This window comes from Manis pentadactyla, chromosome 5 (genome assembly GCF_030020395.1).
Source record: "Manis pentadactyla isolate mManPen7 chromosome 5, mManPen7.hap1, whole genome shotgun sequence".
NCBI lineage: Eukaryota > Metazoa > Chordata > Mammalia > Pholidota > Manidae > Manis > Manis pentadactyla.
Genome location: NC_080023.1, coordinates 57,339,518 through 57,411,606, shown reverse-complemented (window position 1 = coordinate 57,411,606; position 72,089 = coordinate 57,339,518). Strand labels below are relative to the sequence as shown.

General features: G+C 35.4%; 2 protein-coding genes and 1 long non-coding RNA gene across 3 annotated transcripts; 1 reads left to right on the top strand and 2 right to left on the bottom strand.

Annotated features, from left to right (window-relative positions):
• The first annotated feature begins 40,295 nt into the window (after positions 1 to 40,295).
• CSN2 (casein beta) lies at positions 40,296 to 45,566 on the top strand. Its single transcript, XM_057502294.1, has 5 exons — positions 40,296 to 40,573; positions 41,495 to 41,521; positions 43,340 to 43,870; positions 44,432 to 44,473; positions 45,216 to 45,566. Exons 1-4 carry the CDS (start codon positions 40,469 to 40,471, stop codon positions 44,435 to 44,437), a joined length of 669 nt encoding a protein of 222 aa, XP_057358277.1. The 5' UTR covers positions 40,296 to 40,468; the 3' UTR covers positions 44,438 to 44,473; positions 45,216 to 45,566.
• An 8,087-nt stretch (positions 45,567 to 53,653) lies between these two features.
• Positions 53,654 to 61,867, bottom strand: CSN1S1 (casein alpha s1). Its single transcript, XM_036924910.2, has 11 exons — positions 61,861 to 61,867; positions 60,792 to 60,824; positions 59,662 to 59,685; positions 59,496 to 59,540; positions 58,598 to 58,639; positions 57,209 to 57,226; positions 57,081 to 57,122; positions 56,703 to 56,744; positions 55,536 to 55,693; positions 54,844 to 54,887; positions 53,654 to 54,024 (listed from the first exon to the last, which is right to left on the bottom strand). Coding segments are annotated over exons 4-10 (336 nt in total). The 5' UTR covers positions 59,529 to 59,540; positions 59,662 to 59,685; positions 60,792 to 60,824; positions 61,861 to 61,867; the 3' UTR covers positions 53,654 to 54,024; positions 54,844 to 54,886.
• A 940-nt stretch (positions 61,868 to 62,807) lies between these two features.
• On the bottom strand, positions 62,808 to 68,340 carry LOC118931942 (uncharacterized). Its single transcript, XR_008997750.1, has 5 exons — positions 68,213 to 68,340; positions 66,726 to 66,788; positions 65,089 to 65,124; positions 64,596 to 64,616; positions 62,808 to 64,198 (listed from the first exon to the last, which is right to left on the bottom strand). It is a non-coding gene; the product is annotated as an uncharacterized LOC118931942 (long non-coding RNA).
• Between the last annotated feature and the right edge of the window lie 3,749 nt (positions 68,341 to 72,089).

The window sequence follows — 72,089 nt, the reverse complement described above, 5'->3', positions numbered from 1 at the left end:
GAAAGCAAAGAGGCTCACGAACACACGGAGGCTTAACAACATGCTCCTAAATAATCAATGGGTCAATGACCAAATCAAAATGGAGATCCAGCAATATATGGAAACAAATGACAACAACAACACTAAGCCCCAACTTCTGTGGGACACAGCTAAAGCAGTCTTAAGAGGAAAGTATATAGCAATCCAAGCATATTTAAAAAAGGTAGAGCAATCCCAAATGAATGGTCTAATGTCACAATTATCGAAATTGGAAAAAGAAGAACAGATGAGGCCTAAGGTCAGCAGAAGGAGGGACATAATAAAGATCAGAGAAGAAATAAATAAAATTGAGAAGAATAAAACAATAGCAAAAATCAATGAAACCAAGAGCTGGTTCTTCGAGAAAATAAACAAAATAGATAAGCCTCTAGCCAGACTTATTAAGAAGAAAAGAGAGTCAACACAAATCAACAGTATCAGAAACGAGAAAGGAAAAATCACGACGGACCCCACGGAAATGCAAAGAATTATTGGAGAATACTATGAAAACCTATATGCTAACAAGCTGGGAAACCTAGGAGAAATGGACAACTTCCTAGAAAAATACAACCTTCCAAGATTGACCCAGAAAGAAACAGAAAATCTAAACAGACCAATTACCAGCAAAGAAATTGAAGCGGTAATCAAAAAACTACCAAAGAACAAAACCCCCGGGCCAGATGGATTTGCCTCGGAATTTTATCAGACATAGAGGGAAGACATAATACCCATTCTCCTTAAAGTTTTCCAAAAAATAGAGGAGGAGGGGATACTCCCAAACTCATTCTATGAAGCTAACATCACCCTAATACCAAAACCAGGCAAAGACCCCACCAAAAAAGAAAACTACAGACCAATATCCCTGATGAACATAGATGCAAAAATACTCAACAAAATATTAGCAAACCGAATTCAAAAATACATCAAAAGGATCAAACACCATGACCAAGTGGGATTCATCCCAGGGATGCAAGGATGTTACAACATTCGAAAGTCCATCAACATCATCCACCACATCAACAAAAAGAAAGACAGAAACCACATGATCATCTCCATAAATGCTGAAAAAGCATTTGACAAAGTTCAACATCCATTCATGATAAAAACTCTCAGCAAAATGGGAATAGAGGGCAAGTACCTCAACATAATAAAGGCCATCTGTGATAAACCCACAGCCAACATTATATTGAACAGCGAGAAGCTGAAAGCATTTCCTCTGAGATCGGGAACTAGACAGGGATGCCCACTCTCTCCACTGTTTTTCAACATAGTACTGGAGGTCCTAGCCACGGCAATCAGACAAAACAAAGAAATACAAGGAATCCAGATTGGTAAAGAAGAAGTTAAACTGTCACTGTTTGCAGATGACATGATACTGTACATAAAAAACCCTAAAGACTCCACCGCAAAACTACTAGAACTGATATCGGAATACAGCAAAGTTGCAGGAATCAAAATCAACACACAGAAATCTGTGGCTTTCCTATATACTAACAGTGAACCAACAGAAAGAGAACTCAGGAAAACAACTCCATTCACAATTGCACAATCAAAAAAAAATAAAATACCTAGGAATAAACTTAACCAAGGAAGTGAAAGACTTATACTCTGAAAACTATAAGTCACTCTTAAGAGAAATTAAAGGGGACACTAACAGATGGAAACTCATCCCATGCTCGTGGCTAGGAAGAATTAATATCGTCAAAATGGCCATCCTGCCCAAAGCAATATACAGATTTGATGCAATCCCTATGAAACTACCAACAACATTCTTCAATGGACTGGAACAAATAATTCAAAAATTCATATGGAAACACCAAAGACCCCGAATAGCCAAAGCAATCCTGAGAAAGAAGAATAAACTAGGGGGGATCTCACTCCCCAACTTCAAGCTCTACTATAAAGCCATAGTAATCAAGACAATTTGGTACAGGCACAAGAGCAGAGCCACAGACCAATGGAACAGACTAGAGAATCCAGACATTAACCCAGACACATATGTAGTCAATTAATATTTGATAAAGGAGCCATGGACATACAATGACGAAATGACAGTCTCTTCAACAGGTGGTGCTGGCAAAACTGGACAGCTACATGTAGGAGAATGAAACTGGACCATTGTCTAACCCCATATACAAAAGTAAACACAAAATGGATCAAAGACCTGAATGTAAGTGATGAAACCATTAAACTCTTGGAAGAAAGCATAGGCAAAAACCTCTTAGACATAAACATGAGTGACCTCTTCTTGAACATATCTCCCCGGGCAAGGAAAACAACAGCAAAAATGAGTAAGTGGGACTATATTAAGCTGAAAAGCTTCTGTACAGCAAAAGACACCATCAATAGAACAAAAAGGATCCCTACAGTATGGGAGAATATATTTGAAAATGACACATCCGATAAAGGCTTGACGTCCAGAATATATAAAGAGCTCACACGCCTCAACAAACAAAAAACAAATAACCCAATTAAAAAATGGGCAGAGGAACTGAACAGACAGTTCTCCAAAAAAGAAATACAGATGGCCAACAGACACATGAAAAGATGCTCCACATCGCTAATTATCAGAGAAATGCAAATTAAAACTACAATGAGGCATCACCTCACACCAGTAAGGATGGCTGCCATCCAAAAGACAAATAACAACAAATGTTTGCGAGGCTGTGGAGAAAGGGGAACCCTCCTACACTGCTGGTGGGAATGTAAGTTAGTTCAACCATTGTGGAAAGCAGTATGGAGGTACATCAAAATGCTCAAAACAGACTTACCATTTGACCTAGGAATTGCACTCCTAGGAATTTAGCCTAAGAATGCAGCAATCAAGTATGAGAAAGATCAGTGCACCCCTATGTTTATCGCAGCACTATTTATGATAGCCAAGAATTGGAAGCAACCTAAATGTCCATCAATAGATGAATGGATAAAGAAGATGTGGTACATATACACAATGGAATACTTCTCAGCCATAAGAAAAGGGCAAATCCAATCATTTGCAGCAACATGGATGGAGCTGGAGGGTATTATGCTCAGTGAAACAAGCCAAGCGGAGAAAGAGAAATACCAAATGATTTCACTTATCTGTGGAATATAAGAACAAAGGAAAAACTGAAGGAACAAAACAGCAGCAGAATCACAGAACTCAAGAATGGACTAACGCTACCAAAGGGAAAGGGACTGGGGAGGATGGGTGGGTAGGGAGGGATAAGGGGGGGAGAAGTAGGGGGGTATTAAGATTAACATGCATGGGGGGGTAGGAGAAAAGGGAGGGCTGTACAAGACAGAGAAGGCAAGTAGTGATTCTACAACATTTTGCTATGCTGATGGACAGTGACTGTAAAGGGGTTTATACGGGAGACCTGGTATAGGGTAGAGCCTAGTAAGCATAATATTCGTCATGTAAGTGTAGATTAGTGATACCAAAAACAAAGAAAAAAAAAAAAGGGCAGTTCCTGTGTGGTAACCTCCAATGAGTTCTACACAAGATTATAAAGGGCATATAAAAGTGTAGGCAAAGGGTCTGTTTGCGTTTATACAGAAGATCAAAGCCTAATTGGGCTACCCCGAAAATGAACTAAGATACGATATGAAAGAGAACTTCCAACATCAGCACTCTCTGGAAGACTCATGCCAGAAGTTGATCATCAAAAAACCCCAACAAAGATCCATGCACTGCTACAGCTGTAGATGCACTCATCCCACCAGCTCCTGGACTTGCCATGGGAATAAAGGAGATATCTAAGCTGGCCTGTGCATACAGTGAAACAACAAATTTGACTGGATCTATACTGTTGGAACTCAACCAAGAATTAGGAGAAGTGCAAATTGTAGCGCTCCAAAATCTTACAACTACAGACTATCTACTGTTAAAAGAACATAAGGGATGTGAACATTCCCCAGGAATGGGTTGTTTTAATTTGTCTGATTTCTCTCAGACTGTTCAAGTTCAGTTGGACAATATCCACCATATCATAGATAAGTTTTCACAAATGCCTAAGGTGCCTAACTGGTTTTCTTGGTTTCACTGGAGATGGCTGGTAATTACAGATATGCTTTGGTTATGTAACTATACTCCTATTATGTTAATGTGTGTGTGCAATTTAAGTAGTAGCTTAAAACCTATACATGCTGAAGTTACTGTACAAGAAGATATGTCAAAGAAATAATCAATCTTCCCATGTTTTCTTCTGCCTGCTACTTCTATAGCTTTTCTTCTTCCTTCCTAATTACAACCCTTAAATAGAATTCGTGCCTCATATCAAATTTACCGAGCATCATAATTCTTCCAAGTGGTAAAGATACCTCAAGACAAATGCTGGGCATAGAAGCTACAGGGCATAAATATGCAAAGAAATAAAAAGCTAACCATTTCAAACAATAAGGCTTCTCTCTCACTTACCAACTTTACATTTCCCTGTATGGCCCCGGAAGATGACTGGTTAGCCAGAGATGGGTAAGATTCCTCAAGGGAGGAACAACCTAAGACAGGCACAGTCGCAGGGGTGTCATCAGGTGAGAAATTGGGGATCAACAGAGGTGAGGCTTAGAACCTCACCCCCCCGTTCTGAGAGAAATCTTCTGCATACGTGGATGTTTTGTTGCCCTTGTCTAGCTTGGATTAACACATAGTCTACAGGCACACAGCTGATCATCTACATTTGCTCTCTTACAACACTAAACTATGTTTTCTACCTTTATCTTGTATCTACCTACCACTTCAGCATTTTATTAAGAATAATAATAATAATAAAGAGAGAAATGTGGTATCCACATATAAATCAAGTATAAAAACCAAATGAGTGTTCATATTTGAACTGACTGTTTATAGTTCATAATGCATGAGCAAAACCGAAAGTTTCTGTGATGACTGCCCTTGTACTGTTCACTATGTAACTTTTTCATTATGTAAGAATTTGTTCTCCATAAGTTGTTTGTTATGCCTCAGAAGATTGGAGACTGACGAAAATTAGGCTTGGTGTGGATTAATGATTGTGCATTGAGCATTGACTACCCTATACTGAATTTTATTGTTGTTAACAACCATTTGATCAATAAATATGAGAGATGCCCTCACAAAAAAAAAAAAAAAAGGACAGACTTACAATGGTAAAATAAATAAGTAACCAGGATGTAATGTATAGCTTAAGGAATATAGTCAAGATACTGTAACAGCTTGGTAGGGTGATATTTGGAACCTAGAATTATGTACATAAATGTTTTATCACTGTGTTGTACACATGAAACTAATGTAATGTAATACTGTGCGTCAACCACCTTCAATAAAAAATAATTATCTAAAAAAAAAAAAAAAAAAAGAATGTAGGGAAAGGCCCGACCTTCCCCGCTCTCCCTACTGTTCTTTGAAGACAGCTGTTCACTGCTTCACCCCAGATGTGTCTGGCCTTGTCTGTAAATCGTGAAAACACAGCTATTGTACCCATGAGTGTAAGGCTGGATACACTAGAGGGAGGCGTGAGCACGTCGGACATGGAGGACGTGCCAAAGTTCCAGGCTACTGCCCTCTCCCGACCTGAAAAAGGTAACTTAGGCTAGCCAATCCTCACGCTGCTGTAAATCTATGCTCTGCCTCTGCCAACTGTCTTTAAAAACTCGCTGCCTACCCTGCTGGGTGTGACTTCTCCAGCCTATGACTAATCAGGCCAGTGAACATCGCCCAGGATTGCGCCCTATTAAACTTTTGTCTCCTTTGTAGCCTCCTTGCCTGGTCATTTCGGCTCAATTTTACCTTACAGCTGGTGCCAAAACCCAGGGGGAGGGAAGGTGCAGAGCTCTGGCTGGCCACCGGCAGCTCCCACCCCTCCTTCCCTGACCCAGGACTTCTGCCAGCTTGGATGGCAATTTGGTGAGTCCCTCCTTTCCCCCGGTCTGTTTTCCCAGTCCTGTCTCCACCTGGTTCGAAATCGTAGCTACATCCAGTTTCTCTAGGCATTAAGCCTATCCTGGTCCCAAGATAGAGGAGACGTCCTCATTCAGGCTCCCTGATCTCTGGGGAAGAGCCCAGCACTTCCCCGTCTCCTCCTAACCTGAAAGAGTTTGGGACACTGGGTCACCAGTTTAGGAGCTCCGAGAAACAGGTAACAGACATGGGGAACCAGTCCTCTAAATTGGAGGCTTAGACCCCTCTGCAGTGTCTCATATCCAATCTGGTGACCCTAGATATAGTAGAGGAGATCCGTACACAGAAACAGGTCCAACTCTGTTCTCAAACTTGGACCCAGTATCCTCTAGACAATCAATCTCACTTGCCCTCTGAGGGAACATTTGGTTTTAGCCTCCTCACTGACCTAACTAATTTCTATCGCTGAACTGGGAAGGAGTCTGAAGTCTCTTATGTCTAGGCCTTTTGGACATTGTGCTCCAGCCCAGACCTTTACGTTAGGTGTTCAATGACCCAGATTCTCCTGGCCCGATCTCCAGTTAAAGATTGTCAGCCTCTTACTCTGTCCAGTCTTTCTTTCTTTTCAGATCCACCGGGAGACCTTAGTCTCCCACCTCTCTTAGCTCACCACCACCCTCTGCCACCATCTTTAAGTTCTTTGTCTTCCCCCTCATCGCTGCCATCTTCAGGTCCTTCATTCCCAGCCACGCCGCCTTCTTGCTCCTCTCCTCTTCCGGTGTCTGCGCCTCCCCCTCCCCCTCTCCTTCACCTTCACCACCCTCTTCCCCCACTGGAACAGGCTCCTCCCACCCTCCAGTTCTGGAAGCCACGGATAAAACTCCTCCCAGCACAGTCCTGCCTCCTTTTTCTCCTGACCCTACACCCCTCCCCACACCCGCTGTTTTGTAAGTGGTTTGGCATGGTTGTTGGGAGTGAGTGAGCTAGGCGTAGCAAGTGAACATCTTAGTGATTGTGTATTGCAGTGTGTGTGCCTGTCTGCAGGCTGAAAATTTTTGTGGTAACCTAGAATCTTGAAGTTTTGCTAAGTTAAGTAGACATATTTTGTGCTTAGAGATTATGCTGTAAAGCACATGGTATCAGGAATTATAAAGTGTGTTCATGAATTTGTTAATCTAAAGAATGCTAGTGCAATAGTTTACAAGAGCCCACTTCTCAGTGTTCACTGAAAATTAAAGTTTCTAATGGTTTTTAGGTCTAATTAAAGCTACTTAAAGAAGAAAACATCTCTACTTGCTAAAAAGATGTGTGTTTTAATAAGAGAAAGTAAAAAGAATGGAAATTCATTTTGTAGAGGGTAAAAGAAGGTAATTGTTCTAAAGTACAGCCATTTATTTAAGAGGGAGAACACTGAATGTAAAAAGAAAGTTGTAGAAAGGTTGTGGAAGAATTTAATATGATCATGCTATATAAAATTAAAGCAAATAAGTCTCAGTATCAAGTACACAGCAAAATTAGAATTTTGTTTTCAGTTAAAAAGACAAAGTTTTCTTAACTGTTAGTCTGCTCTTAATGTTGAAAGATTGCAAAGAGTTCTCTAATTGTTTTATCAAAACAGTTTCTCATGCTTAAAGTCTCAATGAGTTGTCTGAATATTTAAGATAATGAGATCTTAATATGAAAAAACTAAAAGTTAAGCTTTGCTAATAACTGTGTAACCTTCTGTATTTGCCTTTAAAATCTTTGTCATTCTAGTTAAATAGATAAGTATTATTTCATAGTGACTTATGATCCTATTTAGACAAATGCCTTAAAAAAACTTCAACAACTTCCCAAAATCAAATTCAAAAAGGTGCTTTTACCTCTAGTTAACTCTGATATTTTCCAGAGAGCCCCTGGAACATGTCAGAGAAATTTTTTCTCATTAGAGAAAGTATTTGGCCAATTTGGCTTATTTATCTGATATAAAATTACCTGCTTAATTACCTAAAAAGCACTGTCAAAGGGAATAATGCTAAACTTTGTTACTGAATTTTTTGTGTTACAGAAACATCCAAATTTCCTCATGTCAACCGTCTTACAGTAAGCTCTCATCAGATCTTTAACCGTTGTCATTTGTAAGTCTTTTGTCATTTAGAGTCACTGTTTACTATTCCTAAACTAGTAAAGAACTAGATTTCACCAGGACATGTATTAGTTACATAAGACATAAGTTAAAAAGGCAAAAGAGGGACCCCAAACTCCACTCCATGACCTGGTAACTATGGCCTTTAAAGTCTTTAATACCAGTGATGAGGAACATGAGAGAAGGACAGTGTCCCAAACCCGAGCTTTTGTGGCGGCCCTGTGGTCGGCAGGACAGAGGTCTCATCACACCAAAGACCGGTCCGGAGCTCATAAGCCTCTGGAACCCTGCTTCCAGTGTGGCCAAGAAGGCCACTGGGCAAAGAGATGCCCCAACCCAACCAACAAGCCGACTAAACCCTGCCCAGTTTGTGGTAAGAGAGGTCATTAGAAAGTAGAGTGGCCAGTTGGGGAAGGTCATCCCCCCGTGACAGAGTCTTGTGGGAGGCAGGCCCCCCTGTGGGACTCCCCTCTGGACCTGCTGGGCCTACTCAAAGACTGAAGATGCCTAGACTCAAACACTCCTATCACCCTTGCTGAGCCCAGGGCCACACTGTGAGTAGCGGGTAAGTCCATCTCCTTTTTGGTAGACACAGAGGCTGCATACTCTGTTTTACCTTCCTTTCATGGGAGTTTATATCCTTCCCAGGTCTTGGTCATGGGTGTCACAGGAACCCCCTCTAAGCCTCTAGAGACAGGTCTGGTAGCCTACACTTTTGAGAGCCATCCCCTTACCCACTCATTTTTGTCATCCCGTCCTGTCCCATCCCTTTGTTAGGGAGAGATCTCCTCTCCAAGCTTGATGCTTCTATCTCCCTGCCTCTTAGTCATTCCCAACTGAGCTCACTCATCATCTTAGCCAATATAAGTTGTAGCCCTGAGGCCTCCACAGACCCTCCTGTACCATCGACTGGCATTAACCCAACAGTCTGAGACACCTCTACTCCTGTAGTATCAAGCCATCATGCTCCAGTCCTCATCCGCTTCAAGGACCCATCCTCCTCTCCTTCTAGACCCCAATTTCCTATTTCCCATGCCCATTGCAAAAGCATCCAACCTATCATTAACCATCTTCTTTCCCAAAGGCTTCTAGTACAAACTAATTCTCCCTGTAACACTCCAATCCTTCCAGTAAAGAAGCCATCGGGGGCCTACCAGCTTGTTCAAGACCTGCGGATAATCAATGAAGTTGTAGTCCCTCTTCACCTGGTCATCCCTAACCCTTATACTCTCTTATCTCAAGTTCCCCCAGACACCTCTCCTACCTACCTACCTTCTCACTCCTAAGAAAGATATCCCCTTGTCCTGTCCAATGCTCATCTTTCCATTCTTTCATCCAGGCTGCCTGCTACAAACAAGCCTCAGTCTGTCTCTCATTGTCCGGACAGCAGTACTAGACAGGGCAAAGCCTAAGTGATCATGCTAGACATATCTGTCCTGAGAGACAAAGACAACATATCTACTAGAACCTTCGGCCACCAATAGAGAGGTCGGACAAGTGCACAAGACCATGTGGGTACATTAGTACTCACCCCTCCCTCCAAGCCTTCTCTGGCCTCCCACCAGCCTCAACCCTACCCGCACCACCCCTCATCAGCTGGAAGTAGCCAGATCGAGTTGGTGCCCATTATAACCAAAAGGCTGGAATGTAAGGCTGGAGGCACCAGAGGGAGGGGTGAGCACATCAGACACTGATGATGTGCCAAAGTCCCCGGCTGCTGCCCCCTCCCAACCTGTGCCTTAGGCTAGCCAATCCTCATGCCACTGTAAATCTGTGCTCTGCCTCCCCCTACCGTCTTTAAAAACTTGCTGCCTGCCCTGCTGGGCATGACTTCTCTGGCCTGTGACTAATCAGACTGGCAAACATCACCCGGGATTGCACCCTATTAAACTTTTGGCTCCTTTGTAGCCTCCTCGCCTGGTCATTTCGGCTCAATTTTACCTTACAATGAGTAAGGAGTTTGATAAGGGCCTTGAAGGCTGGACACCTGACCATGAAGGCCACATATATGTGCTTTTTTACTACTTATGTAACTATGAATAAGCACTATCACAGTATGAAAAGTACAGCTTTGTGCAGAATAAACTGACTTCTTTTAAATAGCCCCCATAATGACTCTCACTTCCTTCTTCACTCTCCGCAGTGTCCCAAGACCTCAATTGCAGCCCCCAGACCTGGACAAAGAAGTAGCTGAGCAGAGAGGACACTTTCTGTGTCAGACCCTCCTGGTCATTTCACCCTTCTTGCTCAGCTTCCACTTAATGTTTCTGCCGATCTTTGCTGAATTCTCTTTACCTTATAAAAAAGTCTTTTTCTGTTTGATGTTGAGATGCTTGCAGGTTTCTGATATTTGAGAGATCTCCCTTTGCAATGGTCTGTGTTCTGAAAAATGTGTCTCCTCTTCTAAATTTAAATATTTAAAAAATTTTACATTTGAAAAGATCCCTGACCAAAAGCTGTGCTTTGGTTAAAATCATTCATAGAAAAAAGCTTTATTAAAATGGTAATAATTGCACTACTGGGTGAGGATTTAATAATGTGGGTAACTGTTGAACCACTGTGTTGTATACTTGAAACCAATATGATTGTTTATCAACTATACTTCAATAAAAAATAAACAAATAAATAAAATGATTCTAAAGTAGTCAGGCAATAAGACTCCACTTGGGGCTTTCTATACCACTTTCACAGTTTCAGCTCTTCTCATCCTAAATTATTTTGACATTTTCTTGATTTTATACCCATCTTTAAGACTAGCTAAGACTGTGGTTTAGTGGCATTTGTATCTGCAGTAGCTATGTCTCTGCATGATCATGATGTGGCCAATAGATATTCAATGACTGAATGATTACAAGGTTCACATGGGGCCTTATTTCTTATAATAATAACAGAAGGAACATTATTTATTTCCAATTATTTCTTCTCAATTTCTTAAAGGATTCCTTTGTTTCCAGGCCTAATATCTCATAGTCTAATTACATACCAAGCGACCAGGATACAAACACAGGTGTTCTTGTCTCTAAAGCCCATTCTTCTTTTGGAACCCTTACATAAATAAACATATTTTAGGAGAGCTGTACCAGGCTGCATTTTCTAAACCAGATCTACGTTTCTCTTGATATACTTTTGGTTTGTCGTGTTTTAATTGTCACCATTGATACTTCTGAAGGATATAAAATGTCACTAATCATGGCTTACCTCTGTAATCATATCTTGTGGTTAAGGAGCAGTGTTCTAAGGATATGGAAAAGGATATGGATAAATTCATGAAAATGGTGGATATTGTGGCAATGGTGGATTTGGAAAACACCTTCCCTGTATACAACAAAAGGAAAGAAAATATTGCAAAAAATTAGACAATGACACTGCAAATATTTCACAGGAATTTCCACTTAAAAATTAGGATATTAAATTTAGTAAGACTTAATAGGTCATCAACATGATTGTTTTTCCAAACTTTTAGTTAGGTTTCACTTTATAAGACTCTAAAAGGTGGTAAAAATGATAAGGCATTTACCTTTCAACAATTTCTTGACAATTATGCTGTTTTACAATACATGTGGGGCCATTGATTAGAGCCATCCACCCCAAAAGGCTTACATATTCTTTATAATATTACCTTCAAGCTATTTCTTTGCCCAATCTTGAATATTCCAGGGAGGAGGAATTAACCAATTACAGCTTAGGTGGAATTGCACTTCTCACCTCAACTTATGAACTTATTGTCTCTTAAAACTCCTATATTTTTAAATATTTGCTTTTGTTAATCCAAGAATCCTATCCCTCTTTCTATATCTTATTTGATGCCCATTTTAAATTCATCTGATTATTATATTAGAATTTTAGAGACCTTATCACATTGATATGATATGTCAAAATAAGATATCAATAACTCTTTAATTGAAAAAAATGTTAAATAATGAAATTTTCTATCTAATTTAACAGCCAAATTAAATTAACCTTGTGATTTTCTCACCTTCCAAAAGAATCAGAAGATGGGAACTTATCATATCACAGGTGTTTTTAGCATCCGCTATGCATGATTAGATCTATATTTTACTTAACAGAAATAGGATTTCAATTATTCTTAGATCAAGGAAATTATTTGCAAGACAAACATACTTAAATGCTGAATGAATAATTGGCTTCTTCAGCATGGCATTAGGACTTTCTATCTAAATTTTACTAGTTCACAAGACTTGGGGTCTGTTACCAATATATCATAAATAAATAAAATAAATGTGTAATTTAGCCATATGTTATATAGATATCTTCCAGAGATAAGTATTGATGCTATTTACAGAATAAATATTCAAAGAAGAAAATATGTTTTTACCATACCACATCATCAGGGGAATACTTACATGTTTATATTCTCTATACCAATGACCATTCTGTACAAATAAAGAACAGATTAACATTGTAATTAATATTTAATTATCAAGTTTTCAAGTGAAAGAAAGTATCTGACATCTTCAGATGAATCAGCTCTCTTGGAAAAAAAGAAAAGTAAATGGTAGAGACCTTAATTTTGTAAGTCCAGACTGAACATAAAAATGTACATATCTTAAACAATTATCACAAAAGTAAAAAGAAGCAAAGTCTTAGGTAACTAATATACTAAACTAGTTTTATCTTTTAATTACATTTTAAATATGAGTAAACGGTATTTTTGTTCAAACTAATTTGCTACATTGAAACATGATCCAAATTTCTTTTCTGTATTAAAGAGAAGAAAATCTATCATGATAAATAGAAGAATGAAATTGAAGAGCTAGACTTTGGTTTTGTTGAAGAAAATGATTTTATTTGGATATGTTTTATGTAGTTTAAAAGCTACATACTTTCAAATATTTATTGTGTTGATAGAGTGGTATGGTTTCTCTATCCTTAGATTTTTATTTTCCTACTTAAAAAAAAATGGTGTGATAAACTGTAATGCCATAACCAATTTGTTTTTAAAATGCTCAATAAAACTTGTTGTAGTTGATGATTATTTTTATTTCTTGACTAATTTCCCAGTATCTAGACACAAAGAATGCCACAGTGAAAGGAACCATATAGCTAACAGAAGAAGAAACAAAATTAGAGGCAAGAGGAGGAGGCAGAAAGAGTTTCAGAGAGATCAAGTTTTACCTGGGATGCACAGTAGTAAATAATATGCAGTCGAAGCTCCTGACATTTGGTAGGTAGAAGCTTTTAATATTTCAGTGTCTTTTATCAGTCTCTCAGCCCCACATCCTTATGGAGCTCATTTCAGAACTGTTCACATTAAGCTAATTAGACTTGAGTGTCTGTGTGTGAATGTGGTGTGCACTCAGGTTTACTCTAAGTCCTTAATGTACTTATGTGAGTTCAAGGAAAATGCCTGTCTAAAAACATTAAAAATTATAAAGCCATATAAGTCAATGCATATATAAACCACAGTATAAGCCACAAGGAAATCTTTGGGCAATTACTGAGAACATATTCTTCAGTATTTCCTATTATGCTTACAGCCATGATAACCATGAGAACTGTGATGAGGGCAAAGATAAAGATCTTCATATCGGTCAGCGTCCTGTGAAAGCAAGTGTGAAAAATCAGTAGTACACTCACTCCTGCATTTACAAACCAAACAGCTACTGATCAAACAGCTCCAAAACTTTATGAAACATACTAGAAGTATGAAGACCATCAAAACACATTGCCTGACATCATGGAACTGAGAGACTAGTAGGGGACATTGATAAGTAAAGAAAAGTGACGTGATAAGGAAATGGTAAAGTGCTGTAAAAATGCACCCCATTTGGCCATTGTAGGCATCTGTGCCACGCCACCCCCTGGCCTTTGGGTCCAGTCTTGCATCCACCCTGCAACAAGATAGGTGGTTATTACCTTGGTTGTAGCTGTTCTGGTGATGGGTTTGTAGCTAGTAAGGTGTGGTACACAGGAGCCAGTTGCTTCTCTGTCAAGATGTACCAGACCTCTGCTCCTTTCGATAGTTGTGACCAGAATCCAATAGGCTGCCACCTCTGGTCAAGCATTTGCCGAAGACCCCACAAATAACCATCTTTGGTTACATGAAAATATTACATGGTAACACACAGCAACAGGACTAAATAATATTTCTCTATTAATTAGTTTGTTGACTTAGAAGGAATTCTTACCTCAGTAGACAAGCTGCTAGAAAATTCCTTAAATAATTATTTTCTGAAAGATCAGAATCTGATACCAGGGAATATTGAAATCTCACCATTATTTGTTGAATGTCATGAGGACTTGAAATCTTTCTCATATTATGAACATAATCATTAGTGTATCAAGTAAAAGGAAGAATTGAATTAACAGTTTTAGCTTATAAAATCAATGAAATCTGTTTATTTAGCCTTGATTACAAAGAGGTTCAGAACAGGCCTCTCCAAAATGTGCCACTTTGTCCATGGATAATTTTGAGCTGAAGGCAATCCAGACCTTGCAGCCTTCAGAGACACTTTTGCACCTCCCTTAATTACCTAGAAGAATCTAAACTGGGGGTCTTGTATCAGAGATAGATTTTATCTGAGTGACCTATCTGTACAGTGGGGCAAACATCTGATTGCTGAACATATGCTCTGCTTATTGTCCTATAAACTTCCCTCTTCCCTTCTGAAGCCCCTATCTCCTTCCTTAGCATATATATCTTCCTTGGCATATATATCTCATTTTACCTTCTGTCTGTGAACTGCTCATGTATGTGGGGTTCTTGTATGTATGAAATTAAATTTGATTCTCTCCTGTTAATCTCTCACATTAATTTGATTCTTCAATCAGCAAGAAGAACCTTGAAGGGTAGAGGAAAATTTTTACTCTCCAACAATTGTTAATTGCTCTTGGGAAAAAAAGGTAGAAGAGATAATAAATACCTTATTTTTCAGTGGAAGAATCTTAACTGAAGAATTCAGGACAATTGAGAAGGCAATTTAATAATCTTTCTCTAACTCATTAACAATACTATAAATACACAAATAGATTTTGAGAATATAAATTATACAGACTTCTAATATATTTTTGTAAATAGAAATATCTTACCACATCATCAATCTTCTTTGGGGTTTTCTTAAGAAAAAAAATAGACTTATTATTCCTATAATATTCATTATAGAGCCTATATTTTTATTATAAAGAGAAAAATTAATTATTTTTGGCACTTTATTACTGCTTGTAATGACAGAAATTTTGTGAGTTTATGGACTGCTCTATCTTCAGAGCCTTAGAATAATGTCTGGCATGAAGTATGTGCTCTATAAATATTTGTTACATTAACAAGATAAATGTACAAGATGATTTTAGGCAATACATGAAGGGAAGGGCTTTTAAGATTTTATGACTAATGTGTATTAGAAAACTATACATATAACTACACAGTAAACCTGTGACTTGGGTTAAGATTACATAAAGCTTCTATTTAAAATGAACTGTTTAAAGAGTATAAGTTTAAAATATTAAGTATAGCCTAGATAGGAAATGAATATAGCAAACATTTGGAATGCCAAGTATGGGAAATACTTGCTTGTAACAATGAAACTCACTCAATGACAAACTCTCCATTACTTTAGAGAATTCAAGAAGCTAGATGATTAGTGGAGCTTTCCAAGAATACACCTATATTAACTAAATTATGCAAGGAATTTAACCAAAAGAACATTTTTTTTGACTCATAGTTAAAAAATATGTATTTTAAGTTTACCCCTATTGCTTAGTCACCAGAACTACACTATAAAAGCAAAAAATTAATTTTTAATTGGTTATGTATATTATCAAGAAGATTCTACACACATCTACATACAATAATTTACGTAAATACATGCAATGGTATTATTGCCAAAAACAAGTATATCATCTTAGTTTTCCCAATTGTAAGAATAGTTTGAGATCATAACTTTTAACTTATGTGTGTTGACAAATATACGCAGTTCTGTTGAACACAGTGGTTTTTTTCCTTAGAAAAAATGCAGATTTTTACAAAAAAGTGAAGTGTTTAAGAGTTTTTATTAATTCTGGAGTTGAATTCATCCAAGAATCTCAGTTAATAAATCTGACTTTGTCTTAGAGCCAAGTCTTTTTTTTTTTTTTTTTTTTTAGATAATTATTTTTTATTGAAGGGTAGTTGACGAACAATATTACATTACATTAGTTTCAAGTGTACAACACAGTGATAAAACATTTATATACATAATTCTAGGTTCCAAATATCACCCTACCAAGCTGTTACAATATCTTGACTATATTCCTTATGCTATATATTACATCCCGGTTACTTATTTATTTTACCATTGTAAGTCTGTCCTTTTTTTTATTTTTATTTTTTGTGAGGGCATCTCTCATATTTATTGATCAAATGGTTGTTAACGACAATAAAATTCTGTATAGGGGAGTCAATGCTCAATGCACAATCATTAATCCACCCCAAGCCTAATTTTCGTCAGTCTCCAATCTTCTGAGGCATAACAAACAAGTTCTTACATGGAGAACAAATTCTTACATAATGAATAAGTTACATAGTGAACAGTACAAGGGCAGTCATCACAGAAACTTTTGGTTTTAATCATGCATTATGAACTATAAACAGTCAGTTCAAATATGAATACTCATTTGGTTTTTTTTTTTTTTTTTTTTTTTTATTGAAGGGTAGTTGACAACAGCATTGCATTACATTAGTTTCAGGTGTACAACACAGCGACTCAACATTTATATACATGATATTTCTAGGTACCAGGTATCACCATACCAAGTTGTTACAATATTTTGACTATATTCCTTATGTTATACATTACATCCCGGTTACTTATTTATTTTACAATTGGAAGTGTGTTTATATATATATATATATATTGTGAAGGCATCTCTCATATTTATTGATCAAATAGTTGTTAACCACAACAAATCTCTGTATAGGGGGGTCAATACTCAATGCACAATCATTAATCCACCCCAAGCCCATTTTTCGTCAGTCTCCAATCTTCTGATGCATAACGAACAAATTCTTACATGGAGTACAAATTCTTACATAGTGAATAAGTTACATGGTGAACAGTGCAAGGGCAGTCATCACAGAAGCTTTCGGTTTTGCTCATGCATTATGAACTATAAACAGTCAGTTCAAATATGAATATTCATTTGATTTTTAAACCTGATTTATATGTGGATACCACATTTCTCTATTATTATTATTTTTAATAAAATGCTGAAGTGGTAGGTAGATACGAGATAAAGGTAGAAAACAGAGTTTAGTGTTGTAAGAGAGCAAATGTAGATGATCAGGTGTGTGCCTGTAGACTATGTGTTAATCCGCGCTAGATGAGGGCAATAAACATCCATGTATGCAGAAGATTTCTCTCGAACATGAGGGGGGAGGTTCTAAGCCTCACCTCTGCTGCTCCCCATTTTCTCACCACATGGCCCCCTGCGACTGTGCCTGTCTTAGGTTGTTCCTCCCTTGAGGAATCTTACCCGTCTCTGGCTAACCAGTCATCTTCCGGGGCCATACAGGGAAATGTTAAGTTGGTAAGTGAGAGAGAAGCCTTATCGTTTGAAAAGGTTAGCTTTTTACTTCTTTGCATATTTATGCCCTGTGGCTTCTATGCCCAGCATTTGTCTTGAGGTGTCTTTACCACTTGGAAGAATTATGATACTCGGTAAATTCGACATGTGGCACGAGTTCTATTTAAAGGTTGTGATTAGGTAGGAAGAAGAAAAGCTACAGAAGTAGCAGGCAGAAGAAAACCTGGGAAGATTGATTATTTCTTTGACATATGTTCTTGTAGAGTAACTTCAGCATGTATAGGTTTTAAGCTACTACTTAAATTGTGCACACACATTAACATAATAGGAATATAGTTACCTAACCAAAGCATACCTGTAATTACCAGCCATCTCCAGTGAAACCAAGAAAACCAGTTAGGCACCTTAGGCATTTGTGAAAACTTATCTATGATATGGTGGATATTGTCCGACTGAACTTAAACAGTCTGAGAGAATTCAGATAAACTAGAACACCCCATTCCTGGGGACTGTTCATATCCCATATGTTCTTTTAACGATAAATAGTCTGTGGTTGTAAGATTTTGGAGTGCTACAATTTGCACTTCTCCTAATTCTTGGTTGAGTTCCAACAGTATAGATCCAGTCCAATTTTTGTTTTACTGCATGCACAGGCCAGCTTAGATATCTCCTTCATCTTTCCCATGGCAAGTCCAGGAACTGGTGGGATGAGTGCATCTACACCTGTGACAGTGTGTGGATCTTTGTTGAAGTTTTTTGTTTTACTTTTTTTTTTTTTTTTTTTTTTTTTCCTGATCATCTTCTGTCGTGAGTCTTCCCGAGAGTGCTGATGTTGGAAGTTCTTTTTCATATCGTATCTTAGTTCATTTTCGGGGTAGCCAAATTAGGCTTTGATCCTCTGTATAAACACAAACAGACCCTTTGCCTACACTTTTATATGTCCTTTATATCATTGTGTAGAACTCATTAGAGGTCACCACATAGGAACTGCATTTTTTTTTTTTTATCATTAATCTACACTTACATGACGAATACTTTGTTTACTAGGCTCTCCCCTATACCAGGTCCCCCCTATATACTCCTTTACAGTCACTGTCCATCAGCGTAGCAACCTGTTGTAGAATCACTACTTGTCTTCTCTGTGTAGTACAGCCCTCCCCTTTCTCCCACCCCGCTATGGATGCTAATCTTAATACCCCCCTACTTCTCCCCCCCTTATCCCTCCCTACCAACCCATCCTCCCCAGTCCCTTTCCCTTTGGTACCTGTTAGTCCATTCTTGAGTTCTGTGATTCTGCTGCTGTTTTGTTCCTTCAGTTTTTCCTTTGTTCTTATATTCCACAGATGAGTGAAATCATTTGGTATTTCTCTTTCTCTGCTTGGCTTGTTTCACTGAGCAAAATACCCTCCAGCTCCATCCATGTTGCTGCAAATGGTTGGATTTGCCCTTTTCTTATGGCTGAGTAGTATTCCATCGTGTATATGTACCACATCTTCTTTATCCATTCATCTATAGATGGACATTTAGGTTGCTTCCAATTCTTGGCTATTGTAAATAGTGCTGTGATAAACATAGGGGTGCACTGATCTTTCTCATACTTGATTGCTGCATTCTTAGGGTAAATTCCTAGGAGTGCAATTCCTGGGTCAAATGGTAAGTCTGTTTTGAGCATTTTGATGTACCTCCATACTGCTTTCCACAATGGTTGAACTAACTTACATTCCCACCAGCAGTGTAGGAGGGTTCCCCTTTCTCCACAGCCTCGCCAACATTTGTTGTTGTTTGTCTTTTGGATGGCAGCCATCCTTACTGGTGTGAGGTGATACCTCATTGTAGTTTTAATTTGCATTTCTCTGATAATTAGCGATGTGGAGCATCTTTTCATGTGTCTGTTGGCCATCTGTATTTCTTTTTTGGAGAACCGTCTGTTCAGTTCCTTTGCCCATTTTTAATAGGGTTATTTGTTTTTTGTTTGTTGAGGCGTGTGAGCTCTTTATATATTCTGGACGTCAAGCCTTTATCGGATGTGTCATTTTCAAAGATATTCTCCCATACTGTAGGGTTCCTTTTTGTTCTATTGATGGTGTCTTTTGCTGTACAGAAGCTTTTCAGCTTAATATAGTCCCACTTGTTCATTTTTGCTGTTGTTTTCCTTGCCCGGGGAGATATGTTCAAGAAGAGGTCACTCATGTTTATGTCTAAGAGGTTTGTGCCTATGTTTTCTTCCAAGAGTTTAATGGTTTCATGACTTACATTCAGGTCTTTGATCCATTTTGAGTTTACTTTTGTATATGGGGTTAGACAATGGTCCAGTTTCATTCTCCTACATGTAGCTGTCCAGTTTTGCCAGCACCATCTGTTGAAGAGACTGTCATTTCGCCATTGTATGTCCATGGCTCCTTTATCAAATATTAATTGACCATATATGTCTGAGTTAATGTCTGGATTGTCTAGTCTGTTCCATTGGTCTGTGGCTCTGTTCTTGTGCCAGTACCAAATTGTCTTGATTACTATGGCTTTATAATAGAGCTTGAAGTTGGGGAGTGAGATCCCCCCTACTTTATTCTTCTTTCTCAGGATTGCTTTGGCTATTCGGGGTCTTTGGTGTTTCCATATGAATTTTTGAATTATTTGTTCCAGCTCATTGAAGAATGTTGCTGGTAGTTTCATAGGGATTGCATCAAATCTGTATATTGCTTTGGGCAGGATGGCCATTTTGACGATATTAATTCTTCCTAGCCATGAGCATGGGATGCGTTTCCATCTGTTAGTGTCCCCTTTAATTTCTTTTAAGAGTGACTTGTAGTTTTCAGAATATAAGTCTTTCACTTCTTTGGTTAGGTTTATTCCTAGGTATTTTATTTTTTTTGATGCAATTGTGAATGGAGTTGTTTTCCTGATTTCTCTTTCTGTTGGTTCATTGTTGGTATATAGGAAAGCCACAGATTTCTGTGTGTTGATTTTGTATCCTGCAACTTTGCTGTATTCCGATATCAGTTCTAGTAGTTCTGGGGTGGAGTCTTTAGGGTTTTTTATGTACAGTATCATGTCATCTGCAAATAGTGACAGTTTGACTTCTTCTTTGCCAATCTGGATTCCTTGTATTTTTTTGTTTTGTCTGATTGCCATGGCTAGGACCTCTAGTACAATGTTAAATAACAGTGGGGAGAGTGGGCATCCCTGTCTAGTTCCTGATCTCAGCGGAAATGCTTTCAGCTTCTCGCTATTCAATATAATGTTGGCTGTGGGTTTTTCATAGATGGCCTTTATTATGTTGAGGTACTTGCCCTCTATTCCCATTTTGCTGAGAGTTTTTATCATGAATGGATGTTGAACTTTGTCAAATGCTTTTTCAGCATCTATGGAGATGATCATGTGGTTTTTGTCTTTCTTTTTGTTGATGTGGTGGATGATATTGATGGACTTTCGAATGTTGTACCATCCTTGCATCCCTGGGATGAATCCCACTTGGTCATGGTGTACGATGGTTTTCATGTATTTTTGAATTCCGTTTGCTAAAATTTTGTTTCATTTGGTTTTTATACTTGATTAATATGTGGATACCACATTTCTCTCTTTATTATTATTATTTTTAATAAAATGCTGAAGTTTTAGGTAGATACAAGATAACGGTAGAAAACATAGTTTAGTGTTGTAAGAGAGCAAATGTAGATGATCAGGTGTGTGCCTGTAGACTATGTGTTAATCCAAGCTAGACAAGGGCAATAAAACATCCACGTATGCAGAAGATTTCTCTCAGAACGGGGGGGTGAGGTTCTAAGCCTCACCTCTGTTGATCCCCAATTTCTCACCTGATGACACCCCTGCGACTGTGCCTGTCTTAGGTTGTTCCTCCCTTGAGGAATCTTACCCGTCTCTGGCTAACTAGTCATCTTCCGGGGCCATACAGGGAAATGTAAAGTTGGTAAGTGAGAGAGAAGCCTTATTGTTTGAAATGGTTAGCTTTTTATTTCTTTGCATATTTATGCCCTGTAGCTTCTATGCCCAGCATTTGTCTTGAGGTATCTTTACCACTTGGAAGAATTATGATGCTCGGTAAATTCGATATGAGGCACGAATTCTATTTAAGGGTTGTAATTAGGAAGGAAGAAGAAAAGCTATAGAAGTAGCAGGCGGAAGAAAACATTGGAAGATTGATTACTTCTTTGACATATCTTCTTGTAGAGTAACTTCAGCATGTATAGGTTTTAAGCTACTACTTAAATTGCACACACACATTAACATAATAGGAGTATAGTTACATAACCAAAGCATATCTGTAATTACCAGCCATCTCCAGTGAAACCAAGAAAACCAGTTAGGCACCTTAGGCATTTGTGAAAACTTATCTATGATATGGTGGATATTGTCCAACTGAACTTGAACAGTCTGAGAGAAATCAGACAAATTAAAACAACCCATTCCTGGGGAATGTTCACATCCCTTATGTTCTTTTAACAGTAGATAGTCTGTAGTTGTAAGATTTTGGAGCGCTACAATTTGCACTTCTCCTAATTCTTGGTTGAGTTCCAACAGTATAGATCCAGTCAAATTTGTTGTTTTACTGTATGCACAGGCCAGCTTAGATATCTCCTTTATTCCCATGGCAAGTCCAGGAGCTGGTGGGATGAGTGCATCTACAGCTGTAGCAGTGCGTGGATCTTTGTTGGGGTTTTTTGATGATCATCTTCTGGCATGAGTCTTCCAGAGAGTGCTGATGTTGGAAGTTCTCTTTCATATCGTATCTTAGTTCATTTTCGGGGTAGCTCAATTAGGCTTTGATCTTCTGTATAAACGCAAACAGACCATTTGTCTACACTTTTATATGCCCTTTATACCCTTGTGTAGGACTCATTGGAGGTTACCACACAGGAACTGCCCTTTTTTTTTTGTTTTTTTTTGTTTTGTTTTGTTTTTGGTATCACTAATCTACACTTACATGACGAATATTATGTTTACTAGGCTCTCCCCTATACCAGGTCTCCCCTATAAACCCCTTTACAGTCACTGTCCATCAGCATAGCAAAATGTTGTAGAATCACTAATTGCCTTCTCTGTCTTGTACAGCCCTCCCTTTTCTCCTACCCCCCCATGCATGTTAATCTTAATACTCCCCTAGTTCTCCCCCCCCTTATCCCTCCCTACCCACCCATCCTCCCCAGTCCCTTTCCCTTTGGTAGCTGTTAGTCTATTCTTGAGTTCTGTGATTCTGCTGCTGTTTTGTTCCTTCAGTTTTTCCTTTGTTCTTATATTCCACAGATAAGTGAAATCATTTGGTATTTCTCTTTCCCGCTTGGCTTGTTTCACTGAGCATAATACCCTCCAGCTCCATCCATGTTGCTGCAAATGATTGGATTTGCCCTTTTCTTATGGCTGAGAAGTATTCCATTGTGTATATGTACCACATCTTCTTTATCCATTCATCTATAGATGGACATTTAGGTTGCTTCCAATTCTTGGCTATCGTAAATAGTGGTGCGATAAACATAGAGGTGCACTGATCTTTCTCATACTTGATTGCTGCATTCTTAGGGTAAATTCCTAGGAGTGCAATTCCTGGGTCAAATGGTAAGTCTGTTTTGAGCATTTTGATGTACCTCCATACTGCTTTCCACAATGGTTGAACTAACTTACATTCCCACCAGCAGTGTAGGAGGGTTCCCCGTTCTCCACAGCCTCGCCAACATTTGTTGTTGTTTGTCTTTTGGATGGCAGCCATCCTTACTGGTGTGAGGTGATACCTCATTGTAGTTTTAATTTGCATTTCTCTGATAATTAGCGATGTGGAGCATCTTTTCATGTGTCTGTTGGCCATCTGTATTTCTTTTTTGGAGAACAGTCTGTTCAGTTCCTCTGCCCATTTTTTAATTGGGTTATTTGTTTTTTGTTTGTTGAGGCGTGTGAGCTCTTTATATATTCTGGACGTCAAGCCTTTATCGGATGTGTCATTTTCAAAGATATTCTCCCATACTGTAGGGTTCCTTTTTGTTCTATTGATGGTGTCTTTTGCTGTACAGAAGCTTTTCAGCTTAATATAGTCCCACTTACTCATTTTTGCTGTTGTTTTCCTTGCCCGGGGAGATATGTTCAAGAAGAGGTCACTCATGTTTATGTCTAAGAGGTTTTTGCCTATGCTTTCTTCCAAGAGTTTAATGATTTCATCACTTACATTCAGGTCTTTGCTCCATTTTGAGTTTACTTTTGTATATGGGGTTAGACAATGGTCCAGTTTCATTCTCCTACATGTAGCTGTCCAGTTTTGCCAGCACCACCTGTTGAAGAGACTGTCATTTCGCCATTGTATGTCCATGGCTCCTTTATCAAATATTAATTGACCATATATATCTGGGTTAATGTCTGGATTCTCTAGTCTGTTCCATTGGTCCGTTGCTCTGTTCTTGTGCCAGTACCAAATTGTCTTGATTACTATGGCTTTATAGTAGAGCTTGAAGTTGGGGAGTGAGATCCCCCCTACTTTATTCTTCTTTCTCAGGATTGCTTTGGCTTTTCGGGGTCTTTGGTGTTTCCATATGAATTTTTGAATTATTTGTTCCAGTTCATTGAAGAATGTTGCTGGTAGTTTCATAGGGATTGCATCAAATCTGTATATTGCTTTGGGCAGGATGGCCATTTTGACGATATTAATTCTTCCTAGCCACGAGCATGGGATGAGTTTCCATCTGTTAGTGTCCCCTTTAATTTCTCTTAAGAGTGACTTATAGTTTTCAGAGTATAAGTCTTTCACTTCCTTGGTTAAGTTTATTCCTAGGTATTTTATTTTTTTTTGATTGTGCAATTGTGAATGGAGTTGTTTTCCTGAGTTCTCTTTCTGTTGGTTCACTGTTAGTATATAGGAAAGCCACAGATTTCTGTGTGTTGATTTTGTATCCTGCAACTTTGCTGTATTCCGATATCAGTTCTAGTAGTTTTGGGGTGGAGTCTTTAGGGTTTTTTATGTACAGTATCATGTCATCTGCAAACAGTGACAGTTTAACTTCTTCTTTACCAATCTGGATTCCTTGTATTTCTTTGTTTTGTCTGATTGCCGTGGCTAGGACCTCCAGTACTATGTTGAATAACAGTGGAGAGAGTGGGCATCCCTGTCTAGTTCCCGATCTCAGAGGAAATGCTTTCAGCTTCTCGCTATTCAATATAATGTTGGCTGTGGGTTTATCACAGATGACCTTTATTATGTTGAGGTACTTGCCCTCTATTCCCATTTTGCTGAGAGTTTTTATCATGAATGGATGTTGAACTTTGTCAAATGCTTTTTCAGCATTTATGGAGATGATCATGTGGTTTTTGTCTTTCTTTTTGTTGATGTGGTGGATGATGTTGATGGACTTTCGAATGTTGTACCATCCTTGCATCCCTGGGATGAATCCCACTTGGTCATGTCGTTTGATCCTTTTGATGTATTTTTGAATTCGGTTTGCTAATATTTTGTTGAGTATTTTTGCATCTATGTTCATCAGGGATATTGGTCTGTAGTTTTCTTTTTTGGTGGGGTCTTTGCCTGGTTTTGGTATTAGGGTGATGTTAGCTTCATAGAATGAGTTTGGGAGTATCCCCTCCTCCTCTATTTTTTGGAAAACTTTAAGGAGAATGGGTATTATGTCTTCCCTCTATGTCTGATAAAATTCCGAGGCAAATCCATCTGGCCCGGGGGTTTTGTTCTTTGGTAGTTTTTTGATTACCGCTTCAATTTCATTGCTGGTAATTGGTCTGTTTAGATTTTCTGTTTCTTTCTGGGTCAATCTTGGAAGGTTGTATTTTTCTAGGAAGTTGTCCATTTCTCCTAGGTTTCCCAGCTTGTTAGCATATAGGTTTTCATAGTATTCTCCAATAATTCTTTGCATTTCCGTGGGGTCCGTCGTGATTTTTCCTTTCTCGTTTCTGATACTGTTGATTTGTGTTGACTCTCTTTTCTTCTTAATAAGTCTGGCTAGAGGCTTATCTATTTTGTTTATTTTCTCGAAGAACCAGCTCTTGGTTTCATTGATTTTTGCTATTGTTTTATTCTTCTCAATTTTATTTATTTCTTCTCTGATCTTTATTATGTCCCTCCTTCTGCTGACCTTAGGCCTCATCTGTTCTTCTTTTTCCAATTTCGATAATTGTGACAGTAGACCATTCATTTGGGATTGCTCTTCCTTTTTTAAATATGCTTGGATTGCTATATACTTTCCTCTTAAGACTGCTTTTGCTGTGTCCCACAGAAGTTGGGGCTTAGTGTTGTTGTTGTCATTTGTTTCTATATATTGCTGGATCTCCATTTTGATTTGGTCATTGATCCATTGATTATTTAGTAGCATGTTGTTAAGCCTCCATGTGTTTGTGAGCCTCTTTGCTTTCTTTGTGCAGTTTATTTCTAGTTTTATGCCTTTGTGGTCTGAAAAGTTGGTTGGTAGGATTTCAATCTTTTGGAATTTTCTGAAGCTCTTTTTGTGGCCTAGTATGTGGTCTATTCTGGAGAATGTTCCATGTGCACTTGAGAAGAATGTATATCCTGTTGCTTTTGGATGTAGAGTTCTATAGATGTCTATTAGGTCCATCTGCTCTTCTGTGTTGTTCAGTGCCTCCATGTCCTTACTTATTTTCTGCCCGGTTGATCTATCCTTTGGGGTGAGTGGTGTGTTGAAGTCTCCTAGAATGCATGCATTGCAGTCTATATCCCCCTTTAGTGCTGTTAGTATTTGTTTCACATATGCTGGTGCTCCTGTGTTGGGTGCATATATATTTAGAATGGTTATATCCCTTGTTTGACTGAGCCCTTTATCATTATGTAGTGTCCTTCTTTATCTCTTGTTACTTTCTTTGTTTTGAAGTCTATTTTGTCTGATATTAGTACTGTAACCCCTGCTTTCCTCTCACTGTTGTTTGCTTGAAATATGTTTTCCATCCCTTGATTTTTAGTCTGTACATGTCTTTGGGTTTGAGGTGAGTTTCTTGTAAGCAGCATATAGATGGGTCTTGCTTTTTTATCCATTCTGTTACTCTGTTCTTCTGATTGGTGCATTCAACCCATTAACATTTATGGTGACTATTGAAAGATATGTACTTATTGCCATTGCAGGCTTTAAATTCGTGGTTACCAAAGGTTCAAGGATAGCCTCTTTAGTATCTTACTGCCTAACTTAGCTCTCTTATTGAGCTGTTATATACACTGTCTGGAGATTCTTTTCTTCTCTCCCTTCTTATTCCTCCTCCTCAATTCTTCATATGTTGGGTATTTTGTGCTGTGCTCTTTCTAGGATTGCTCCCATCTACAGCAGTCCCTGTAAGATGTTCTGTAGAATTGGTTTGTGGAAAGCAAATTCCCTCAGCTTTTGTTTGTCTGGGAATTGTTTAATCCCACCATCATATTTGAATGATAGTTGTGCTGGATACAGTGTCCTTGGTTCAAGGCCCTTCTGTTTCATTGTATTAAATATATCATGCCATTCTCTTCTGGCCTGTAGGGTTTCTGTTGAGAAATCTGATGTTAGCCTGATGGGTTTCCCCTTATAGGTGACCTTTTTCTCTCTAGCTGCCTTTAACACTCTTTCCTTTTCCTTGATCTTTGCCATTTTAATTATTATGTGTCTTGGTGTTGTTCTTCTTGGATCCTTTCTGTTGGGGGTTCTGTGTATTTCTGTGTTCTGTTCGATTATTTCCTCCCCCAGTTTGGGGAAGTTTTCAGCAATTATTTCTTCTAAGATACTTTCCATCTCTTTTCCTCTCTCTTCTTCTTCTGGGACCCCTATAATACAGATATTGTTCCTTTTGGATTGGTCACACTGTTCTCTTAATATTGTTTCATTCCTGGAGATCCTTTTGTCTCTCTCTATGTCAGCTTCTATGCGTTCCTGTTCTCTGATTTCAATTCCATCAATGGCCTCTTGCATTCTATCCATTCTGTTTATAAACCCTTCCAGAGTTTGTTTCATTTCTGCGATCTCCTTTCTGGCATCTGTGATCTCCCTCTGGACTTCCTCCCATTTCTCTTGCGTATTTCTCTGCATCTCTGTAGCATGTTTATGATTCTTATTTTGAATTCTTTTTCAGGAAGACTGGTTAGGTCTGTCTCCTTCTCTCGTGTTGTCTCTGTGATCTTTGCCTGTAGCTTTGCCTTTTCATGGTGATAGGAATAGTTTGCAGAGCTAGGACGAGTGACGGCTGGAAGAACTTCCTTTCTTGTTGGTTTGTGGCCCTCCTCTCCTCGGAGAACAGCGACCTCTTGTGGCTTGTGCTGTGCAGCTGCACGCTGACAGGATTTCTGCTTCCTGCCTGGCTGCTATGGAGTTTATCTCCCCTGTTGCTGTGGGCGTGGCCTGGCTCGGGCAGCTGCTCCAAAGTGGTGGATTCGCGTTGGAGCAGGAGCGGCTGGGAGGCTATTTATCTCCGTAAGGGCCTCCCTGCTCCCTGCCGCCCAGGGGTTAGTGTGCCCAGAGATCCCCGGATTCCCTACCTCTGGATTAAGTTTCCCGCCCTGCCCCTTTAAGACTTCCAAAAAGCACCCGCCAAAACCAAACAACGACCACCAAAAAAAAAAAAAGAAAAAAAATTTTTAATTTAAAAAAAAAAATTTTTTTTATCTAAAAAAAAAGGTGGTCGCTCGTTTTTCTTTATTCTCCAGTGCCAGCCTCAGGCCTCTGCTCACCAGTCTTGCTACCTTGTTTCCCTAGTATTGGGGTCCCTATCCCTTTAAGACTTCCAAAAAGTGCTCGCCAAAACAAAATAGCAAAAAAGCAAAAAAAAAAAAATGGTCGCTCGCTTTTCTTATGTCCTCCGGCACCCGGCCTCCAGTTCCCACTCACTGTTCTTGCTGCCCTGTTTCCCTAGTATCCAGGGCCACCTGGGCACGTACTGTGTCTGCGCTCTGGCCCGGATGGCTGTGGCTGGGTGTTCGGCAGTCCTGGGCTCCGTCTCCCTCCCGCTCTGCCTATTCTTCTCCCACTGGGAGCTGGGGGGAGGGGTGCTCGGCTCCCGCCTGGCCGGGGCTTGTATCTTACCCCCTTCACGAGGTGCTGGGTTCTCTCAGGTGTGGATGTGGTCTGGATATTGTCCTGTGTCCTCTGGTCTTTATTCTAGGAAGGGTTGTCATTGTTATATTTTCATAGATATATGTTGTTTTGGGAGGAGATTTCCGCTGCTCTACTCACGCCGCCATCTTCCGCCCCTCTCGAGCCAAGTCTTTTCTATGTGGGGCCAAACAGCAACTAGTTCAGTCCTCACAGAACATACAGTATCTGTCACAACGACTCAAAGCCGCTGTAGCCCAAAGGCCAAAGCATCACAAAAAACGTGCAAAAGAAGAGGTGTGCCTGGGTGCCAGTAAAATTTTTTTTACAGACACTGGAATCTGAATTTCCTATGCTTTTCACATGTCGCAGAATCTCATTCTTCTTTTGACATTTTTCAATGATTTAAATATGTTTTAAAAAATTATTTGTTCTGGTCCACAGTCTATAGTTTCCAACCTCTGCCTCAAAGCTTATGGGCAAATGTGTGAGAAGTAAACACAAAATCTAAATCCATGGGGCAGCTAGAGAGAACAGAGGGAAAAAGAATGGAGGCCATACATTCGCACCCTGTAGAAATGCATTTTCTAATCATGTGGACCAAACAATTAAAAAGGATTCGTTTCATGAAAAATCAAGATTTGTATCTCAAGCTCCAGGCATTCTGTCTAACACGCATAACATTCTTGACTTAAGAATATTGATACTCAATCTTTCTGACAATAAATTCAAAATCCAAGACAGCAGTACCTGAAGTTATGTAAAAAGAATAAATTTATTAAATGTGAACAGGTATGTCTGGTTTTCAAATTTGCTTTGTCTTCTATACATTTTATCCATCTTCTTAATTTAAATCCAGGTAAAATGAGGAGAATATTTTCAATTCATGTTGTGATGACATGAGTCAAGGTGCTGTACCTCATAGATTGTGGATTGGATGCCCTTCTGAAAAGAAATAGAAAATCAATGTTGGTTTAACTTTCAATTTAAGAGAAAACTATCAACTACAATAATGTCAGGATAGTATTCCTTGGAATTAAATAAAATAGTAGGTAAGGAAATATAAAATTGTGACCAAAAGAGTACAGCATTGAGAAAAGCAAGTGAAGGTGGTGGAACATTCATACCTCCTGTCAGAGAAGTCTCACTGTGACAATGTGGCTCTCACACGGCCCAGGAGTATGAGCCCCTTCCTGAGATCCCTTCACACAGGCCTGAGACCGAGGGAGCGGTGAAGCAATAGCACCTGCACATTCATTCTAGGTGAGTGAGAGAGTTATTCAGAATTACTGGAATAAGATGTATTTCATCAAATAAAAAATGAACAAAGTAATGAAAATAAATTTTACCTGACTAGGAAAGATGTCCAGTCTTGACCTATGCATATTTCTGCAAAATAAATTATGTTTACTATAATAATTCTGACATTACAAAAAACAATTTTTATTCTTATGTAAAATAAAAATGTTATGACTTACACTGGCAGAAAACTTAGGGGAAAATGTTTTTTTGATGACTTACTTTCTCACATCATTTTCCACATACCTCAAAGAAACAGAATGACTGCATTATCTAGAAATTCCTTGCCTCTATCTGAATTATAGTGTAAATCATAGTATAGAGCCAAAATTTTTCTATGTACAATGTTCAATTTTCTCCAAGTAACTAACTCATTATATGCCAGAGTTGACTCCTTCTCTTCTCGGGCTCAGCTGCAGTGGGCATAGCTACAGCTCTTTTTGCAAAAACCAACAACTATGGGAAGATATTTTTAATTTTTCTTCAAGATTGCTTTTCTCTTTATTAGAGATAAAATATCTAGCAAGAAACTGAAGCAAATCCATCAGTGCTATTGGGATCAGCTCTTGAATGGAACCAGAAAAACATGAGTCTTGTTTCAGAATCCACTTCGTCTCAGTTAAAAACTTATATTTAACATGATGACTGGAGTGAAATCATTACTGTTATTTGGTGATCTCTAGAAAATTAAAGAGGAAAATTGTGAGGATTTCAACAATGCACAAATCTAATGTGGTGCTTTAGGTACTGTCGTTACTCAGTGCGGGAATACTGTACTATTACTTGCTGACTTCACTGGATGAGGGGAACTCCATGTTCTTTTAGACAGAAAAGAAAAAGAACAAATTTTAATCTTTTGGCTCCTTTGTAAAGCTTAACTGAACCTATGGTTTTTCCTTTTTTCATTTACTGAGGAAAGATCTTCACAAAACTGTATGTGGGGTGGTGGTGAGGGGTGGGCGGTGGGGGTGGTAACTGATGTAGGTTCATTTGCAAAGTCGTCTACAATATAAGCATTCAAAATTCTAGATTTGGAGTTAATCCTATTCTCCTAACTACATTCCCTACTTTTTGTAATTGTTTGAGCACTTGGGTATTTTGGATAAAGTCAAAAGGGGTTTCTCACATATTTTAAATGTAAAATGGTATGTGTGTAAATATGCTATAAGGTACTAGTGAAGTGCTTATAGCTATTCCCAGTATGTTGTAATTAGGAATTTTCTTTAGATTAGTGAAGTAAATCATGTTATCAAAAATTAAGTGTCAAAGAAATATTCTTAAAATACTGTTTTTTAAAAAAAGCTACTAATCACTAAGCATATGCTATTTTTCTAGACACTGTGCAGGACATATTGTGTGTGTCATCTGTACAAAAGCAGTGTAAGGAGGCTATTTTTCACTCTTTTGCAGATAAAGAGTTTCCTAAATATTTAAAATCTTCGTTTTGAAAGCCTGCCATCAAAAAGCAGGTTCTTATAACATAACAATAAAAACAAACACAATACATTGTTTCCAATTTGTATACATCAATTCTGTCAAGAAAGACCTGGTAAAGAATGTTGAATGAGTCTTGTGCTAATTAGAAGACATTTTATAAAGTATGCCCTTACCTTTGCATCTTTAAAAAAACATGTTTTTTTTGCTAAATAATATTATTTAGTTGTACAGACAATTTCCATAGGTAAGAAGTATGAAAGAAAAATTATGAGAATTTCCCAAAGGAAAACAAGAAGTCCAGGCAGTGGGTGATCTGAAATGGCTTATCTCAACACTGTTTAAATCTAGTTTTTCCATGATATGGTAATTCTATGGTTCAAATGCCATATTGTTTCTCTGCCCAATTGTGTACCACATGTTGTACACATATATTAAGGAGTATTTCACACAGGATGGTTTAGAAAATGATAACAGGAAATGAGGATGTTATTGTGTATACTGATTATTAACATTCTGTTTTTATGTAAACTTGCCTCTGCCGTGCTCTAGTTCTATGACTCAAGGACATTCTTAACTCTCTCCTGGTCTCAGTTTCTCATGTGTATAAATTTGGATGGTTATGGGCAGAAAGAATTTTCCAGATCTATTTTCTAATTTTTGTTGAATATGTATTTGAAAAACATTTGTATATGTAGTAAAAAAAATGCATATCATAAAAATAAATGTGCTGCTTTATTTGAATTAATGGGTAACTAATGCTAGGTAGCCATCTATCAATTATAAAAATTTATCTACCTGAATAACAAGCCATATAAGCATAAACATATTTTTAAAAATCTGTAATCATTTTGTATAGAAGGATTTTTAAAATTTATCCCACATTGTTACATTGTAATATTACAAGATCAATTATTATTCTGTTATTTACAGTCATTGACTGATTTTAGTGGTTTGCCACACAGAATTATTTTCCTGGCAGTAGTATTTTTTACTGTTTCTGATTTTTGTTTCATTTCAATCATATTGTTTTGCCTATTAATTTTATAACTTATCAGTTATATTGATTTGTATGGGCCTATTTAAAAAAAACTTTGTCAAGAAATTTATCTTATTCATTTTTGTATCCCTGCTAATTATTTTGGGGCTTGACAACCATGCTTATTCATTTCTCCAGAGAAGCTCTGGATCAGTCATTCGTCTTGGGCAGCTCTGCTCTCCATGTCTCCCCTAAGCCCATTACCCTTCTATTTCATCCCTTTACTCTCTGTGTCTTTACTTCATTTCCACTGATCTTCCTTTAACCCAGACAAATCATCAGTGTTCTCCCATCCTACTTCAATAACACTACCTCATAATTCTCTGTTCATTAAACTGCATCACCAGTTTTCAACCACCCTTTACCAACAAGAATGTAAGTTTCTTGAAGGTTGTATCCCAAGAACCTAGATTAATGTATAGAAAAACAACCAAAATATTTACACTTGTGGATTCTGCTCCATAACTTCTGCATTCAACTGACTTTGCCTTACTCATGTCACTATCTCTTTCCTGGGTAATTGTAATTTGTTTTCTAAATGGTCTTTCTACTTATAACCTGACATTTTTCTAGGTCATTATCCACATTATTCTCTGAATTATTTTGCAAAAACATATGTGATAAGTCATTTTACTGAAAAAAAGTTTTTATATCTTCATTATTACATATAGGATAATATCCAAGATTAACAGAACATTCAAAGCCATACCATATCTTTCCTGGGAGATATTTGGGTTTCAATGTTTGCCTCTTCTGCTTCATCCACAACTTTTCCTGAAAACATCCTATGTATATCTTTATGACTTTCCCATGTATTGCTGAGAGTAAATGTTTTCCCTTCACGTTTTTGGAGTAACAACTTCCTATGCATTTTCCAGATGAAAGTTGAAATTTGAATATTTCTGTGAAAATGTCCTCCTTATCTCAAAACTTTTCAGAGTTAATTAATTATGTTATATTGTTCATAAACCTAGATCATTATACAAACCCATGCTATTTGTTTATTTTATTTTTATTCCCCATACTATGCTATAGAAGTTATTAAACAGTTCCTCAGATATTACTCAGGAAACAGAGGTTTTAATATTAGCTCTATCTCTGAACAGCTATAATATCTGGAGCAAATAATGCAAATTCTTGGGTCCTCAGCTTCTTCATCTCTAAAATATCTTAAAAATACCATATGGATGATATCCAGCATCTCTTCCAGTTATTTTCTGAACAATTTTTGGTCTTGTTACTTTTTGAAGTGCCTTTTACATGGCTTCAGCTATTACCTTTATGCTCCACCCAAATATCATGCTGAATATTTCAGATTAATCACCCAATATGGGAAAGAGCTTTGGCTGAACAAATTCTGTTTATGACAAATGGCCCCGGAACATTTGCTTTGATTATCTTACTTGTCACCTAGGGTGGTCTTATAAAATTTGTGGATGAAATTGTCATTTTACCTTTTGAAAACAGCAACTCTTAAGCTGTGCACTAGGAAAGCCTGGGCTGCCCACATGGCAATTTGCTCCTTACTTGTCACTGCGTTCTGATGCTTACCTGGTTAGTGGCACCTTGTATTATCTTAAACCTCTGGCTTTGTAGTTTTCCCTTGGACAAACCACTTTCTCTAGTGTATTGTTAGTCATTTCCTTGACCACTTTTTTTGTCTACTTTTCTGGCCCAATTGAATAACTATTCTTATAAATATAATACAAAATTGGTTAGAGACAAGGAAATCCTTTATTTATTGCACAATATATACAGCATCTTGCTGAGAAAATAAAAAGAAAATGTTGAATGGGTAGAACATGCTTGCTTTTGTATTCCTTTTCTTAGAAACCACACTCTCTTTTGCCTGTGGCCTTGGCAACTGAGTGTTAGTACATAAGGGCTGCTCAGTTGGATCTATGACCTTTGGGTCATTTCATAATATTTTTCATGGCTTTCCCTTGGCTCAAACTGATCATAGACTTACAACGAACATTAGCTGAATAATTCAAATACACTTGGCTTTTCTAAACAATATAAAACATGTATGACAATCAAGAGTATTCCCCTCTGTCATCCATCTAGCATTATGAATGTAAATTATATTATAAAGGAAAACTATTAATTATGCCAAATTCTACTTGCTTACTTTAGAAGGACATCTATCTGCTTAAGTACTGAATATATCTATTACCAGCAGAGAATAGAAGAAATAAACATTGCAAAAATTGTGTCACCTACAGTCAGCCAATTACATTTATGAACATCAATTACTAATGAGGTAAAGACATTTGAAGACGACTTTTGCAAATAGGCACGTATCAAGCACCTCTGATTCCAGACTCAGTCTCTACTGTGGTGCTTTGGGCAAGACCCTGCTCCTCTCTGGGCTTCTGTTTCCTTCCTTCCTTCCATTTTCTGTAGTTCCATAAACATTAACTTATAAGCACTGACTCACTGCAAAGATATGAGTCCAAACCTGAGAAGTCCCATTTTAATAGATATGTACAGTTCTCATTTGTTCTACAGAAGTACTTATTCTCTAAATGTTATTCTTCATCCTAAAATCCTTTGCAAATCTCCACTGTCTACACAATAAAACTCATGTTCCTTAGAAGCACAACACACTTGTCCCTTATCTGACCCCTTTCTCTTTGTTCTTTCTCTATCTACTGCCTTCCTTACACTCTGTGACCCAGATTCACCACTTGATTTAGTTGTAGTAGCTTGTTTCTCAAATCCAAGGAAGACCCTGTCCTTCATTTCCTTTTAGCCTAAATTCTCTTCTTTCCTCAGGTCAATATTCTGCTTCAAGATTCTGCTCAGTTCTCCTGGCTTCATGGAGACCCTCTTTCTCTCTCCTATCCATTAACTAAAATGAACTACACATTTCCTCTGTACCTATTGTACCTTAGGACAGCTTTATTAAAATATTTATTACATTTCATAACAACTAGACTTTCATATTTGTTTTCCGTGAAGGATTTGCTCTTCTTAGGGACAAGAATTACACCTTTTTATTTATTGTTGCATTCTTGGCAACTAGCAAAATATCTGGCAAAACAAATACATTTAATTTAGAAATATTTCACACCTTATCTTCACAACTTTCATGTCCACGGATCTTCAGCACACTGTATGCATGACTATCATCATCTAGAAATTCTCTTCTTTCTAATGGGAAATTCTCTTCTGATAAAAAGCTCTAATTTATATTTATTGAGAATGTTCACTTTCATCGGGCCTGGTCTTTGCCATTTATCATACCTCTAGTCAGCCCTTTTTAGTGTTCAGGTTTGACTCAAATACTCCTCATTCAACCCTCCCCCACCCCAAAAGCTCTCTCTACCCATTGATATTATACTGGAACCATCTTGCCATACATGGGAAGGAAAACAATCTGTTCCTAGTTCCATCTAGATATTACTTACTGCTGTGGATCCTTTTATTCACCTTTATTTTCATGTTAAACAAAAATTTCCCCTCTTAAAATATCCCCAAACCATAGCTACTTACCTCACTGTTACCTGAGAAACACATCCCCCACCTCAATGGAAAATTAAGATAATTTTATGTCAACTTCTCTACCCTGTATTACACGGTATGTATCATTTTTACTCATCTCCTTTTCTCCTGTCTCAGGAAAGCTGGTACATTTTGTGTAGGTCTACTTCTTTTGGCTGAGACCCCGATCCTACTGGAATATCTTCTATCAATTTATTCCCATCTTTCTGGTGTATTTAGGCTCTTTCTCCCCATTGGCTTCTTTCTCTTAAGCTACAAATCTGTCTCCTAAAAATACTTTCCTGTGATTATGGTTGCCCCTATAGACACAGATACCATTCCATAGGTCTCCTTACCTCCTCTTGTAAAATCTCAGAAAAGTAGTGCTGCTTTTAATTTCTCACACATTACTTGCATCTTAACTACTTGGAATGTATCTCAATTGATACAGTGTTAATGACTCCCTTTGTCCAAAAATCTCTTCCCTGCTCCCGCCTCACTCCACGTCTGTGTAGCATTTCCACTCAACTCCATTTGTTTTTTCTAGCTATTTCCTCCCGTGGCTTCCAGACCTTCTACTCTCATCTCCTTGATACTCTATGTTTTCCCTATTTCCTTTGCTCTACCAGTCCCTGAATAACAGAAGATACTCAAGATCTATTCTTAGACCATTTCTCTTCTCACTTGCTTCTCTTTTCCTAGGGAAGTTCATTTATTCCTTTATCTGTAAAAAAAAAAAAAATCTCTACAGTTGTACTTATGACTTCTTTGAAGCATCACAAAGCCTTCTGGACACCTTCCAAGTTACCACGTACAAATTTAACACAGTATCCCTTTTCTAATTTATGCTTGGTTTCTTAACTTGGTTTATAACATGGCTAACTTCTCAATCACCCAGGCATATCCAGTTCATTAATTTCCTTGGTATCTCACATTTCTCATTTTAATGACAAGTTTGTTTTTCTGTTGCCTAAAATACCCAGCACCATTTGCTAGTAGAGGCCATCATAATGTTGGACTCAGACTACTATAATAACCTGATATAACAACCTCTCTTACTAAGTTACCTGAGGTATTGTCATATAGTCATAAAATCCAAGGAACTTCGCAATCCTTCCATCTTTCACATTTCTCATATTTTCCCTTATATCCAGTGAATTCTGTCACACTGCCTAATTACAATTCAAAGGCCTCTGTGATCTGACTCCACAGAACCCTGCAATCTTAATTTATACTCTGTATACTTTATATACCCTAACATACAGAATTCATCAAACCTGGTATTTTGCTCTTTAAGCTCCTGTATTTCCTTCAGCCAAAATGCTTTATTCCCATTTAATCATTTCTCAAAATTCTACTCAGTCTTTTAAGTTGCAACTGAAATAACAGTTCCTTAATGACCAACCCCCTACCTGTGGCCCAGAATCAAGCACCCAGTGTCCCATTTTCCCAATCCAGGAATAAATAAATTCTAATTAAAATCAAAAGCACATTTACAGCTAAATTTTATAACTAATCTCAGTGGGTTAAAATATGGGCACTGCCTATGATAATAGAAACACATATAGTTGGACAAATCTGGTTTTAAATGGTATCTTCACCATTAGCAAATTTTTCTCATGAAATATTTTTAATTCAGAAATTCAGTTTAAATATCTGGGATTGAAGATTATGTGTAAAGGGTTTTTGGTGGCACAAACATTATTTTTACAAGAAATTATAGAAGGACAGCAAAACCATTTAGCATATTTTGATCAAAAGTATCAGCATTTATTTTATGTGATTTGAGTACCAAAGCAAATTACTCATCATTGTGATGTCTCAATTTCTTCAATCAAATTATGGAGAGGTGGCTATCTGATAATGTTTTTGTGAAGATAATGTCAGTAAAGTACAGAGTGTCTAACAGTTAGTACTAAGTAAAAAAAAAGAAAAAGTGGTAATAAGTGATTATAATTATGCCTGCAATAGAAAAAGGCAATCAATATTTATCAGGTAAATAAGTCTCTATGACATTAAGCAAAACTTGTATTACAGATTTAACAAGGACTTTAATTATACCAGGCATTCAGATTCCTTTTCTGACATGTACCACTACAGAGGAAAGTTAATTGCTTTGTGAATGATTAATTTTTTCCAAATCAAGGGTTTTGGGAGCTTAGTGGTCTGCCTTTTGTGACTAAGCAATCATCATGGATTTATCTTGTCAGTTTCTCCTCTGTGGCATAAAACACTAACAACTGCTCAGGTTAGCACGGAACTGTGGCTTTTGTGAGGGTCCTTTGTGTCTCTGGTGCTCACACAAAATTCCCCCACAACTGAGATCTCAAGGACACACCAAATGCTAAAGAGAGCATAATAACTTGGGGACTTGGCCACAGTCTCACTGTCCTCTAGTCATTGCCTTTAGTTATTAGACAATTTCATTCCCTGGACAGATTTCCTTTATCAGCTTGTGAATTGCTCCCTTGTTCAAATGCTCCCCAGAATTTCTGGGGACAGATAGTAGGCAGAAATCATTTTCTAATCATGTGGACTTCTTGGAATTGAAACTCACAATTGATTTTATTTCAAACCACAAAATTAGCATGCCACTAAATATAGTATATAAACAGCCACAAAAGTAGACAGTCATTCACTTAGCTCCTCCTTCACTTCTTGTCCTCCACGAAAAAAGGTAAGACTTTCAAATATAAATTCAATGTAATCCCTCTTCACATTTATGTCAAACTAGGTTGAAATATATGAAGAAAACAATTGCTTAAAATATGATATTTGAAATAAGAGTATTTAAAATAGTGCTGATACTATTTTCAACACTTTGGTTAAGAAAACAGTAATATCTATAAAGATTTGGTAAAAATTATACTGACTACATAAGCTTTATGAGTCTAGGAAAATGTAGTAACCGTGATTATTCTTTTTTAATGCAAGGCTAGTTAATAGGCTATATTAAAAGGTCTATTTCCTGAATTTAATGTCTTCCAATCTGTTTAAATATACCACAGCCATTAGAACAAAAATATATTTAAACTCTTGTATGGGAAAATGAATAATTATTGGGAAAGCTTTCTACAACAGGTAGTTTAGAGAGGTAGCACACTGAATCAAGAAATTGCAGGAACTGTTTGGGGACATGTACTACTTGAAAAGCTTATAAATAAATTTTTTTAGAAGTAGAGTGTATTCATCAAACTTACTTAGAACATCCAATTTCCTTCTTTATCATTTAGTTTATATTTCAAAATAATGTTAAAACAAACATACAAAATTTAGAATTAAGTTAAAAAAGAACAAGTGTTTTACTTTGTCAGAAATTCTAGATGGGATAGAGATGATTTGGAAAAAAAGGAAAGAGAAAATTTGAAAGAAAGAGTGCCTTAGAATATTAGTCAATATATTGAAGTTCTTTCTTAAAAATTAGTATATAAAATACTAATTATAATATAGAGAAAATTCAATGGGATTCTCCCTACACATAATGATCCCTAATAGAGTACTGTATTATTTTTTTTGAGTCTTGACAATAAAAAATTATTTGGAAACTTATGGAAGTCTCAGGCAGAGTAAAATTAATAAAGAATTAATAGCATCAATGAGAAAAATCTAGAAAAATATCTTTCCCTAATAAAGAGAATTATTTTCAGACTTCAAATATTGGAAAGGACATTTTTCACATGAATTAGGGAGTTTTTCCATGAAATAGTTTTAATTCAGAAATTTAGCTTAAAAATCTGAGATTGAAGATTGTATGTCAAGGCCTATTGGTGGTCTAAACATTATTTTTTATGAGAAATTATAGAAATACAACAAAACCAAGTAGTTAGTATCTTTTGATCAAAAGTGTTGTTCATTTTACATTATGTTATTAGAGGAGATAGCCCAGAGTCGAGATTGGCATAGAGAAACTGACCCTATGGTATATCAGCAAGAGATCAGAGACAAAAGAATAAGCATAGTATATAACCTCTAAAGTTATATGGCACAAGGGAGAATAGATACCATTAGTTTTGTGGGGATGAGGACTGCATAGTGAGTGTAAATGGAGAAAAACAAACCAATCAGTCCCAGAAAGCACCTGGATATATACAGCAAATAAAGGAAATGCTCAAATGAAAACCTCAGTCTTATTGGAAAGAGGGAGATATGATTAAATCAAATATTCATGAAACTGGTTGTTTAGTAAAGGAAAGATAAAAATAAAATATGATCTTCTTTGTATACATTTTCTTTGATCAGTTCCTCCCAGTAGATTTGAGTCTCCATTAGGGCTGAGACCTTAATATTTTGTTGACTGCTATAATCCTAGCATCTAGATAACGTCTGGCAATAAAAAGTAACAAATAAATACTTTTTTTAAACAAATGATTTGATTAATCATTTTTTTTTCTGTAAATACATATAACTCTTTTTTGTCTTTCAAAAAAATAAAAAACCCATAGTACTATGAATGAAATAAAAAGAGTGAGGTAAGATATGGCTTATAGCTGAAATAATCTGCATGGTTTTTTCAATGAAGTATGAAATTGATATGTAAGAGTAAGGAGCCATGGTAGATTCTGATCTTGGCTATATGATAAAACTTCTATTAGTATTTTTTCCTAAAACACAGGTATTTTTCTTATGCATTTTATTTTGTTTCCTTAGAAGGTAAGTAACCCTACCTAAATTAGAAAATATATTAGATGGACCATTATATTACTACTGCCTCATTTCACCATCCACAGGACTCGAGAGTCATGAAGGTTCTTATCCTTGCCTGCCTGGTGGCTCTTGCTCTTGCAAGGGAGGTAAGAAAATCTCTAAGTAATTAAGATACAGTGGACTATCTGGTTATGGCCACCAATATCATAAGTGTACAAATAAAGCAGAGTTTCAACATATTTTTTTGACTTAGACAATTATTTACATTATTCATTATTTCAACAATGTCCTTCTAGAGGGCCACAAAACTGGGTCAAACCCTTTTATATCACTGTGCTACCAGTCCCGAAAGGAAAAGTAAACTAACCAATAAGTAGCAGACAAAATAAGAAGAAAGGAATATGAAAAGAACAGTAATAATGCATGAATATAATCGCATGCATGCCCAACTTGGATAAATATGTCTTATTTCAGTGATGAAATATATATACCTCTTATCAGGCACGAGGCCAAATCCTAACTGTGCCTCTCCAAAGACATCCAGAGGATGGAGTGTCAGGGAATAAACATAATTATAAACATAATTGTAATCAAAATAAAAAGTGTTGGATATAAATTAACTCCTTTTTTTGCTACTTATCAAAAACTGTTCTTCATTCAGGTAAAATAAAAATATACTAATAAAAAGCTACTAAATATTAAAGACATAAAAACAATTACCTTTCAAATGTCTCAAAAGACTTGTAACATGTTTTATTTCTCAAATTTGGGAAAGAGCTCTGCATAATTGAAGTAAAGATTAAATAGGGGAAAAATTTTTGGAGATCTAATTGGCTTTATTAATTCATGAATTGGGCAGCAGGAAAAATGTTTAATAATGAGTTGGTTATGGAAATTAAAATGGCATTTTTTTCTTCACAGAAGGAAGAACTCAGTGTATCCAGTGTGGTAAGATATTTTTATTTAAAGAGAAATTTCCAACCATAAAGTAGTAACATTATGCAGTGAGGTAGAAGAAGTAGGTTTTTCATTTTCATTTTTATTTTTTTGTTTTTCTTCCTTTATAGAAGGCAGAAAGACTCTCAAGCAGTGAGGTTAGACAATGTTCATTCAGTAGCAATTTCTCAACCCAGGAAGAGTATAATGTTTACTTTTTTCCTATTGTGTCACATTAGGGCTGTTATGTCAATGCAACTATGTTCTGATGTAAATTTCCATTGTATATGTTTAATGACACAATAAATGTCTGGAGAATCAGTATTCTGGCACTTTTTAAGTTGGCTCGCTTCTTGAAATTATGTCACTGAGTCTCCTAATTTTTAAATAAATGATACAGTTCTGTTTTCTGTCTTGAGCTCTTTCTACTCTGACCTCATTCACTGTTTGGACATTTATCAAATGCCTTTTGTGGATCAGATATTGACTAGGAGCTGGGTTACAGACCGAAAACAGGGATGTCCATGAGAAAGAGCTTGCAATATAGTGAGTGAGCAGACATACAAACGGACACATTTTGTGATTCCTATAGTTTACTTAGTAAATAAAAGGAATTGAGATTTATTGAAGTCCTAAATCTGCCTGGAAGAGACAGGTAAGGTACTGACTGACCCTTGTACCACTCTTCTCTAGCCGGTCATCACCTCTTAGTTAAATGATATATTAAACTTTGTCTCTCCACAAAGGTCATAATAACCTTAGGGGAGATATTTATTTCTATTACTTCTTTTGAAGCCTAAGCATAGCAAGTGAACTAAAAATGATTAAACGAATGCATCAATTGTCATTATAATGCACTAGCAATAATATTATTCTTTTAAAATTAGATGTGGTATTAGAGATCATTTGTTGTCTTAGGAACAGAGCATGGTGATAGAAATTAGCACTTATTAAATGCCTTTTTTGTACCATGTTCACCAATTTTTTAAAGTCTCTTGACAGCATCCATCTCTTTTTTATACAACAGGCTTACACAGAATAGTATAACATAAATTTCAGCAATTCTCCTGAGTTTTTAATGATATTATCAAACAAGATGTCCACATTAACCTATTAAATACCTTCATATTCTGATTTATATTGACAAATAAGAATCATTCATTAAAACTAAATCTAATTTATTTTTATTTTTTTAAGTAATCTATTACACATATCAAGGTAAAACCCTCATATTTAGATGTGCATAGTTTCAAATTTTCCTACATTCAGTTTTTTTTTGTTTTTTTTTTGGTAGATAATTATTTTTTATTGAAGGGTAGTTGACACACAGTATTACATTACATTAGTTTCAGGTGTACAACATAGTGATTCAACATTTATATACATGACAATTCTAGGTAGCAGCTATCACCATACCAAGCTGTTACAATATCTTGACTATATTCCTTATGCTATACATTACATCCCGGTTACTTATTTATTTTACCATTGGAAGTGTGTACTTTTCTTTGTTTTGTTTTTTTTGTTTGTGAGGGCATCTCTCATATTTACTGATCAAATGGTTGTTAACAACAATAAAATTCTGTATAGGGGAGTCAATGCTCAATGCACAATCATTAATCCACTACATTCAGTTTTTACAGATAACTTTTCTTTATATGTGGTTTGTTTTTAGCAGAAACTTGAAAAGTTTAAACATGAGGAGCAGCAACAAAGAGAAGTAATTTGTAACTCAGGAAAAAGCGAAAGAAGTCTTAAAATCCTGATAATTGATTTCAGTTAGATCTGTGGATTCATCTATGAGGGAAGTGGGTTAATGAGAAATCCCTCAATGAGACTCATTAGTCCTCACATGACCCAGAATAATTTCTTAACCAAAATAAGTAAAAGATTTTCATTCTTCTCTTTCACTCAGTCATGATTGTGCAAAAGAGAGATGGTTAATCCTCATGAATGACTATTATAAGGATTCAAAGATGTTTTTTCCTTCTTTCCAGGATGAACGCCAGGATAAAATCCACCCCTTTCTCCAGCCACAACCTCTAGTCGATCCTTACACTGAGCCCATCCCTTACTCTGTCTTTCCACAAAATGTCCTGCCTCTTGCTCGGCCTGCTATGGTGCTGCCTTTCCTTCAGCCTGAAATAACGGAAGTCCCCAAAGCTAAGCAGACCATGTTGCCTAAGCGCAAACTGATGCCCATTCTTGAATCTCCAACAGTGCCCTTTATGGAACGCCAACCCCTGAATCCCTTTGCTCTGCCTCTGCTCCAGCCCTTTGTGCACCAGGTCCCCCGGCTTCTTCCTCAGACTCCGCTGATTCCTCCTCAGTCCCTGCCATCCCTTCCTCAGCCCAAAGTCCTGACTTTACCCCAGCAAGTGGTACCCTACTCCCAGAGAGATATGCCTGTCCAGGCCCTTCTGCTGTATCAGGAGCCTCTACTGGACTCCACCCAGGAGTTCTACCCTGTGACTAAACCACTTGCCCCAGTTTCCAACCCCATTTTTGTAAGTCCATATTTACTAATTCTGTTGTTGCTGTTCAGTTACAATGTTAGAAAAACTGAGAGGTCTAGAATGAAAGAATAAATGAATAATGAATCAATCAAAAATGCACATAATTTAGTTCAGTGATTCTCAACACTTGCTACACTAGAATAATCTGTAGAACTCTTTCTTTCTCGAAATCTCAGTCTAAATCTACTCATAGAGATTCTGATATAATGGTTCTGATTTTCTGTGTAGAAGATACTTAGTATTGGGAAGAAATTATTTCAGAGATTCTGATTTAACTGATCTGTTGAGAATTCAGGTAAAGAGGATTAAGGCATTCTAAAGCAGAATTAAATTTGATAATCTGGGTTTAGAATAAAGAAGGTTTATTTTCTACAGTTTTGAAGGTTTTCTTGTGAACATCTATTCTCCACATGATATTTCACACACCTTGTTTTTGGTACATGAAGGCAAACAATTTAGATGCTTATTTCATTACTCACAGAATTCTTAGGGAAGTGTTCTTGCTAAAGAGTGAATTGTATACTTATTTACTTCAAAACTTTTTTTTTTAAGGTCTAAAAGGATTTCAGAGTTAATGTCCTCTTCTTACTTTTGGTAAGCTTTGGGAGTTTGGAGATTAAAGTTATCATTTTTATAGTTAGTATCTTTTTACATTTTGTTCTGTATAAGTCCTAGAGTAACAAATTCCATCAACATACCAATTTACTCATAATTATTGATCTGTTATGGACATCTCAATGGTTGAATATTATTTACTGACTTGAAATTATGTATCTTTGGTATTTCAAATAATTTTAAATTTTAGTTATGTGCCATTGACAGATTTGATTAGTTTACTTTCAAATGCTTATGTATTAATGCTTGATTATCATCATTTTTAGGAAACACTGAAAATAGTTTCTTCTACTTTAATGCAAATGTATTTGAAAATTTTTAAATGATTAAGGTACATTCTCACTTATAACTTGAGCTTCATAAATTGCAATTGTTTCCATCTCATTTAAAATTTACATATTACCATTTAATTTGTGAGTCAAACATAATTAATTATTCCAGGTATCAGGATTAAAAAAGGGAGAGAAGACAGCTCTGAGATTCTTAAAATACAGACCCTTTTATGGTGATAATAGACTAGATATTTCACTAAAACAAAATCCAAGTGAGCTGACATTTGGCCCTAGAAGCACTTTTATATGCCTCCAATGTAGGACACATCATGGTGCATTTGTAATAAAATTTTTTATGTGAATTAGATACACCAATATGACAAATGGGGAGAGATGAATAGTTACAACATATAAAAGAACTAATTCTCTGCTTGTTCTCTGTTCCACAGAATTGACTGCGACTGGAAATGTGGCGTCCTTTCAATCTCTGTATCATGTTACCAAAAATAAATAATTTTTAAAAGAAGAATTTTTAAAGGGAAAAAAATTTTTATATGGAAAAAGTGAAAATTTATTCCTTTACTTATTTATGCATTATCTGGCATTCCTCTTGATTTGAATTCAACTCATTCAACTTTGCATTTTCCAAATTTTCATTCAACTAATATCATAGGAGTTCAATTTTGAAATGGAAATGCCATAAGCATACCAAAAGTATGTATGCAAATAGTTTCTGGAATTGTGCTTATTATTTTTTTTAAGAAATTATTTCCTAACCAGTCATGTCAATAAATTAATCCTTTAGGCATATTTAAGTTTTCCTGTCTTTATTATAATTTTTCAAACATAATTGGTCTTTTTAATGTTAATTTAAGATGTTAAAAATAGTCATGGAAGAATTGAAATTGAATAGAATGTTTTAAATTGGATATTAAAGGATGTCAAAACATGGAGGAGAAGATAGCGGACCATACACTATGTTTGCTCTAGAAAGTCTTGGTTTATACCAATTGTACCAGTTAAACTATTTACATGTGCATTTCACTCTCAAAAGCACCCAGCATGGATGTTAAAATTTATGGTCACCCTAGATTTTAAAAAAAAGCTTTAAATCTGAAATCTGATTCACAGTTCTGCAACATGGTAGCTAAGTAGTGCTGAGAAAGTTACTTAATCTTTCACAGCTTCCATGTCTGCGTCTACAAAAGTCAATTCAAAGGGTTTCATTGAAGTTTTAATGTGAGTGGAGCACTGCACAGTGCATGGTAAGTGTTCCCTGCTGTTGCATGTTATTGATGCTACTTACACCAAAGCAGAAGAACCAGTATCACTGTCAGAATAAGTGGGATTGCATGGTTTTAGCCAGTAATACCCAAGAAAACAAAACTTGTATGATGCTCTGACAGTCATTGTGTCTGACTGTGGAGTAACTGTTTCATTGAATGACTCATCCCTCTTACCAACTCCTGCACTAGTGCACTCTAGGCCATCCCCGTGAGCTTACACAATGACTTGTCTCCAGAAATTACTTCATCTTTCCTCAAAATTCTCCTTACCTTCAGGATCAAGTGCAAGCCAAATTTGCGCTACCATATATCTTATCGTTAAAGAAAATATCCCATCTTTAACAGTGCATCTCCAAGGCTCTCCCAGTTTTTTAGGTTCCTCAGTGGCAACTATCATAGAGGAGGTATCCATAATACTGCTATTGTTTCATATGCTATTCTCTCATTAACCTGCTCCCATCAAGCTTTTGTCTCTATACTTTTTCAAGGTTACCAAGAACTTTCACCTTGCAAATCTGTGCTCCTTTTACCTAATTTCTCAGTGCTATTTGGTAGAGTTGACCATCCCTTCTTTTCTGAAATATACTTCTTTTCACTTGAAATCCTGAACCTGTTAAACCCTTGCTTTTTATGTTAACTCACTAGCCACTTATTTTCAGTCTCTCTTCTGGCATTTCCTTTTCCAAACACTTAATGACTAGAGAACCCTAGGAGTTAGCGTTACCCTGGCTGATACTGTTTAATTCCATGCCTTAAATCCATTCACAGACTGAAAGCTTCTAAATGTTTATCTTCTAACTTATTTGTTCCTGAACTCCAAACTCATGCACTCAACTTGTTTTCTTGGCTTCCACACCTGAGTATTTAATTAATATCTCATTTTAATTAATAAACTTGGCATGGCCAAACATAATTCTTCATCTGGATCCAGTCTCTGACTTGCTCAAATTTAACTGGGCATATTTCAATAGGACAGACAACTAATATAATTGTATGTAGGCAATAGACTTACTTGAATAAGTGTTTTCACCAAGAGGAAATATTAATTGCCAGTATTCATATGAGAAGGTGCTCAACATCATTAGCCTTCAGAAAAATGCAATTAAAGCTAGCACATAATATGACACAACAATCAGAATGTCTAAAATGGGGAAAAAAATTGGCAATACCAAGTGTTTACAAAAACAAACAAACAAATAAATGCTAAGTAATTGTGATGTAAATGTCAACTGGCACAAGCACCTGGGAAGCCTGTGTCAATCTTTGTCAAAAATAGACATCTGCAAATCTTAGGACTGGTGTTTCCACTCTTAGGTACATAGCCAACAGAAACGTGTATATATGTGCACTAAAAATATACACCAATGTTTTAGGAGCATTAGTCTTAATATCCAAAACTAAAATCAACACTAATGTGAATCGACACTATTTTGGATAATTTGTGGTAAACAGTGGAATATTCTATGTAATTAACATGAATGAGCTACTGCCACACAAAACAGCATGGGTACAGTTTATTTAAATAACATTGAATGATAGTAGCTGGATGCAAAGTATACAACCCCATAAATAGAATCTGTCTTAATCAATAAAAAACTAATTTCTGGTGATATAACTTAGACTAGACATTACCTGAGAGCAGGCAGAATTTGATAGGAAACATGATGTAGTGCTCTCAGTTGTACTAATATTCTTTCCCTTAACCTGAGTGTTGGTTATTTTGTGATAATTTATTTTAATGTTTGTACTTTTCTATATTCATGTTTGTTGCTCTTTAAAATTTTAAATGTATGTTACATTTAAAATCATGTGCTGCTTCTCCAGTGTCTTGACCAAGGCTTCTTTTTCCCTATATGTGGGGCCTCAGCAATGCAAAATCACTCTTTACTTTTGGACTTGAATGCAATTCTATATTAGGGCAGAGGACCTTGTTTCCTTGGAGTGGCTGGATAATGCATGGTTTCACCCTTACTAGGGTGAAATTTGAAAAATGGGAAGCAGTAGTTGGGAGAGAAGCAAATTAATTCCTGCTTCATTTGCAGTAATTCTGTGCAGCCTTTGTTAAGTACATAATCACCTTAAATTTTTGATTACCAAAAGGATTTGGAGGACTCAAAACAGTTTAAACCAGCAGAAAAGAGCTTTATTCCAGCAACAGCAGGAACAAGATATGCATTCAAAAAGGTGCTGAGATCTCAGGAGCAAATTTATCCGTTCCCACTGCTAGGTAGCCTAGAATTTTCTTTATCTTTAGGTCTTAAAGCACTAATGGAGGGCATGTAAAGCGTCTCAGCACCAGAAAGCTCAAAACTACTTGCTGGGGGGGTCTCATACCAAAAAACTGGTCATATTTTAGCTATATGACAAGTCTTAACCACTGGAAACCACCCCCACTCCCAGATTCTACTGTAACCTGCTGCAAACCATATGCAATTATTACTGAACAATCCTGACAGGCATCCTGTCCCAAGCAAAGTACAGACATCAGACTTCAGAATATTGTTTATCTTTAGTTATTAAATACCATAGTGTTGCCAAGGATAGGACTCTGGGGATAAACATACAGCCAGTCCAGACCAACTGAAGTGACCAATGTTATGTATAGCCCTTCTGGAGAATTCTTGTGTGTTGATAAAGCATATCTGCTAAATATCCTTCAGTGTGTAGTGAGGTGGTTCTTTCATTGCTTTGCATCTTTCCTTGCCTCCATTTACTTAGGGTGCATCCTTATCCGTAATTCATAATTGCTTCCAAACACTTCAGGAAAGAATCAACCTAAATGGAAGCTGAAGTTGTAGAAATTTACAAGTATTCATATATACACAAAGAAAATGAACTATAGAATATTATGACAAAGTTGATACTGAACTTAATGAACACTTCAACATAACAATATGTTTTTTCTCTTTAAAATTTTTCAATTAACTTTAGGAATTTTTGATTCTTTGACAGAACCAATCTGAAAGCCAATCTAAATATACTACAAAAATATTGAATTTTCTGGATTAAAAAGTACGGTGGGTGGACTTCTGCCCTTTCAAACATTACGTTCAAGTCCTACCCCCTGATACCTATGAACATGACCTTACTTGGAAATAGGCAGTTTGTAGATGTAATCAAGTTAAGATAAGGTCATACTGGATTACAGAGAGCTCTAAATCCAAAGATGGTTGTCCTTATAAGAAAAGGGAAACTTGGACACAGACAAATACATAATGAAATAGCCAGATGATTTGGAAGAAGTTGGAGTGATGCTGTTACAAATGCAGACAAAATTAAGGAATGCCAAGGATAGAGGCAAATAAAGATCTCTAGAGGCAGAACCCTACAACATTTTGATTTCCGATTTGTAGCCTCCAGACTATGAGAGAATAAATTTCTGTTGTTTTAAGCCACCTAGTTTGTAGTACTCCATTTTAGCAGCCCTAGGAAACTAAGAAAATTAGTCATACAGATTGTGGTTATATAATGTTCAAAAATAAGTTGAAAACCTTTGATCAAGTTACTTAAAAAATGGAGAACAAAAAGTTTTTTGCTTTACTGAAATTACTGAAAACAAATCTTGCAAATAGGAAGACATTAAAATTTATTCCCCAAAGGGCGGATTATTTAAAAATGATAAAGTTGAAGTAGTGTACAAGACTTAATGTTGAACTTCTACAATTGCCATTTGGTATATTTTAACATGTAGGAAAATTTTAATGACTCTTGGATAAAGCATATATTCCAGTCAAGGAGTATAATGATGCCATAATCCTTTATTCAAAGGCAGAGGTATTTGATGGAGCAGAGCCAATTAGCATTCTTCTATTGATATCTGAACACTCAAGGAAGATGCTATGTAGTCACTTACTCTGGGATTTGGACCTGAATGACCATAAAACCTTGAGATGTAGAGAAGCCATCTTTCCTATCACTTGCAAATTAAGTCAGTCCAAAGGAGAATGATGTTGAAGGGTAAATAAAAGGGTTAATGACCACTTTCACATTCCTAAATTCAACTGTACTTCACCCTTGCAATTTTTAGTTATGTGAACAAATAAATTTTTCTTGTCTTTATTAATTTGAGAAAAGGTTTATTAATATCACTTGTCACCATGAGGTTCCTGACAGAATAGAATCAGGTTCCTATGTCAGGGTTCTATGCTAGTGGATCTTTCACTGCTTATGACCATAGAGCTTTTTAGAGGAAAAAGTAAAATTCAAGATTGAGGCTTTAAATTACACAAAGAGTGTCTTAAATCAGTCTATAACAATACCACAGACTGAATAGCTTAAACAACAAACATGTACTTCTCATAGTTCTGGAAGCTAGAGGTCCAAGTTCAAGATGACAGCAGATCCTGCATCTGGTGAAGTCTATTTTCCTGGCTTGTAGATAGCCACCTTCTGCTTTATCCTCACATGTCAGAGAAAGAAAGATCATTTCTTATATTGACACTAATAAGAAACTAACAAGAAATTGACATTTCTTATATTGACACACATGAAGGTTCCACCCTCATGACCTAATTTTCCCCAGAGACCCCACCTCCAAATATGCCATCACACTAGGCATTAGGGTTTCAGTATATGAATTTAGGGGGGACACAAACATTCCATCTCCAGCAATTAAAATGATACAAACTCACAAAGATGGTGGGTCTCATGTGAAATCTAGGAAAGTGGAATACTAATTATTATAAAAAGTGAAAAATGCTGGAAGATAAGGAATATTTAGAGAACCCCCAACTCCCAAATGCTCCTGACGCTCTCTTTGTGCCTCTTTTTATGATGCAATCATGGATTCTTCGTTTGCTATAACTAATGGTTACCTCAATTTAATTTCCATTCCTCATTTTTGCTTCACTCTACCTAGGATTCAACTTGATATGTATGGGCTAGAAGTAAGAAGAAAAAGCTCAGAAAGTTCTTTCCTTAGTATACAGCAGAGTACATAGACTATAGTGTCTTAGGAGCTTTAGATATGGCCAACAGAGGGAAGGGGACTGTGTATTTTGTATTAAAAAAAACAGACCATATTATTAAAAAATCAGGGGATTTTATACCCCAACCCACATCTCTGGTTTCTCCTATGAGTCCCAGTATTTCATTGCACTTGATCTGTGTATTTCTGCACGACAACAATGGACTGGGGGGAACAGCAGAAGGGGAAGGCAGACATTCCTTAGTTTACTATCAGCATCATTTTTCCCCCAACCATTTTTTTACTCATTTGTTATTTGCCAGGTTTGGTAACTATAATGAAGAGGGAAAAATTATAAAACATCTGTAGATAGACATGCTTAACTCTAATTACCCATCACTTCCCTATGTTTACAGATAAATCAGAAATGACTATCCTTTAAGTTTTTCCATGAAGAATAGACTTCTATAAAACTTCCAGTTAACTGAGAACTCTAGCGAGAGGTACACAGTAATTGAAACTGCATTTCTGATCTCAGGATGGAATGGAGCCTACTGTCCCCATACCAAGACCTAACAGGTAAACTCTTGAAGCAAGATGATAATTAAAATAATCAGAGATGTAGTGGATGGGATAATTATCGCTTGAAAAATGGTCAAACCAGAAGTGATCTGTGTGTGAGGCTAATTATTATAACTGTAGGGAAAGTTTAATGACAGTCTCATCAGGGTGATTTTTTTATGTATAAATATTAAAATACTCTGGAGAACAGAATTCTGGGTCAAGCTACCATCAGAGAGAGTGATGATCCACCCCAGCCCCAATTTCTGAATAAGAATCAATATGTAGATTTATATCCCTTGAATGAAGAAGAAGCCAAAGTTCTATAAGAAAGATCCTGATATAATAACATCATATTTCCAACCCTGGTTCTTGACTTCAGCCTGTGAGTTTGGGGGCGTTTACTTGGGAAAAGGGAACTATCTGATCGTCTTATAGACCCTGGGATCCATTGTCTGTCTTACCACTTGTAACTTGGAACGGAGAATATTCTGATTACCTATTGCTCATATTGGGACTTCCCTTAGTCAGCTAATAAACGTTGTTGTCACTAGAGTTTGCCTCCTTTCAGGCCTGGTGATAATCTAAATCACTCATGGTGAGTTCTCAGTTCAGAGTGTATATCTAGAAACTGGTCAATCGAATCCCCACATTACCTTCCTGAAGAAGGGAGGTAAAAAATACTGAATAGAAATAATTCTTGTGTCTCCTTCCATAATAAAATAACAATCTTGCTTCTCTGGAGCAATTGTAGTGACTGTTAAAAACTAAAATATACAAGGACAGTGAATGATATCATTACTATGTTTCCTCATTTGGCCTTCTCAAGAGCTTCTTGGAGAATAACAATGGATAACTGCAAATTAAATGAGGTGGTGATACTTATTACAGGTGGTATTTTAAAATATGCTGTCAGGTAAATTCCTAGGACTTGCTTTATGGCTAGTAACATGGTAAACGATTTTTTTCTCCATTCTGCCTTTAAAACTAAAGAAGAAAATAATATCAGAAATAGTGTGCTTTCATCTTATAAAACAGTGGTTCCACCTCATGTGACAGTTTTAAGGACAAGTCTTCTCTAGTCTTGCACCACATTGCAGTCTGCAGGAAGCATAACTGTCTTATCTTTCTATGGTTCATAATTCATTAAATCGATGACTTTGTTCCTATAGGATTCATAACACAAAAAGTATCAAGTCCTTGATGCTTTTGGAAGTGACATGATAACAGAAGCTGAGAGATACATTTTATGATGACACAGGGGCCTGCATCCTCCACTAATTTCCTGCAGGCCCAGGAGCCTGAGTATGTTGGCAAACTTTCTATAGATGAAAACAAGTTGTATCACCTTGTACTTCTTAACACTGAAAGAAGGCAGAAGACCCAATGCTAAATGGCTTTCTTTTGATTTTCAAGGCAAAATATTCATGTTTGGGTGTTATATATATATAATCAGTAAGGTGCAGAAAAGCTGATGACTGTCTAGTTGGTTTAGGCTGTGGTACAAGAGGCTTTGTCATTTGTATGTAATGACTTGGTGGATGCGGTGGCTCATAAAGGGTCATGACAAGTCAGGTTGGTTGGGGAGCCTGGAATATACCATGAAAAGTAAGTCTCACCAGGGGCTTTGGGATACCAGAGCAAGTAAATACTGTCATTTTGAGAAATATCTCCTTATTGGGCTCTGGAAGATACTGAACAGCCCATGGTGGATATTAGGTGAACGTGTGTTAGGTGAACGTGTGTGCTGAGACGACCCTTTAAATGGTTATTCTCTAAACTACCTTGCTATAAATACAGGTATAATTAAGTGGATTGGACCAAAATGGGTCCTGATGGCAAAAGTAAACTGCATAATCAGTTGTTCAAATTCCCAGTGTGCCCATGACCACCACACTGCCGTCCTCCTCTGCGGTGGCCCCAGGGGAGGTGCCCTATGAACAGCTGACTTCAGATGGAAGTCCTCAGACCCAGTTTATGATTGGCCACCATCAGCCATAAGTGACATTAAAAATTTTTTCATTAATGTGAAAGTGTTATACAAAATATAGTGAAAACAAAGTCTTACATTCATAAGACTCATAAAGGATTAAACATTGCTGAATGGAATAAGGACAGGAACTATGTATTGTGCCTTAAAATGTAGTTTATTGAAAAGAAAAAAAAAACTCAGTCACTGCACACAATTATGTGAAATGATGGCACTTACAGAAGAAGCATATTTATACAAAATATCCATATAAGAGACTTAGTAAAGACTTTAATACACTCTGATTCAATGGACTTCATACCGGCATGATACAACCGGAATTTAGACAAGTAAACCATCAGGAAAATTTAGCCTAAGGAAAATAATGATGTGTTATCTAATGTAAAGCAGAGAACAGAAGAAGAAAGATTGTCCTCAATTTGGGATTGTCCTATACTAAAATAACAGCTGAAGCCTTTGGATAGGATGGTTTTACATGATAGAAGAAATTTACAGCATGGAATTTTCAATCACATCTGTAAACAGAAAAATAAATAAATGGTTATATTACATATTATTGAGGGAAAGAGACGATCATGATATGATGCATTTTAATCATCATTTTGTCTTTCTCTTAAGAGGAAGCTCACAGTGTTATTTGTGCTATCCTATTCCTGGCATACATACCCATTGCTCCTGATTATTAAGTTATAAAAACAATTTATGACTAGATAGTATGTTAATTTACAGTAACTAGAAGATATGGCAAAGCAATTAGAAGAAAAGGTTTCCATATAGTTCAGATTTTTATCATATTCCTTAGTTTGATCTGTTGGAAGTGTCCACCATTGGAAATGGAAAACACACACACTCACGCACACACAATTAGAAGCTCCAATATAGTAGATGAAGGTAATTAAAACAAATCTATGGACATTGCGGTGTGTTTCCTGCTAAACATCACCTAGTTTCACTTAGTGACTTGCCAAGGCTTTCTATTGCAGAGAGTAAAGAACAAGATACCACTGCTGGGTTCTCCAGTGTCTCAAAGTCACATCTTCATGGAAAGTTAGTAATAGTCACATTCCTATACTTGTATAGGAGTCTCAGTATTATATATTATGATAGTTAAAATTAGGTAATTTTTAAGTTTATATTTAAGTATAGTATGATTATGAAACAAAATTACAAATGTCTATGCCAATTTAATTATTATCTAAGTGCTAATGTGTCCACAAGTAGCTAGACCTCAGGAAAAATAAAGACAAACACAAACTTTATAGTCTCCAATCATATCTTTGCACTTAGTCCTTACATGGAAAAAGGATCAATGGTTAGGTAATTTCCAAACTTACCATGAGCCATAATTGTGGAGTTTCTGAGAATTCACTTAATTTTTCTAAAGAAAAAAATTGTTAAAATTTTTGAGTGATAAGTAATAAAGTGATAAAGACAGCAATAAATTTTTTTTTAAACAGGGAAAAATGACTACTACTTTTTGTGTCTAACTTCCCTGCTCTATACTTAGCAAAGATTATTATATTATATTTAATCACCTTTAGAGCTTTAAAATATAAGCATTGCTGTATTATTTCAAGTAAGCAAAAAGGTCAGGATTTGAATTTAGGATGACAGGATGCCAAAATCTATGATCTACTCCCCACCTTTCATCCTTATGTACATCATGGGTATAACCAAAAGGAAAGCATTTAAAGCTCAGTAAAAATGCAAAGAGGATAAAGCTGAATTATCTATAAGAGCTCTTCATATTTTCAATCTGGAGAGATTTTTCCCCACCCTTATCAGAATGAATTTCACTTATAGAATAGTTAGCACTGCTCCATATGTTCCTGACTATTGGATTTTAACATTAGCCATAGATGCTAAAAAGTATTAACAATTTTCCATTTCAGAAAACTCTAGTATGAACATTAAACATTGATTTACCATGTTCATTATAAATCTGTTTTAATGGCATGTTCCGGAAGTAAATTTATTTTATTTCCTTTGGTAGGTCATCAATATGGAGTAATTTAAATGAACTTACCACCACTCTGATGCAATGTCAGTTTTTTCAATGTTCTCAGAGACGGTGGGTTTTGTGATGTCGTAGAATGGCTGGTAAGCAATAGGCTGCATGAATTGTGGAGGGTAGTACCAAACAGCATAGGGGTAGGTATCAAGTTGGTAGAATTGTTGGAAAGGCTGGAAGGAAAGACCATTGAAAAGCATCAATGTTATGAGCAACCACTGTTTCGAATCTCTGAAAATGAATCATTTCATTCTTTTCTGACACGTGGCTGCAAGCAACACAAGAGGTGATTACTCTGTGAGATCATAGAAAGGAAAAGAGAATCAGTTACCTTTTAAGGCTGAATAAAACTCAAAGATGGAAGAAGCAACCTGTTTAAAATGCTTTTTAAGCTAGAGAGCGGGGAACTGATAGTAATTTTGTTAATTGTATTACCAGGAGACAATTTCTTCTAAGACATCAACAATCTTTACAAGACTTACTAATTGGAAAGCAGTGGTTGGAGGGCTCCACGATTGGTATGGAATTGGCCTAGCTATACACAGGAATCAGAATTGTTATGGCAGTACATGTTGATTGTAATTGGTTATTGCCTTAAAAATGAAATCAGAAGCTGCAGCAACACTGTGGAATGGATGGAATTCAGGGCAGGGAAGAATCAGGCATGTGTTATGTATTAATGAAAATCTCAGTTCATAGGTGAGCAGACAGAGTGTTTTGACGAAGACATTCAGTAACTCTCTAGATGGTTTCTTCGAAAGAAAAGTGTGTCAACTCATAGATCTCCAATGTGTTTTGCTCAAGAGAGCAAAACTGTAATTGAGCTTGAGGTTACTAAATATAAATCACATTTGAGAATCAAATTATGGGCATAAAAGATGTAAAATTAAGAACTCTGTTAAAGAGAAATTAATGTAACCTTGGAGATAAACATTTCATTGTGCTTATGGTTATAAATATGATGCCTTCTTCAGCTATAAATAGAGAGAACAGCTCCTATTCCAAAGAATAGTGACAAGTAGTTCTCATCTCTCATGTCAGTTAATATATATCATTTCAGAAAGTTGAGAATGAGAAATAACTGCCTGAGAAGATCTCTTCAAAAGTGTGAGACTATTTAAAAACAAACATTTAAACTTCACAGAATATAATTATTGTGTGATTTATCAAGCAAAATATTACCAATTGGATGGAGTTGTATTCACTCATTCTGCGAAATTGTTGCTGTAATAAAGAAAATACAGTGTATTTTAAATTACTTAGATATCATCTGGTACAACACATTCATTTTACCATGCACCAAGAAATACCAAGAGTATATTATCATCCATGAAATCTAGGATAAACTGCCAGAATTACAAAAAATTATCAAAATGCTTTTTATATTTTCTAACTTAAGAAAAAAAATTCAACTAAGGCCAGGCTTAACGATAGTTTGGGAAAGTAATAAATTTGTTAGGGTTCATATTCTGGGGACTACATATTTTCTCTTCATGGTTATTTATTAGTCATTTAAATCATTTACATTTTATCTTTGGTAAATTTTAAATAAGATATTACCAGTTGTGGATGGAAGAACAAATTCTCTCTTGGAATATATTTCTGTTAAAAAAAGAGGAGCACATGTTATAAAAACATAGCACAAGAAGGAAATGTTAAAATATCCTATATTTAATAAATAATCTTACCTGGTCATAGATAGCTTCCTAAGGAAGAAAAAATATTTTCTTTTAGTATATTGATTTTATTCATTTATTCATTATGAGTAGTAAACATTTACTAGGTAGTTTCACTCATGCAGGGGCTATGCTAAGTTCTGGGACACAACTATGAAATACGATGAACACTATGGGCAAGACCAGCACTTGTGAAGGTTACAGCCTAGCTATATCATAGCTAAGGTAACAAAATATATTTTTCACATAATTTCTTAGATCAGTAATGATGAATCCCCTGGAGTACTGATATATTTAAATTTATCTGGATGTTAAACACAAGCAACTGGGAAACTGAAATAAGAATAACAGATGGGAGTCCAAATTAAATTCATTATTGACTTTCCTTTTCCCACACTGATGAAAAAAGAAAATGTGAAAAATATAAGTTTACTAAACTAGGATAAGGCCTTTTCACTGAAGTCTTAATTAAGTCAAATTTCTTTGCTATAACTAAAAGCATTTTTTTGTTTTGTTCTGATTTTTGGTTTTTGATTTTTTGTCCTCCCAGTAAAAGACTACAACACTCAAAAGGATCAAAACTAAATCATGGTACAAGGGTTGTGCTGATTGATGTTTTTGATCTATGCACACCCTTAGCACATAGGGAGTTTATGACACATAATTCAAACACACCCCAATGAAAGGCCTTCATAATACTATCAGAAGTGTCATTGACAACTTTTATAGAAACTGGGGCAGGGACAGAAAGAGGTGGGATGAACATTTTACTGGACTTCCTGTAAGCTAGACTCAGGGATAGCTGATTGGGGGATTGCTCATTCAATATTCAAAATAACAACAGGAAGTAAGAATAGCTACAGTTCCTTTTCACACATTAGGAAATAGGTCCAGAGAAAATAAGATCAGCTCATTCTTTCTTAGAGAGTTTTGACTAAAGCAATTTGAATGTTGAGTACTCCTGATTCCTTCTCTAGGGTCTACATTGTTTCCTTAAACAGAATGTTTACTTGGCATATCTGTGTTTTCATAAGCAGGCATATTTATGGAATCCCAAACCAGAATTGAATTTGGGAAAATAAACAAATGATAAATTCCTGAATATAATGTATCATTAGGGATGCTCTAAAAAGATTTGATGTAGAATTCAGTCAAAGTACATTTCTTTCTGATTAATAATTATAGATATGACATATAGTATTAGTCTAGGCAGAAATGGAAAAAAATAGCCTTGACAGTAAATAAATAGGCAATTGTATTAAAAGTTTGTCAGTTATTAAAGGTCAAGTCTAGAATAAATAATTTCTTTAGAAAAGTGAAAACATATTTGAGTGAACCCAATTCAAAATGTAATATATTTTAATGCAGCAGAATATGATTTTGTATTACAATAAATATTACCAGCTGGTGTTGGTTATATTTGTTCAGTCTGCGAAGCTGTTCCTATTCAAAATGAAAAATATTCTCAATTGCTTGGATACCATTCAGTCCCACCCTATCATTTTCAAGTAATGAAGTTAAAATCCCACAATGCCTTTTCCCAAGAGTAAAGAATGTGAACTATTCACCCTACTCTAATGTTATTTCTATCACAAATAGAAATTGGACTAATTCAATTATGCCTTTTTAAAACATTAGAAAACTACTTTCTTAACTAATTTTTACTTAAAATGAATTACAATGCAGTCAGATATAAATGACTACTCAGGCAATTTTATTTCGTTGTATTTTATGTCAGAATTACTAAGAAAATTGAAAGTTGTTTTTGCTTTCTGACTGAAGATTTAACTTTGGCAAAATTAAATTAGAGTATTAGATGAACTGAACAAAAAATGATATTTCTAATATTAGCCACATTCATTAGTTGTTTACTTTGTGCAATAGATTGTATTAATTGCTTTACATCATTTAAACTTTATTATTATCATTGTCATTTTAGAATTAAGTTATAGACTCACAAAAGATAAGTAAACTGTCTAACATCATATGTGGGTAAAATGTCAAGTTTATAATCAAACTCAAGTCTGGCCAAATCTGTAGAGTGCCATTTAAACAGTATGCCTTTCAAATATAAAAGCAGACACTAAAATACAAATATTTGACTGAAGTGAATTAAATGCTGGGATAAAAAAGTTGTTAGTTTTATTTTCAGATAGGAATCAATAAACTTCTAGAGTCCATCAGACTGCTTACTATGGATTAAAGTTTAGTAGATATTGAGAAGAACTAATTTATCAATACTACACCCTTACTCATGCTTTGATACATTTGCTATTAATAAACTTTAATGAAATTTTACCAGATAGCGTTGATTGACCACATCTTCCTTCATAATATGCTTCTGCTAAAATTAAAAAAAACATATGTAATATTACATATATTTATATATGTATGTGTTGTTTTAGTAAATTGTAACATATCTTGAATGATATTAATATATTTTAAACTTAGCAAATATATCTCACCTCTGTGCTACTGGGAAAAACTTCCTGAAAAAAAGGTATGTACAGTTTTAGTTTTATATCTTATTAGTTGACATTTAAAGTAAGAATATTAACTAACTACACAGTATTGCTAAACCTGTGGTAACCTGATTTTAGCCACAAATTCCTGGATAACTGAGACAACATAAGTAATTTGAGGCACATGTTAGACTCGAAGCTCCCTTTTCTCTCACTATTTTCACCAGGGAAGTTTTTCAGGATGTTGAAGGCAGATATGAAATATTCACCATTTCTGAGTTCACAGAAACCACATAATTGAGTTAATTTTATTTTGTAACTTGGATGAAGGTCTTCTCCCAAAGTTAAAGGAAAAAGCTCATCACCTATACCTGCTATATTGTTTTTCTTTAGGTTAGCAAGCTGTAAAGGATTCCAGTGTCTCATTAACCTAGAATTTGTTGATTTCTACACAGAATGTAACATTTTTACATCATTGATTTAGAAGCATAACCATTATTATAATTTTTAATAACAAGATAGAGTTCTACCAAATCTGGGAAGGGCAAAAATAATTAGGAAAAAAAAAATGCTTAGGCACCTCAGATGTCCAGAAGATTGTTTGCCCAGAAATAATTCTGTAATTTTGTCTCTGACAGATAGTTGCTTTCTTACGTCAGTTGGGTTGATATTTATTTACATGTAAAATTAGGATAGAACTACATATGAGTACCTTGTACAATGAGACCTTCATGGTACAATAAGCTTTCATAAACATTTTCTAACTACAGTTGACCAATGAACAAGGGGGTTGGAGCCCTGACCCTCTGACCTAAGCTGAAAACTCCTCTATAATTTTAACTCTCCTATTAATAGCCTACTGTTGACTAGAAGCCTTGCTGATAACACAGAGTTGATTAACACATATTTTATGTTATATGTATTACTGTATTATACACTGCATTCCTACAATAAAGTAAGCTAGGGAAAAGAAAATACCTTTAAGGAAATCATAAGGAACAGAAAATATATTAATAGTACTGTACTGTATTTACTGAAAAAAATCCACATAGAAGTGGACCCACATATTCACATCTGTATTGTTCAAGCACCAACTGGGATTGGTACACTAGATCAACATCAAAATTATTTACCTCACTTGATGAACTGCTGCCAGATTCCCTTTGCTAAGAGAAAAAAACCAGTGTTACTGTACTTGGAACTTTTAGAATTGGAAGGAAATTAGTTCCACACTTTCATACTAGGTTGCTAACTCCTAGTTTCAGAAAGGAAAGAAATGGTATGAAAAGATTCAAGGCTAATATAATGTATTTTCTTGGAGTATCAATTTTATGTAAAGTATTGATAAAAATGTATTTAAAGTGGGGGTATAATGACTTACCCGATAACTTAAGAACTTTTTTTTTATTAAACACAAGTATATGATTGAGTAGAATGCAAATGTACATGGATTTTTGTGATAAAAATGAGACTCGAAGAAAGAGTGCTAGTGAGTTGGGTCACACAGAACCCTGGGTTGAGTGTTTATTCTCATTTTATCCTTGTGGCTAGTTTGATGTGAATAAACTGGAAACAACGAAATGCAACAATTTCAGGATAGAACCAAAATTACACTATTTTTTAAGACATCTACCCTTTGAAATGTTTAGTTAGTCTTTTAAGTCATGTATGTATGTTTACATATGAACATAACGTTTGTTCCCATGAACATATTTTAAAAGATTGACATTAATATTCATCAGACTTTTCATCTATCATATGAGTTTATTAACCATATATTGTGAGCTAGCAGATTTTTTCTTCCATATTTTTTAATTAGGCTGATCCTAGGCAATTGCTGCATAGATTCTTTCTGTGCAAGGACTACCCTCAGCACAGAAGAGTGAGCTCAAACCTTTCGATGTCAGAGGCAGGGTTTTCTGGTAGTCTTATGTTTCATTTTAAACATTCATGTACATTTGCTTTTTACTTTTCATTTTAATACATAAGCCATGTTTACTGATCACTGATAATTATTTAAATGATAAGTTCCTTTTCCAATTTTAACTTTATCTGGCACAGCACTACATTCTTGGGTATAATGGCCCTGTTTGAGAAGTTAAATCTTGTTCCAGTTGAGAAGATAGCTTTCTTAAAGCATATAGCATCTACTATGTGTGATGTATGAGTATAGAATTTATTAATAAAATAAAGCCATCTTACCACAGAGTCTCCCATAACATGTTCCTTAAGAAAAAGAAAAGAGAATTAATTTTATTTTTCATGACAAATATTCAAATGTAAAATAATAATTAGCAAATATAGTAGATGCCAAAGAAAATAGAAAATTGATGCAATAGCTAAGGGGTAAGGAAAACAAAAGGCCTGCCTACTTTCGCCTGAGCTAACCAAAGGATTTACCTCTCTAATTTGCATTCCAGAGTTTAATAAAAACTATTTTGGATTTTTATATGTTGTGACAAAAAACAGTGTAATAATCCTACACTTTATTTTAAACAGCCTAACATCTTTTTTTCTTTAACTTGGTTTTTGGATGTTAAACAGGAGCTTTGGATTAAAGATGAGTGGTAAGTAAAACTACACAAAGAATTGGTTAAATGACACATGAATACTTAAGCAAAATGGATTTTCTTCATCTAGTACATTGTGTTCAGTGTTCATGACCATGGCAATATACAGAATAGTGATATTATCATAAACTGAAGCTCAAAATATTAGTGTTGGTTTAGTTATCCAGCTATTTCTGGCCAACATGTAATATATTATTTTCTTTGAATTAGAGATATTTGCCTTAGTTTTGACTTAACAGAATTATTTTCTCAATGTGGGTAGGGTATTTAAAGGAAATCTTTTGCTTTTTTCTTTTCCTTACATTGGATTTGATGATTTTAAAACAGCATCTTATTTCAGTTGATTCATTCTTAGTATCTTGCCAAGAAAAGACAATCATTCAGGTATGAAAAATAGTTAAGGAGATGTACATTTTTATCTCAGAAATTTTGAGCACTTTGTGGTCTAAACACCATATCTATTAAAAATCTACTAATCCCAGATTTTTAAAATCATGTTTACAAAGAAAGTGGATCAACTGTGACTATGTAAAACATTCTTGGAAAACAGATATATTACTTTATGTAATACCCTAAGTGAAGCATTCCATCAACTTTGGTGATAAATGCAAACAATTGGCCAATCCATAATTTCATTCATTCATTCATTCATTTTAATGCCTTATCTCCTCATAGCTACAAAGTTAAGTCAATGAAATCAGTATTCTTTAGAACTCTCAACAGAATTCACTGGCCATTTGAATGTCTGAAAAGTTCAAGGAAATTATAAATGCCACAGAAAAAATATGTTTTCTAAATTAAAACACTTCTTTTAGTGCAAGAATACATTTTTTTTGCCATAGTATTTTAAGAAAATTTTTGGTACCTTGATTTCATCACTCTGTTTTTCTTGTTTTTCTCTCAGAAGTTCTCTCTGCTAAAAAGAATACAGTATAGCTTGTAAAATATACTTTTGAAAAGACAAATTTTAAAATAATTTAAATATCGTTGGTGTTCCTTACCCTGTTCATTTCATTGTGGTATTCCTTAGGAATAGAGCAGAAAAACAACATTAGTGAAGAGAGACATAAAGGAATGAAAATTTATGAGATAGTTTGCCTTACACTGTGCTGCTCCAAGTTAAAAAACAAATATATTTTTCTTGAATGCACTAATATTGCTTGCTCTATCATTTCTAACGTTGTCTCTTCACTAAGCTTTCTTTGCTTAAACTATATGTAAATGTCCACTTAGAATATTAAAAAATTTTTTTCCACTAAATTTTATTATTATTATTATCTTTCATTTTGTTTTAGTCATCGTTCTGAGTTCTCTGGATCTCATCTGTTTGGTTCAATACATCTAGTGGCTTTTTCCGTAAAAAGACAATAAAGAATTGGACAGCACAACACTGACTGAGCAAGCACTACACTTGCCTCCCTTTGTTCACCCTATAGTAATCTTGAGACTTTCTTACCTCTTTTAATTCTCTTCCTGTAGGCTACAAAAAAAAAAGGAAGAAAGAAAGAAAGATATTAAAAATCATTCAGGCAAAATTGGGTTGCCCCAAATCTTTGAAATAGTGTCCTTGAAGTGAAATTCCTATTTGTGTTCTATTTGACAATAAAGTCACAAAATTACACAACATATATGGGTTATTATTTAGAGATAGAGAACATTCCATCTTAATGAGCATGGAAGTTGTTTGTTCTACATAGATTATGCAAAGGAAAGCACAAGTGTTGTGCAAAAAGGCAAAAGTACAAAATTCGAATTTAAAGCAGCTCTTTAATATTTGCATATGTGTTTTCAATATTCTTTGTGGGTGCCTGGGTGACTGAATGAAGGGAAAGTTTAATCAAGTTGAGTGAAAAAACATTTATAAGCTAAATTTAAATTAATTTTCTTGGAAAAATATGTTTGCATTTTAAGAATAAGTGGATAACACTCACCAGAACAAACCTGGAAAACTGTCTTTCTTTGAGGGTTTCCTATAGAAATTAAGTTGTGAATTATAAAAATGAAAACACACCAAAAAAGAGGATCATGTTTTTCCATTTGAACCCAAGGTCTCCATTTAATTTGGTAAGCCAACATATTTCTTAGGTAGAAGAAAAGATACTTAAGTTTAGTCTTACGGTCTAATTTTAAAATCTAAAGGAGATACCCTATTTGGGTCTTTGTTCACCAGGCCTGGAGATTTAGTAAGTCCATGCCTATCAAAATGTCAAAGGAGGAATTGAATAAGGATTTAATCAAAACAGAGAATTCTGAGAGTTATCCCTATACCTGAGCACATGAGTATATTTGAAGGTAAATAAAAACTGGAATGAAGCAGACATTCAACATTCATCATAACTAACTGAAAGAGAGAAGGAAAAACCTTACCTCTCTGCTGTCTGGTTCATTCTACAAAGAATAAATAAAAATAAAAAGGTATTAGTTAATTTCTGGACAGAGTGGAGGATTAATAATTTATAGAAAGGTGTGATCGAGGTTTCTAATTCAAGAGACAATGTGTTAAGTGAAACCAAATTGTAAATCATATGTTTGAGTGCAGGTAATAGAAGTAGAGAATCAATATATTAAAATAAACCATATTAAAATATTCTGTCTAGGTAACTATATCTCTTGAATATTAAGATTTTTATTAACCACAGATGTTTATCGAAGTCCCTATGCCCTCCTCTCCAAGAAGGTTTATGAGAACAAAACAGCATTTGTTAGTACTTGAACTGAAGTTATTATACCTCAGTGAATGTGAAACTGGCTATTTCATAGAAAAAGAAGGAACAGGTCTAGGGTCTATATGCTATCAATATATCATCATCTAAGTTGCACAATTAGAGGATGTTCTTGGAACATAAAATAGAATACTCACTTGAATGAGTTCTGGGTGTCTACTACCAGAAAATTTCTGTGAAAAACAATGCAAGGATTGTAAAACTAAAAAACAAAAAGCAGTAAATATACAACAACAATATACATATAATATTATGAATTATAACGTTGCTTTTTAAAAAAGATTTGTATTTTAATAGCTAAATCTGTCTGAGACCAAATTTTCCTGACAGCAAAAAACAAAACAAAACAAAAGAACCATAATTATTTTGAAAAATATCAAAGAAAAATAAGTTAATTATTTCCCTCTAGAAAATGGCAAAGAATTGAGAAAACTAGGTAAAAAGGCTAAAACTGAAATTTTGAGTTTGAATTAATCTAAAATGATAAAGAAGTTATTTAGATTTCTGAACTATTTACATTACATGATAGTTCTAAAGGTGATTTTAAACCATTAGAAATTTTTGGAGCAAAAGGTGTATTTTCCTAACCATATGTTGTTTGTCTGGATTTTATTTTTATCATCAATTAAATTATATAAAGTTTTATCTCAACCTGCATTTTGACTGTGGGGATAAGACTTGAGTTTGTTAAATGATAGCATGTAAAAAACTGATGTGTTCTTGGAATAGGAGTGTAGCATCTGTTTTCTGGACACTTTTATCCATTCATTTGTAAAAGGGCAAGGTAAGAACTAATCCAATGACACATTTCTAAGAGACTTGCATCCTTTTTTGCAACGTGCAGTCAGATATCACTTTCTATGGGTGCTTAGGGCGTAGCGTAACAAAATTGTACTGGTTAAAAAGTGGTGGTGATTGTGATTGGTGATTCTGCATTCAACAAATGGGGATTTTGAGAATAAAAGTCTCATCAATAGAATATCCCAGCAAACCAGAAACTTTTGCTTCTGTATTTGGTAGTTTCAATGGCCAAATATCCCAGATCATTATTTTACCTGTATTGATTTGTCCTCAGGTGATCCCTGTATATTCTTCTCATTTTCATTAGATACACGTTACATGGGGACAAAATAACTTTTTGCTTTGCATAACTAATTGATTAACTTGTTTTTAAGAAGAAAGATTCTTTTCATTTACATTATCTAACTTCATTCTCTACAGTGACCACAGTAACTTGATCTCTGAATCAGCAGAATCAGCCTGGTTTTCTATAACTTGGAAAAAAGTGATGGACACAAGCCATCTCAAATGGGGGCCTGACTTAGGCTTCAAAAGTAAAATACACTGAAACTTGTGGCTTTATGCTATACTTGCTAAGAAATACTGGACACCTATTTATTATATGTCTGCAAATATGCTAATTTTGTAATGGACCCAGGGAAGAACCTAATTAAATTCTTTTGATATTTATTATATTGTGCAATGCTTTATTTCTCCTTTTATTTACTTTTTATTCTTAATTTGTGTGTGTGTGTGTGTGCGTGTGTGCGTGAGATGATTGTATATCAAGTCAGACATTTTATTTTGAATTAAGGGTCTGAATGGGCTACATAATGATGATCAAATGTGAAGCATTACCATAACTTTAGTATCAACATGTCAGTAGCTAATTAGAGATCATCTCATACTTGAAGATTATTATTCTCAGTATTTTGTGTTTAATGTTATGTCAGGTCATGTCTAACAAGAATCTTAAATTCTCTACTGTACTCACAGGCCTGGCAAGAGCAGCCACTACAAGGCAGGTAAGGATAAGAAGCTTCATGATTTCCCAGGCCTATGTAAGAAAACAAAATAAAAAAGAATTATGTCTTACAATAAAATTTGTTTCAGGAATAACTAAAAAAAAGAAATTCTTGATTTTCCAACAAAGGAGCATTTTATGAAAAAAATAGTTTTGAGAAGTAGCATTTTTATTAACTTATGGTTTTAAATATTGCTATTCAATATAAATGTTTATCATTCTAGTTATCTTGATTAGTGCTTATATTAAGAAATGCCAAGTTCTTAACCAATATTTGTATTCACTAACACTCTAAAATAAAGCATTTGATCTTTGTAGTGGTAATATGGTTTTATCAGAGGACTGAAGAAACATCCATCAGTATTTAAATACAATTTAGAGAAAAACATTTTCTTCTAGATCATCAGATTTGTTTAAGTGGTTAATAAATAAATCTACTGAGAACTGGCATTTAAATTACTTGAAATTTTTAAAAAATGTCTTTCTCCTTTATCTATGTTAGAATGTCTTGTTCTTTAAGAGTGAAAATTGCTGCCGGTGCATTATGTAGAACTATTAACCTCCATCAGTTATTTTTTAAAAGGACGTAGCTATCACTTCATGTTTTGCTATATTGTTATATCCTTGAAGATGATTGAATTGGATAGAATAAGATTCAGGTTTCTCGTCATGTTTGATTTCTAAAGTTCCACAAAACTGCAAGAATCTAGAAATACTGACATTTATGTGTTACTGGAAAATGGTTTCCAGAGAAATTAGGAAAAAAATCAGGTTACGCATGCAATTTGTTTATACCTTAGTCAAGAAACTAAGGTACAATTTATTTTGACATGTTTTATATATGCTGCTTCAGTTTACAAACTCCAGAATCAAAGTACATTTTTAAAGAAGGTGTATTTATGAATATAAAATGAATTTACAAGCTTTATCCATTTGTATCTTTCTAAATACCCAAATATAACCATCTTTACAACAGTTGTCATATATCTCTATCTTTGTTATGTCTATAATTTATATACCCTACATAGAATTATTTTACTAGCCAAATGACATGGAATAAAAATAGTCTTGAAATATTCTACCGGGTATAGTCTTTACTACGGTAATTTAAAAAATCAGAAATTATTTTGCATAACAACTTTCCATAGAATTAGCCAAATATTTCCAGTTACCTCACAACAAATCTCTACCAAAATTATGTACCTAATTTTTCAATATATATATGATTTTAATTACCAATTATCCAAAATGATTTAGTCTTTATAAAACTATACTGATTTTTCTCCTAAAGCTCTGAGATGGGTGGTATCAAAATTTGCAAGTGCATTTTTAAGCTATCAGTATATATCACAAGAAACTATCAATATTTGCAAACACACAGAAAAGGTACAAATGCATCTTAATGAAAAGTGAAAGATTACACAATGTGAAATCAATGCCATGTGTAAACACAATACCTTGAACCCAAGAATGGGAAGAGGAAGCAAGCTGGATTGCTGATCAGGATGATGGCTGATCTCTTTCTACACAGCTATTTAAATCTAATGATTAGTAAAATGCTAATTTTGTGGCTTCAGTTCAACCAATAGATTTATTTAAATTCTAAGAAGTCTCTCAAATAGGAAACTAATTTTCTGTCCATTCCTTTCCCAAGAAATTCTGAAGAGAGTTTTTAACAATAGAGTGATTCATGCTATGATAAGATGATACAGGAAATGGAATGGCATTATTCAAAATTAAAATACAAGCATTTCTAGATTTATGGTTATTATGGGGATATGATTTTATGTTAAATGGGTAATTGGAAAGACTAATATATCAATAAAATTATTTTTATTTCTTTGGAAAATTTTGGTGTCTATAAAGGAAATACTTGGGACAAAATAGGGTCTTCAGAAATTTTCAATTTTTATCAAAATTCTAGACCATGAGAAGAAGTCATCATTTATTTCACCTTTTAAAACTCAATTTGTCCTCTATTATTTATTTTAATTATTTACTTTATGTAGTAACATACTGTATGTGCTCTGATCTTTCTTTTTCAAAAAGAAAATATAATTGTCCTACAAATTTTGGTGGTATGTTAACTACTCCAGGTAATATTTTGTCTGCTCTGTTTCAGATGTACTAATTGTAATAGCCTTAATTAATTTAATTATTAGACTGCATAATTAAAAATAATAGCTATTCAATATTAAAATGTTTCAAAAAACAACCACGCCTCTGATTTTTCATCTTTAAGTAAATAAAAGGAAAAACTGAAAATCTCTGTCTTTACTTCCAGTTCTATTTCTAGGATTAATTGGTATTGTACATTTTAGAAAAAATATTGTCTGTTGAAGAAAATACCCATACATAATGAGGATTTTAAAAAATTACTGTTGTTGTGACTGCTATTTTAATAAGAAATCAGTCATGCCATATATTCAAAATAATGATATTTGCAGCCTATTCACAGTTATATGACAGTAACATTATCCTGAGTTAAAAAAAATTCAGTGTTTCAGGCTCTCCATGTTAAGGATCAGAAGAGATTGTGGTCTTACACACTCAAGTTCTTTTCAGACTGTGTCTTCCTTGCTGACTGCATCACTTCAAATTCAACAACTTACTAGTGTTTCCTATTTACTCTGATTCATTCAAGGGGCTGAAAACAAGCACCCTCAACTTCATTATAATACCTTACTTTTGGCTTTTTCAGGAGTGTATCCAAGATGATTGACTCATTTTACTCTGAACCCAGAATTGCACTATATAAAAATCCACTGTAATTTGTGAAAAACAATGATACCCTTATCTGTTTATTATTTATTTTATTCAATTATGGTGGGTCTTTAACACAGGAGCAGAAAAACATTTTATTATGTTTTATTTTCATATTTTTCATAGTTTAAAAATAGAGATGTAACCAGCACTCCTGGAGTACTTATGAACAGCTGAATCTTAGGATCAAACCAGACAAAGCTTCTTATATAGATTTGATAATAACAAGGCTTGTTATCAAAGAGGAACAGGCTTTTTAAAGTATCTAATTTGTGTCATAAGACACTTCATGAACTTGTACAGAAACCATAGGAATTCTCATGAACTCAAAATCCAAATTTTTCTATCTATAATCCCCTATGGATTAGAATCAATCTCCACTTTGTCTGAGTTAGCTATTGAAGATAGTTAATTTAGTTTGTATTTTAAAAAATAAATCATTCTTATCATTGTAAAATATAATTAGTCACTATAATTTGAGAAAACATGATTTTCTGTGTTTACTGTATTTTGGTACAATGCCAAGTCCTTCAAATTTTTGTCTTAAGTTTACTTAAGTTTTTTATCTTGATGTTTTCCATTTGCTTTTATCAGTTAAAGTTGGTCAGTTCCAACCATTAAAACAAAGCTCAAATTTATAACTCATATTTAGGTCATTTATAATCAGATGGTTCTTTGTCCCATGAGTAAAGAAAAAATAAGATTATTACCTGAATATGAAATTCTGATGTAATAGAGTCATATGTAAAGTGGACACAAAATTGATCATCTAACAGTTAACATTCATGATAATGAAAAGGTCTGTTTTTCATAATTATAATAAAACAACAGACACAAATCAGGACTTTTTAGGTAGAGCAAAGTATGGCTATGATAATGATACCACACAATTTGTTTTGAAAATCCAACAGAATCCTAAACAAACGAAAGTGGAAATAGGTCAGATATGAGACAACTAAGTAGAAAGTTTCCTTCTTGTCCAGCTTTTGATTTGGTAAAGAATATTTCTTTCTTGGATTCATACTTATTAGAAAACTAATCACAAAAATGAATGAAAAAAAATCATTAGCAATAGACATAGATTTTGAAAATATTTGTATGAGTTAAAAGGTCAAGTTTACTAGGCAAGGCTATGTATATTGTTGCTATATATGCTGGTCCAGACTCAATTTGTATGAGATTGTCAAAGATTCAAACATGATGTTTCAAAGGTAGTTTGTCATAGTTCTTCCAAGAACATTTGGTTTTTTGGCTGGTGAGTTTTCTAGGAAAGTGTCCTTTATTATGTAACAAACAGCCAATGTCCCAGAGGAAACTTCCTGAGAAATGTGAAAGACATTTTTTTTTTTCTAAAAACTCACACATTGTTTGGAACTTAAGAAAGGGTTCACAACGGATGCTTAGTAACTGCTTTTAGGTATTGTATGAATAGAACCTTGGGACCCAGAACTAAAACAGAGTTCTTTTCAGAAAGTTGTTGTCTAGTGTGAATAGATTATAATACTAGGAATATTGAATCTATTTTGAACCTTAATTTTGTGCTTATTTTTTGGAAAAATGACCCTTTAAATTTTTTGGTTGTCTGTCAATAGGCCTTTAGGGACCCAAAATGAAACACTAATCTGAGTAAAGTGGTATAATATATTGGTTGCAAGGCAGAGCTTTGGGTTCAAATTGTAAATTTAAATCCTGGCTCTCACTAATGTTGTATTATCTTGGGTAAATCACTATGCCTCAATATTTCCATCTGTTCAATAACATCCACTACCTATGTGAGAGGAAAATATGAGAGCATACACTTAGTAGTGTTCAGTACCTGAAACAAAGTGCTCATTTAAGATTATCCATTATTAGAACATGATTTTTTAAAGCCTCAAGTAATTATTTTGTGCCCAAATTATCTTCATATTCATAGATTTGTAAACTGTTGAGAATTCATGAATTATGCTTTCATATTTGCATAGAAAGGTTAAAAAAGTGTCCAATAGTGACCAAAACTAGAGAAGACTTGGGATGGGATATGAGAGAGGAGCAGAAAGGAGAATTTTGTATTTTTATTAGTGAAATATTGTACTACTTGATATTTTCACAGAACAGTGAACTAAGTAAGACAGTGCTTCTCAAACTTTAATGTTCTTATGACTCACTAAGGTGTCTAAGGGGTGGGGGCTAGGCTTGAGTGGTAGAATGCTCAGAAAAAGCCAGCGAAAAAGAATACTTCTGTGACGATGAACCAGATTATGCCGTATCGGAGTCCTTTTTGGACTGTAGGTGTATGGTGGCCTTGAAAGGTACTTTCTCGTATAATGTCATGTCATCATTGGTATATTGTTAAAAAATTTGTTGTTAGTCCTAGGGACAGTAGTACTACAGAGTTAAAGTGGAATCATATTGCTAGACCTGATGTTATTAGGTGAGCCGGTAGGGCTCCGGTTAGAGGCCAAGGGCTTGGATTTACTATGTGGTAAGAGTGAGTTTGGTGGGTCATTATGTGTTGTCATGTAAGTAAAGACTAACTAGGAGAGTGAATACGTATGCTTGAATGAGTGCGACCGCAAATTCAAGAATTGT

What these genes read in the sequence shown, in the direction of transcription:
- CSN2 (XM_057502294.1), top strand. Translation starts at nt 40,469, where the DNA reads ATGGACCATTATATTACTACTGCCTCATTTCACCATCCACAGGACTCG. An exon ending in CTCTTGCTCTTGCAAGGGAG is followed by an intron (nt 40,574 to 41,494) that starts GTAAGAAAATCT and finishes CTTCCTTTATAG; the next exon opens with AAGGCAGAAAGACTCTCAAG. An exon ending in AAAGACTCTCAAGCAGTGAG is followed by an intron (nt 41,522 to 43,339) that starts GTTAGACAATGT and finishes AAGGATTCAAAG; the next exon opens with ATGTTTTTTCCTTCTTTCCA.
- CSN1S1 (XM_036924910.2), bottom strand. Translation starts at nt 59,528, where the DNA reads ATGAAGGAAGATGTGGTCAATCAACGCTATCTG. An exon ending in TGGTCAATCAACGCTATCTG is followed by an intron (nt 58,640 to 59,495) that starts GTAAAATTTCAT and finishes CATTTTGAATAG; the next exon opens with GAACAGCTTCGCAGACTGAA. An exon ending in AATACAACTCCATCCAATTG is followed by an intron (nt 55,694 to 56,702) that starts GTAATATTTTGC and finishes CTTTCCTTCCAG; the next exon opens with CCTTTCCAACAATTCTACCA.